Source organism: Vicia villosa, unplaced genomic scaffold (assembly GCF_029867415.1).
Source record: "Vicia villosa cultivar HV-30 ecotype Madison, WI unplaced genomic scaffold, Vvil1.0 ctg.001377F_1_1, whole genome shotgun sequence".
NCBI lineage: Eukaryota > Viridiplantae > Streptophyta > Magnoliopsida > Fabales > Fabaceae > Vicia > Vicia villosa.
The window spans coordinates 482725-554813 of record NW_026705600.1 but is presented as its reverse complement, the minus strand read 5'-3'; the positions used below and the strand labels follow the sequence as shown (position 1 = coordinate 554813).

Here is a 72089-nt window from a genome sequence, read left to right as displayed (position 1 = left end):
GAGATGAACCTTGTTATAAAAATGGTTGCAGAAGCTGTAACAAATTTAACTGTGACAGGGTGATGTTGGAAAGAGGTGAAGTTGCGGTTACTTTTATTCTTAGAACTAGACTTGTTTGTTGGTACTGCACGGAGTGTTAGTGTTGAGTTGAACGGATTAAAGGAATAATTAGAAGGTTTGTTGAGAAGTAATTTTAAGAATTGAATGTACCAATTGAGGAGTTTTGGATATATCGTATAGAGTGTCACTGCATGATGTCGGTGTTGCATTTTCGGACAACGATTGGAAAATTCATATCTTGAGTTCCGAGTGTCGGATTAACGTGCCGTTTGAAGTTACGAAGAGGAGAGATTATATGATACCTTATAAGAGAGTTATAAATACAGTGGGGTGATCCTATAAAGATATATTTCAAAGTTGGTTAAGAAAGCGTGAAACTTGTTTAATAGGAATGGTTACTACCGTGATTGTTTGGAACGAAGTTGAGTAGAACATGTTGTTGATGAATAAGTTGATGAGATGTTTAGTAATAAAGATGATTTGAGTGCCGATGGATTTTAGTGAGAATTGAATTGGTAGTAAAGGTGAGATAAACTTTAGAACAGTTGAAGTCGTATTTGTGAGGCATCACTCATAGGTTTGGGTGGTGTATTGATGCAAGATCAGCAAGTAGTAGCTTATGCGTCGAGACAACTCAAAGTACATGAAAGGAATTATCCGACTCATGATTTAGAGTTGGCAGTTGTGGCTTTGTTTTGAAGTATGGCGACATTGTTTGTATGGTTCGAAATTCGAAGTGTTTAGTGATCATAAGAGTTTGAAGTACATCTTTGATCAGGAAGGGCTTAATATGAGGCAACAGAGATGGTTAGAGTATTTTTTTTTTAGGATTATGATTTTGGTTTAAATTACCATCCTGGTAAGGAAAATGTTGTGCTAATGCGTTGCGTAGGAAGTCTTTAAATATGTCGGTGCCAATGGCGGAAGAGTTGGATTTAATGGAACAATTTAGAGATTTGAGTTTGGTATGTGAAGGTACTCCTAATAGTGTTAGATAGGGTATGCTAAAGCTGACTAGTGGTATTCTTGACGAGATTAGAGGAGGTCAGAAAGCTGATGTTGAATTGATTGATAAGTTGACTTTGATTAATCAAGGCAAAGGCGGTGAATTTAGAGTTGACGAGAATGGTATACTGAGGTTTGGTGACAGAATTTGTGTTCCTGACGTTGCTGAACTTCGAAGGAATATTCTAGAAGAAGGACACTGTAGTGAATTATTAGACTATGATGATGTTAATGAGTTTGAGTGCAAACTCAGAAAGGACACTATTATGTAGTAACAACATTTTATGCTTAAATATGGTTGTCGGGTATCTATTGACAAATTGAGGACTTGATCACCCTTAATCTCTTGTTGATAGTAGACGGAATCATATAGATGGCATGAGATTGTTTGTTACTTTAATGGTATAAGATGTGATGAATACTAAGCCGTGAGAATAATCACTCACCATGTTGTGTGAACTTATGAAAAAGTGAATATGAAAAAGTGCAACATATTGTACGGTGACTTAGGACGGGTAATCGGAGTCGCACAGCGAAAGTGTGATGTGGAGTGGTGTTATGAGTACTACTCACAGGCAGTGAGGAATTAATATGTCTGGAGCCTACGTGGAGAGTATGTATTGATCTGTATGTTGGATCTAGGATCTAGCGGAGCTAAGGTTGTTGTACCGGAGAATTAGAACCCTTTTGAATAATTGCCGAGATGATGAATATGTTATTATGGTTGTACGTAGTTAACGAGTATGTATTCGGCGAAGTTAAGACGATGAGTTGATAATATATGATGCTATAATAATTTTGTGCTGTTGTAAGGTGTTATTGTAGATTTCCAGATATAATGAGGAAATATACTCTATGAAGGACGAAGTTGATTTGATTCTTAATAGAGGGTGGAACTCATTTTGAGCTATTTTGTAAGCAATGGTATATTAAGGCGGATGAATGTGATTATAACTACTTGTGTGTACTCGTTCCGATGGTTGGAATGTTTTAATAGATGTGGTAACTCAGGAATTGTTTTTAGTAGGTGTAAGTATTGCTAGGGGGTAAACTAGTACCATGTGTGGTAGAGGAGGATTTTAAATAAATGAGTAAAGAGAGTCGGAATTGGGTAAAACTAAGAAATCTAATTGGTGATGATGATTGTAATGAGTAATCAGAGTAGTACAGCAAAAACGAAATGTAACGTGTTGGATAATTGCTAGTGTGACTTAAGAGGAGTCAAATAGTTGAAATCCAATGATATAGGAATATTATTATTGAGTTTCTTAAAGGAAGCAGTTGGTGAAAACTGTAAGTATTATTTTATCGCTCAGGTGGAAGAGTGTATCTAAGGTTGGTACGTTCGGAAGGTGGAATGCATTACTCCAGTGTTGATCAGGTGTGGTCATACCATGGTTGTGTAATTATAATATTCAATTATTGGGCGCATTGTATGTGTTGCATCTCGATGTTCTATTATTGTTAACCTTTTTGAAATATAAAGAGTGGTATACTTTTGGGGTGGTCGAATGCGACTTAAGAGCTGAGATTGGATGCATGAGACACGCTTTCTGTTGGATATGTTAGATGAATTTTGAGGATCGACTAGGGAAATGTTACCTGGGAACTGGAGAGCCAGATGAAAAACTCCTATCCGGAACTTTTCACTTGAGGTATGTTTTCGAGGACGAAAACTCTTTTAGTGGGGGAGAGTTGTAACATCCCAAAATTTCTTATTTAATTAATTTAATTAAGTTTTAAATTAATTAATTTGAATTAGCATTTTATTGGAATTATGTTGGGAGAAATAATAAAATGTAGTGTTGGGCCATTGGTAGAGTTAGTAATGTGGAGGTGTTAGTGTGAAGGAGCCCATTACTAAATTATGTTATGTTTTCATAAAACAAGAAAACAAGAGGAAATTGAGAAATAGAGGAGGTAAACCTAAGAGGGAAAAAAGAAGAACTCATGGGCAAAAGCTATTTTCGCAACCCTTTGGCAGCCTTCACAAAATGAGTCATAACTTCCTACTCGTAACTCCAAATCAGGTAGTTCTCGAAGATTCAGATTCTACACGAAATTTCCTTCGATTTGATATATTAATTCGTGTCAGGGAGGTTCTCGATGAGGGAGATAAGCGAGTTTGAAGATTGGAGATTCTTGCTGAATTTGAAGAAAAAGGGCTTACGGGTTTGATGGAGAAGAAGGGGAAAAGTCCAGATTCTTGGCTAAGGTAAGGGGGGACTCTTCCGATTAACCTCTATTATCGGGTTGTAGATGATAGAATTAAGATTTGTATGGTATTGACTCAATAGAGAGGTATGTTCTAGTTTGGGGTTTTGACATTCGGGTTCAAATTGATAAATTATGTATAAATGCTTGTTGTGATGTTTGATTATGTTTGGATGTGTTGTTGAGGCATGAAATAACATGGAATGATTGTGAATTGATTCTGTTTTTCGTGTATGGTCGAAATGATTCGATTTGGGTTGTGTTGGATGGAAATAAGTTGTTGTCAAAAGTGCTTTTTTTGCTGTTACAGGTGATGTAACCGGTTACGGTTGGGCTTGTAACCGGTTACAGCTGTGAAAAATGGGGTTTTTGGGCTGGTTACGAGTTCGTAACCGGTTACGGTGTTGTTCGTAACCGGTTACGGCTGAAACTGTTTTAGAAAATTATTTTCGTAACCCGTTACGGCTGAAGCTTTTTTTGAAAAATTGTTGTTCGTAACCCGTTACGCCTTTTCGTAACCCGTTACGCTGCAGCCTTTACGAAAAATATTTATTTTCAAAAATTCGTATCTTTTGAACCGTAAATCCGTTTTAGACGCCGTTTTAGACGTTGTTTCTTAAATTAAATGCTCTACCCTATGAAATAAATAAAACAACAATAACTTGATTTTATTTTGAAAAGTATCATTTTCTCCAAATGTGGTTTATTCTTGTTTTGCATAATTGATGAGGTGCAATGAATTGTTGGTGGCATAATTGAGTATGTTCAATGATATGTGTTGTTATAATGTGATTGCTCCTGCTTGTTATGTAAATGGATGTTGTTCATGGTAAATATGGTTATCATGTGTTTTGATGAATGATGACGTAAATGCTCTGTTGTTGTTGGGTTGATTTGTTGTACTTGATACACGATTGTGAGAGGTGCTATTGTTGTTGCAGTGTGTGGTGGATGTTATATCTGTTATGATGCTGTGGCTGTAATTGGTGTTGTTATACATATATTGTTGATGTAAAATATGTATTCTATTTGGTTGGGAATAGCATAATTGTGTGTGTGGCTATTGATTACTATATTGGTTGATGATTATGACATTGGTTGGTCTATGTGGATGATGAGCATGTTATGGTTGATACATGCATTTCATAATCATTATGTGGCTGATCCTTGACGATGGTGGATCAGTGGTAGCTAATTCCCATTGTGTGGAATTAGTGAGTGGGTGTCGCCGTATCCTTGACGATGGTGGATCGGTGAGATGGGTTCGTCCCATGATTGGTACCACATGCATGTAGTTGCATTGCATTAGGTGTTTGATTCATTATAACATGAATGGAAGTTGTCCAATGTTATAATGTTGTGTGTTTGATGTATGTGTGTATAGCCTGAATATATGTCGATGTTGGGTGGATATTATACTGTTGATGTTTTATCGTTTATGAACTGATAACATTGTTTAATTGCGAATGAGACTCACCCTTACTGTTGACTATTTTTCAGATTAAGGATTAGCGGCTTGTGCTGGGTGAGGATAACTCGTAGAGTTACTTCGTTTAGTTCGGTTGTGTCGGTGTCATGCTCTGGTCTTGTAACACTGGGGGACGGTTGTGTCTAGAGTTGGATGATAACTCTAGTTTTGGTTTTGTTGTTGAATAATGTTGGCTATGCCTTGAACGTGGTAGATGATGGTTTTGATTATTCAACTAATAAAGTATTCCGCTGTGTTTTAAACATGTTTGCAATTGTTTATGTTTCTCAGAACAGCATGACAGATGTTTAATTTTATATGAGATAATTGTAACGCTCTTAATTACATGTTTACTCTGAAAATATTATATAATTTATCGGGGGTTTAGAAGGGTGTTACAATAGTGGTATCAGAGCAGGTCGGTCCGTCCGACCAATTGTCGAGTCAGTTGAGTTGCACGATAGTTGAATACTGTCGGCGTTTTATCCCTTGGTACGCGACATGTGAGTGAATCACTATCGGTACTTATTTGTTTTGTTGCAGGGTTAGATTGAAACAAGTGGGGGAGAAGCTTCGTTTCTCGGTTATGTTTCAGTTGTAAGATGATTGGTTCAGTAGGCTGTTGTTGGGAACAGTGCAAGCGTTGTTGGAGTTGTTGTTTCCCGAATCAAAGGTGACTTGGAATTGAGACTTGACTGGTAATTTTGTTGGAACATCTTGAAGGAAGATGATTAGAGGTAATTGACGGTTATTTGTAGGAGGGAAAATTAGGAAGTTGCAATGAATCAGCTCTACTGAGGGGCTGCAAAGTTGTCAGTTGAGTGGCCTTGCGTCTCGGAAGAGGTTCAGCTGCAAGTTGCAAAGAGGATTGTGGTCGTAATGTTTCAGAAATCGCACTTCAACGATGGGATGTGTTGCTCAACTTATAAGAATGTTTGGAAGCGAAGAGATATGATAAGGATCTGTATAGAATGTGATTGATTTGAAGAGGATGAGTTTCAGAGTGGAATTTCCGCAAGCAAAACGCAAGAAAGTTGTTGAATCGTTATGAAACTTCGAAAATTCATAACTGGAGTTCTAGACATCCGATTTGAGTTCCGTTTGAAGCGTCGGAAAGCTAACGAGATGAACCTTGTTATAAAAATGGTTGCAGAAGCTGTAACAAATTTAACTGTGACAGGGTGATGTTGGAAAGAGGTGAAGTTGCGGTTACTTTTATTCTTAGAACTAGACTTGTTTGTTGGTACTGCATGGAGTGTTAGTGTTGAGTTGAACGGATTAAAGGAATAATTAGAAGGTTTGTTGAGAAGTAATTTTAAGAATTGAATGTACCAATTGAGGAGTTTTGGATATATCGTATAGAGTGTCACTGCATGATGTCGGTGTTGCATTTTCGGACAACGATTGGAAAATTCATATCTTGAGTTCCGAGTGTCGGATTAACGTGCCGTTTGAAGTTACGAAGAGGAGAGATTATATGATACCTTATAAGAGAGTTATAAATACAGTGGGGTGATCCTATAAAGATATATTTCAAAGTTGGTTAAGAAAGCGTGAAACTTGTTTAATAGGAATGGTTACTACCGTGATTGTTTGGAACGAAGTTGAGTAGAACATGTTGTTGATGAATAAGTTGATGAGATGTTTAGTAATAAAGATGATTTGAGTGCCGATGGATTTTAGTGAGAATTGAATTGGTAGTAAAGGTGAGATAAACTTTAGAACAGTTGAAGTCGTATTTGTGAGGCATCACTTATAGGTTTGGGTGGTGTATTGATGCAAGATCAGCAAGTAGTAGCTTATGCGTCGAGACAACTCAAAGTACATGAAAGGAATTATCCGACTCATGATTTAGAGTTGGCAGTTGTGGCTTTGTTTTGAAGTATGGCGACATTGTTTGTATGGTTCGAAATTCGAAGTGTTTAGTGATCATAAGAGTTTGAAGTACATCTTTGATCAGGAAGGGCTTAATATGAGGCAACAGAGATGGTTAGAGTATTTTTTTTTAGGATTATGATTTTGGTTTAAATTACCATCCTGGTAAGGAAAATGTTGTGCTAATGCGTTGCGTAGGAAGTCTTTAAATATGTCGGTGCCAATGGCGGAAGAGTTGGATTTAATGGAACAATTTAGAGATTTGAGTTTGGTATGTGAAGGTACTCCTAATAGTGTTAGATAGGGTATGCTAAAGCTGACTAGTGGTATTCTTGACGAGATTAGAGGAGGTCAGAAAGCTGATGTTGAATTGATTAATAAGTTGACTTTGATTAATCAAGGCAAAGGCGGTGAATTTAGAGTTGACGAGAATGGTATACTGAGGTTTGGTGACAGAATTTGTGTTCCTGACGTTGCTGAACTTCGAAGGAATATTCTAGAAGAAGGACACTGTAGTGAATTATTGGACTATGATGATCTTAATTACATGTTTACTCTGAAAATATTATATAATTTATCGGGGGTTTAGAAGGGTGTTACAGTTACATGCATGTTGGTGGTAGTGCTTGAGTTCAACTTCTTTCTCTTCTCTTCCATTTACATTACCCTTCCTCTTCTCCTTCTTTCCAATTTTGTTTTTAGAACAAACAATTATATCTCTACCAAACAAGCCCTTATGCTTTCATTTAATATTGGTAATAACCATAATGCCCTTCAACTATGCGATATTCACCAAATTGCCATTTGGTTCAATTCTAACAAATCTTATTATTTCTACTATTTTCTCATAGATACCATTTGTCTCATGTTTAGGAAACATGGAGTGTTACATATAATTTCTGAAACCATTTGCTACATTTTTTATCCCGCTTATGACATTTTGTTTTCGCGCTTTAAACTTTGATTTCTTAAAAGTAAATGTTTTTGAAATTGGTTTAAATGGGAAAATTCTATTCAACCTCCCCCTCTCTAAGTTGTCTCGTCTCCATATTCTCGTCCAACAAGGGTAATTATTCACAAGCAAACAATGAATTTTTAGACGACTTAAAGCTATCAAAACAAAATAAATTAACTAAAAGAATCAACAACTTTATTCAAAGAATGTTGTTGCCTCCACACACACGCGGTCGCACATACACAAAGATATATGTACACACACTAAATAATATCTAAATAATATATGAATTTAAACGATATGCATAAATTAACCTTGACACAATTATTCATTATTATAGTGCATATTCAAAAATATTTAACGTCTTTTAAAGGTTAAATGCATAAAAAAATCACGAAATTGAGTAAATAAGTCTCTAACATACATATTAAATGAATGTAAAAGATTTCGTTGAAACATAATAAACTAAAGAAATAAATTTTTAGATTAATTGTGAAATGCAAAATAAAATACTAGAATAATAACAATAAAAAAGAAGAACAAAAATAAAAAAATTCACTATCAAAGAAAAGAAGGAGAATGAAAATTGTGGAACAATTTGAGCCCATGATGAACAAGAATGACATGAGACTCCCTCCTTCCTATAAAGTATAATAAGAGCAATCTAGTCACATAAATAAGAGGGAGAATCATGAAATTAATTTTTTGCGAAGTTATTTCCAATAATCTGCAAATAACCAAACAAAAGATAAATTGAAAATAGTTGATAAATAAAATATAAATTTTCTATTGAGTTTATCATACACATTAGAGCTACATAACATGTGGCTCTTACTAACATGTATAGATGCCACTAACAAGAAAGATAAAACTTGATTTGATATGATCCAATTACTTTTGGAAGGAATGTAATACAACACGGTACATTGAACCTTGCTAATATATAACAATAGAAAAAAAGAAAGACAAAGAAACTCGAAGCTTGTATTGACAATTGCAATGACCTTATATATAATGATTGACTCAAAGCTTTAGAATGAAGTATAATGTAGTAGTGCCTAGTTCAAGAAAATTAGGCAAATGAATTATACAAATAATCAGTTCATAAATAGAATTAATTCACTGTCATGTTTTAGATTCTGTTGCAATATTGACTTCTGACAAATGCATATTGTAGGAAAAAACAAGACTTATTCAAAAGCAAGTAACACCATTTGAATTTGAATCTTCGATAATATTTATTTTAACATTGCCATTGTTATGTTTTATGCCATAGGTATGCCCCATTTTCACACGTTTTATTTTTAAATATTTCTTGCTCTTTGAAGTGATAAGAGTTAATAATGAGATCCTAGTAAAAACAATTGAACCATAACATTTGAACTACAAAACATGCGACTCTTGCTTAGATAATAATAAAATGATAATAATATTATATTAAGAAATATATTGGGTGTCTACTTATTAAGCAACTAGTAACAAACCCGTGCGTTCGCACGGGTTCAGGTACGGGATGCGCATTTGTTTTAGATATATATTTTTAATAGAAAAAATGTATATTAAAAGTGTTTAACATTTTGTGAAAAAAAAAAGAAGATAATTAACATTAAATTGTCGTTAATATTCAATATTTTGATCACTAATTTCAAGTTCTCGTTAATATTCAATATTTTAATCAGTAACTTCAGGTTCCCATTAATATTCAATATTGTGATCAGTAACTTTATATTCCTGTTAATATTCACTATTTTGTTCAGTAACTTCATGTTCACATTAATATTCAACATTTTAACTAATCAGTAACTTCACTTCACGTTAATATTCAATACTGTGACCAGTAACTTCATGTTCCTGTTAATATTTACTATTTTAATAAGTAACTTCAGGTTCTCGTTAATTTTCAATATTGTGATCAGTAACTCCATGTTCATAATATTCAATATTGTGATCACTAACTTCATTTTTCCGTTAATATTCACTATTTTAAATAGTAATTTCAAGTTCCCGTTAATATTCAATATTGTGATTTGTAACTTCATGTTCCCGTTAATATTCAATATTTTGATCAGTAATTTCATGTTCCCGTTAATATTCAATATTTTAATAGTTGATTAATTTTCATATTTAAATATTTGAATTAATAGTTTCAATGCTCTATTTTATATAATTTTTATATTAGAAGAAAATAAATTTATTAAAATTTTATTGCATTTATTTTTCTTTTGTCAAATAATAATTATCATCCATAAAATTATTAACAAAATAATTGCATTCAATAGAATTTGACTATAAATAATAGCAGTATGTTACAATTGAATAAGTAATATATATATATATATATATATATATATATATATATATATATATATATATATATATATATATATATATATATATATATATATATATATATATGTATATATATATATATATATATATGTATATATATATATATATATATGTATATATATATATATATGTATATATATATATATATGTATATATATATATATATGTATATATATATATATATGTATATATATATATATATGTATATGTATATATATATATATATATATGTACGTATATGTATATATATGTACATATATATATATATATATATATATATATATATATATATATATATATATATGTACATATATATACATATATACATACATATATATATATATATATATATATATATATATATATATATATATATATATACATATATATATATATACATATATATATATATATATATATATATATATATATATATATATATATATATATATATATACATATATATATATATATCTCCTATTTACATTGATAACATATATTTGTGAAATGACATCAATAACTAATAATTTTTCTAATATTTATTTATACAAACATTATTTTAATTGTATAAACTTCATTAATGACATATATTAATATAATAATATTTTGAATCATATAAATTAAAGTTAATGACAAGTGACACACATTTTTGTATTTTATCCAATAACATTTTCAAGTATATTTTTTAATTCATTTTAATTGAAATATTTTTTTAACTAAAAATATTATTATTTTCTTAAAAAATATTGTATCTTAAAATAAAAATTATTTCAAATTATATTTCTTCGTTATTAATATTCAATTACTAAAGTTAATTTTTAAAAATTAAATAATATTTTAAATGTAAATTAACAATAATTTAAAATGATCATTATAATATTTTTATCAAAAAATAATTTATTGGAATATTTTGATTAATAATTTATTAGAAATAATAATAATGTAATAAACAAGTGAAAGGTGAAAATTGAAAAGTGAGATGGAAAAGTGAAAAGTGAAAAGTGAAAAAGTAAAAAGTAAAAAGTGAGTTGGAAAAAACCAACAAAAGACATTTTTTGCCCTCAAATTTATAATTTAGACTAAAATAACAAAAGGGTATTTTTGTGATTTACAGAACAACAAATTTTCTTATATTATAGATAAATAATTATCATCCATAAAATTTTAACAAAATAATTGCATTCAATAGAATTTGACTATAAATAATAGCAGTATGTTACAATTGAATAGGTATTACACTTTATCCGTATATATATATATATATATATATATATATATATATATATATATATATATATATGTATTTCTCCTATTTAGATTGATAACATATATTTGTGAAATGACATCAATAACTAATAATTTTTCTAATATTTATTTATGCAAACATTAATTTAATTGTATAAACTTCATTAATGACATATATTAATATAATGATATTTTGAATCATATAAATTAAAGTTAATGATAAAGTAAAAAGTAAAAAGTGATTTGGAGAGTGAAAAGTGAGTTGAAAAAAACAAACAAATGACATTTTTTGCCCTCAAATTTATAATTTAGACTAAGATAACAAAAATGTATTTTTGTGATTTCCAGAACAACAAATTTTCTTATATTATAGATAAATAGATAAATATAAAAAAAAAACATTTATAGGATAAAGCAATAAAATCTCATCATATTGGGATAATTATTATAATATAATAATATATCTTATTAGAGGACAAAATAGATCTAATTAATTCAAATAAAATTAATAATATTTTTATGATCATGTCTATTAGGCAATATAAGATTGTACAAATTAAAGAGAAAATATAAATTATTAAATTGGCGAGTGTAAACCAGAAAAGAAAATGACAAGATTACACTGTCTTTAACAACAAGGGACTGAAAGAAAAAGTTCCTTATTGTTACACCACAAAAGTAAGTTTTTTCTTCCAATTTCAAAGAAAGAAAAATAAAGCCTTTCTCTCCATTTGTATATGTTATATACTCTTATAATTATCTTTGCCAAAATTTATATATTTTTCAATTCACTTTTATATACTATTATCCAATTATACGGGAATAATTTTGTTAAATGATAACACCAACAACACACAAGAATTATGTTAACATTAACAACACACATCAAGAACTAGAAGCATACATCAAGAATCATGTTAACATTAACAAGACACACCTTATTCCTTAACTTCATAAAACTTACAATTCATTTAGTTTCTTTAGAGGAAGAAAACTTAAATTTGACAAGAATCGCAACGATATGAAGAAATGTATATAACTTTCAAATAAGTTTAATCACATAGCTATTCAAATTACTTAATCGCTCTCGATTATTAAAATAAAGTAAATCCATAAAATAAATTTCAATGAAATTGAAAAAGAAGAACTTCCTAATTTATGAAGAGAGAAAATGTAGAGAACGAAACCATGAGCGATTGAGTGAGATAAACTTCTGCGAGCAATCAATTGAGAGCGAGAAAAACTTTAAAGAATAATCAAAAGAGAGCGAAGCAAAATAGATCATGTGAGAGAACAAAATCTTGTGCCTTTTAGGGAGATCATGAGAGAGCATGGTGTTTCAGGATGAAGAGGTTAGTCTTCTTAATCAAGCAAGAGATATGGAGAGTTGAATTTAAGTCTTGTTGTGAGAGTTAAATTCATGTCGTGAGCTGAATTTGTTTTACGTTTTTGTCTCCAGTATTTCTTCTTTTTTATTTTAAGTCTTTTTTGTTAGAACATAGTTTGGTTCTAATCATATTTCAGTGTTTTGATGATAACAAGCAAATAAATTTTGTATAAAGCAAATATGGTACTCTGATTATATATTTCTAATTTCAAAAGATGTACCAGTACTAGCACAATCAGAACTTGACAAATATGCAAAGCTGGAGAAACGCAAGAGATACTCAAGTCTTAAGGCAACTTCTGATACTACACCAAACCGCTGTGAACACATCTATAACAAAAGCTGAAATGCAAGGCTGAACATAAGATCAAGAAGACTGATTCAAAATAATGTCGTTAAAGACATAATCATTAGTAAAACGACTGCAACACTCCAAAGCGCAATTCCTAAGGTTGATTGAAGAAGCTATCCACATGCAAATCCTTGGAGAAAACAAAAGCTAAGATAACACGCAAACCATTTAATGCTGCGTACAAGAGTTGAAGTTAACGGGAAAAAATCTTGAAGTTATATATATTCATGATCTTTTGAATCAAACAACAACTATCACACACGAGAACATCATTACTCTGAAAAAAATCATCAAGTGTGAAGAAAACTCTCTGAAGCAAAAACTCTCATATTCATATTCTTAGTTCATAACTTTGTACTTAATCTTAGTGAAATATCACAGTGGTGATTACAACTTTTTATAAGCAACCCTATACACTGTCATCAGAAGTTACGTAGTAACTGAGTTCTTGAGAGACCGGTTGGGTTAGAAGTCTCAAGAAGTCTATAACTAGTTGAGTCTTAGAAGTCAGTTAGTCACAAACGGTTGGTTTATGCATGATTGTTAGTCACCAGCAGTTTGGCTCGTGCACTATATTGTGAGTCACGACGGTTGGTCGTGCAAGTGTAATCAGGTTTTGATTACAGTGAATTAAGGTCTCGTTGAGAGAGGCAAATCACCTTGTTGAGGGTGGAATGGAGGTAGCCTTATTGAGAAGGTGAACCAAGATAAAAATAACTGTGTTCTGTCTATCTTTCCTTCAAACGAAAAAGAATCACTTATTCAACCCCTTCTAAGTGTTTTCTCAACCTTCATTTTCATTCTTTTTTAAATTATCTCTACTTTTTATTTTATTTTAGTCTTTCACATTTTTTAATTTTTAATTTTAATAATATTTGTCAATTATGAATATAATTTTTATCCGAAACATTTAATAGTTTTTTGTTTGTAATGTGTGGAGGTAAAGTGAAGTAGAAAAAACGTATATATAAATTGTACCAAAGGTCTAAGCCGTATTTTAAGAAGATTTATTTAAATTTGTCACATTTACCTGCAATTTAACAACGATTAAACCATCTATATTTAAAATATTACTGACACACCAAAACCGTGGGTAAAACTTGTGGATAATTTTTTTAACCAAAACCGTGTGTAAAACTTGTGGATAATTTTTTTTTGTAGTGTAACACACTTAAATGAAATTTGAGAACACAAAAAGAAGTAATGAAATGTACACAAATTTCATAATTATAAGTTTTTTTTTGACAAAAGCAAGCTCAACGCATTTCATTCAAGATAATAGATTGAATACAAGGAGGATTCACGTTTGTAACACTGCGTCTAGACCAAGAATTGACCACCTTCGCAAGGGAGTGGGCAACCGAATTCGCTTAACGCTTAACGAACTTCACCTATACGTTTGAAGAAATATGTAACAAGTTTCTAATGGACATAATAATTAAACTAAACTCAGAATCACCCTTATGATTAGAGTGGATGGCTTGAACCACATGTTGAGCGTCGCTTTCAAAGATGACATTTTCCAAATGCAAAGCTATAGCACTTTCAATAGCTTCTTTAATGGCCGAAGCTTCCGCTTCAAGAATGGAGAGAATACCAATATCCCAAGCAACTCCTGCAACAACGAAATTTCCACTTTTATCCTGCACACACCAACCTCTGTTAGTTGTCCCCCACTGTTTATTAAACCTCGCATCCACATTGCACTTTAACCATCCTTCCGGTGGCGGGTTCCAACTAGTGACATTCTGAAGATTTTCATTTCTCTCCTGATTTCTTTGAGCCATAAACCAATCCTGCCAATTATGAAACGCAATCAAGCCCAACTTGGATGCTTCCTCCTTCTCATTATGCCAAATAAGATCATTTCTATTCTTCCAAATTACATCCATCACAACTGCAAATCTCCCTGCAACCTTCCTATCCTCCAAGCTACAAAAATCAAGAATAAGGGATTTTGCATCGTTAAAATATCGAAGTCTAGGGTTGAGGAGATTGGACAAGCCTGCTGCCCTCCAACACCGGATAGAAGTATCACACTCAAAGAAAATATGCCAATCATCTTCATCGTGATTCTCACAAAACTGACACACTGACGGGCAAGGGATGAAATGTTGACGAAGTTTGATACGCGTTGGTAAGCAACCCCAACACATTCTCCACAACAAATGTTTTGCTCTAGAGGGAGATTTTATGTTCCAAAGACTACTCCAATCCTCCTTTATACTGTCATTATTATGTCTCACAAAAGACCTCCTCCATAATCTGTATCCCGAACGAACACTATACACACCATTTTGTTCTTCTTTCCAAATCAACCTATCCTTCACTACCTCCTTCAACAAAGGGACCTGTAAGATGTCTTCACAAGCTACATGATCAAATAAATCTCTTATGAGTCGTATATCCCATTGTTTCTCATTTGACAACATCAACTTTTTAACGGTAATATCATACGTACCTTGCTTTTGGGGTCCAATAAGACAACCTTCTCTTCTTCCCCTAAGCCAAGGTTCATTCATTGCCATAATTTGACTACCATCTCCTATACTCCACCTACAACTCAGCGTTAAGACTTCTCTAGCCTTCCACAAACTTCTCCAAACAAAACTAGGATTAAACCCGATATTTGCATCGAAAAAAGAAGTATTAGGGTAATACCTTGCTTTGAAATTTTTTGAGACAAGCGTGTGTGGTTTGCTTATCAAGTTCCATCCTTGTTTTGCTACCATAGCCATATTGAAAGCTTTTAGATCTCTAAAACCCAATCCAACTTCCTTCTTTGTACTCGTTAATTTATCCCACGACATCCATCTTATACCCCTAGTATTATTATTTCCTCCTCCCCACCAGAAAGAATTCAACATCTTCTCAATATCATTGATGGTTGCATCTGGTAAAATGAAAATGCTCATAACATATGCTAGAATAGATTGAAGCACAAATTTTATCATGATTTCCTTTCCTGATTTTGATAAAGATCTTCCTCTCCACGAGTTAATCCTCTTCCAAATCCGGTCCTTGATAAAAGAAAATGTTGCCTTCTTGCTTCTACCAATCATCGATGGTAATCCTAAGTAATTCCCGGTCCCCATGACATGGTGGACTCCCATAATTTTTGCAATGTCTTCTTACGCCGGTTTGCTCATGTTACAACTAAAGAACACTTCAGACTTATTCATGTTAATCTCCTGTCCTGATGCATTAACGTATGTCTTAAGCAAACCCATGAGGTGAGTCACCTCCGATAAGTTAGCCCTGTAAAATAAAAAACAGTCGTCAGCAAAAAACAGATGGGACACACTTAGTGCCCCTCTGCAAACCTGGATCCCATGGATATCGCCCCGTGCCACCGCTCCCTTCATTAGGGCTGAAAGACCCTCTGATATAAGAATAAAAAGGTAAGGGGATAGAGGATTCCCTTGCCTGAGTCCTTTTCTTGGTTCGATTGGTCCAACACGATCTGAGTTAACAAGAACAGAATAGTGTACTGAAGTAATGCACATCATAACCCAATGGATCCATTTCTCCGCAAAACCCATTCTAGTGAGCACACCCCTCAAGAATCCCCAATCATCTCTATCATATGCCTTGCTAATATCAATTTTGAGAGCCATATGAGCCTTGCTACCTTTGGTTTTCCTTTTCAGGGTATGAATAACTTCCATGGCTATCATCGCATTATCAAGGATTGACCTTCCCTCTACAAAAGCCGACTGTTCCTCAGATACACACTTCTCCAACAAAATTTTTAATCTATTCGCAAGAGCTTTTGACACAATTTTGTAGGCCACATTACACAAGGAGATGGGACGGTAATCCTTAATATGGTGCGGTTGATTACCTTTGGGAATCAAACAAATGTTGGTATCATTTATAGAAGGAGGGAAAAATCCTCGTTCTAACCAGTTCGAGGCTGCATTCCATATATCATTCCCACATAACTTCCAGAACCTGTGAAAAAAAGCTGGGTTGAAACCGTCGGGTCCCGACGATTTGTCAGGATGCATTTCAAAGGCCGCTGCTTGAAGCTCAACTTTCGAAATAGGCAAAAATGGTCTAATATTTTATTTAGCAGTAATCTAAGGTTTAATAATATTAATCACTGGATCATACACTTCGTTTTTGCTAGCGTAAATATTCTCAGAGTAATTTCTAGCTATATCACACATCCCTTCCTGATCTCTAGTTTCATCTCCCTGAGCATTAACCAACATATCAATCTTCTGCTTGTTTTTCTGAACCCTAGCGGATAAATGGAAGAATTTTGTATTACGGTCACCCTCTCGCAGCCAGTGCATTTTAGCTCTTTGTTTCCAGTAAGTGTCTTCACGGATGAGAGCCTTGTTATACTGAGGTTGTGCTTCGAAAAAATGGGACGTCGATGCGGGGTCCTGCTCTCCTCTATACTGTTCCATAATGCGTTTATAATTCTGAATCTCATCCTTATTCTTTCTGTTATAGTTCCTGTTCCATTCACCCAGGTCCTCAGCACAATAAGATAAACGTTGCTGCACATCATGGGTTTTTCCTCTCTGCCATCCATGAACAACAACATCATTAATACCTTCTTCATTCAGCCAGAAATTTTCGAAAACCCACAAACAACAACACATGGCAAAAGACAACACAAGAACAATCATTAAGACATGCATATAATATAGTACAAGAAAGTTGTCCAAGCGATACTTAAATTATCAAATTTGACATAATTATACTTTTTAAATAACTATCGATACAATGACATTGTAGAATAAACAACCAACTGATATTTTGTAATCAAGTATGTTTAGAGTAATTTTAAGTTCAAAATCCCTATTTGAATGTATTTGGATTAGATTTTTTAAATATAAAAAATACTTCACAAAATTAATCAAACAAAACAAAAATAAAACCTAAAAGCAAGCAATAGAACAAAGGGTAAACATTGTAAAAAAAAAACAAACAAAGGGTAAGCAACATAAATGGCCAAGGAGAGCACATCTCATCAAAAATTTACCATAAAAAATTAAAACCCAATTTTTAGAATTATAGGTTAAAGAAAATATCACAAACCTTAATGTGTGTAATGTTTGTAATTTCAGAAGAATTTCACATTTCACATGACGAATTTGATAAATTTTCAACCTTACACACACATCACTTTTCTTGCTCAGCACGAACCATGTGTCACTCAAAATTTTGGGAGCTTGCCATGCAATCATAAATGACACATGTTGTTTGGATTTCGAGAGAAATAACATTTAGTTAGCAAGTGACTTTTTAAAAACTATAAATGTGAATATTTCCTATCACATTTTCTAATTTTAACCAAAATTCTTTCTTTATCTCTAAAACTACAATCTTAAGACTATATCTCTCAGGAAATTTAAGTTTTCTTACAAAAATATCTCTATCGAAACACGTTTAATTATAATTGAGGTGTTATCAATAATTCACTATAAGTTAGAGCTTTGATCCAATAAGCAAGTAATGATTTTTTCCTCTTAAAAAGATATTGTCACCATAACTTCATTCTATCTATTTATTGTTTCCAAATTATTTTAAATCATCTACTAAGTCACCAACGCTCGCTTTACATTCTAATATTCAATAATAGTTTCTAACATGCATGAGCTACACGAGGGTTCAATAGCTAAAATATATTATGGTTCTCGGTAAGTCTCACACTCTCTCACTTACCATACATATGTGTAGTAAAACTTATGATTTTTTATTTAAATAAAAATTAATCGCCAATGTTTTATCATGTCATATTTTCTATACTTCTTGATTTTTAATCTCAAGATAAATTTATATTATTTTTACTTTAAGTTACATTTTTCCACACTTTGAAAACAAAAGTGTAACAAGGAGTCAATAATACATATAATCGTTTACATTATTTTTTGAATGGTTGAAGTCCACAAATGTATATTAAAAAATGGAGAAAGAATTATCTACCTTTACTATTCTACACCTTTGATGCCTTTAGTGCATTTTGAAACATTATTAAGAGAGAGATAGAGATTTAGAAACACGGTTAAGAGATAGATAGAGAAAAAGTATATAAAATATGAAAAACTAAAGCTAGTTAATCTTGATCCTAAAAAATGTCATTTCCAAACTTCTTTCCTTCTTATCAAGAGATAACTTCTTTTTTTTTAATAAAAAGGGGCAAAAACCCATGAAATATAAGAAGAAGGAAGGTACAAAAATGAGAGGGACAAAAACCAGACCTCAGATCTATCTAATTTTATAATTTGGTAAACCTATCAAATTTTTGTTTAAATCCAACATAACATCTGGGTGAACCTCGTTCCACCAAGTAAAGCTAGAAATTCTAAGACCGATATTTGCTAATTTATCAGCACAATGATTACCCTCCCTAAATATGCGAGAAGCGAAAAATTGAAATTATGCAACTTAACCAAACAATTATCTCAAGCAGAGACAACTAAAGAGGAGTGAGATTCCAACCACAAATTAGACCAATTCTTACCGATAGTTATCTCCATGGCCAGAATGATCCCACAAGTCCAGCAAAAAGAGATTTCCATATCCCAAACAACAATCAAAACTTCCAAGATGCTCCCCTAGATTGTTCCAGTATATGCCACCGCATGCAGCCAACAAAGGCATGCCGCCAAAAGCCACATCAATGTTGACCTTAATCCAACCAAGCCGGGGAGGCGACCACAAAACTTCCTGGACCGAAAGAGGGCGAGGGGATGAAGATTAACCTCGAACTTTTCAACAAGACAAAATCAGAGAACTTGAAATATGTCGGGTCCACACAATTTTATTCTATATACAACAGTTTTATATTATTCTAAAATTCAAATTGAAGAAGTTCTCCTCTCTCGCGTAAAAATAAATTCTCTCATGTTTTTTTTTATCATGATGTTCGCAATTGACCATCTAATCTTTGAAGATAATCTTGATATGTTTTTTTTTATATATATAATTTAAAGAAACTAAATTAAAACAATTCTTAATTTATTTTACTTTCATTTTTGTCAAACAACTAAACTCACACAATTAGTTATTATTTAAAAAAAAATAACACATAGTTTGAATATAAATAAGTCACGCACAATTAGTTTATCCTGTACCATTTACTTATTTACAAAAGACACAAAAAGTTCATATTTTTTTTGTGGTGTAAAAAAAAAGGTCACACTTACTTTGCAGTGTATATATTTAGTTTTCTACATATACATGCATTCATCACTAGGGATGGAAATAGGTCAGGCAAGCCTACTGGGGCTTATGACCTAACCTATATAAGGTCAGACCAGACTTATTTAACAAAAAAAATCAGACGTAGGCTTTTTTAAAAGCCTATTTAATAAAACAGGTCAGACTTAGGCTATTAAAAAAGCGTATGAAGCCTTATAGGCCGATCTATATTTTCATGTATATTAAAAATAGGCTAAATATATCGGCCTATATTTGCATATATATTAGAAAAAAGACTTAATAGGCAAGCCTATATATGCATATATATTAGAACAAAGGCGAAATAGGGCGGCCTATATATGCATATATAGAACGACTTATAAGGTTTCTTAAATAATATGGATTAATTGAAAACCATAATGAAAAATAGGCTTTTAAATAGACTTTTAGACCATACCAGAATTTTAAAAAGGTCAGGCCAGACCAAAAAAGACAACCTATTATAAGCCACAGACATTTCAAATTTATCTTAAGCCATACCCAAGCCTTATAAAGCTTAACCTAGTCTATTTTCACTCATATTCATACATCCAAATATTGGTCTTTTTTCTATAAGCCTCTTTCCGTCTTTTTTCTATACCCCTATTAAGGAAACACGTACCAGAAAAAAAATCCAAAGAGTAATGTAAAACAATATTTTCAAGATATTGCAGTAAAACTCATAATACAAAAGTAATCATTGAGAATATATTCATCAAGAAATACAAATAATATTTACTATACATATTAATTTCATAAAAACCTGTTTTCCGGAAATAAAATAGTTACTTAAAATAAAATTTAAATTAATTGAACGATTCTTTAAAAATGATATTTTTTTACTCATATTTATAAATATAATATATGTAATTATCATTTACTTTTTATAAACCAGTATTTTTAATATTTAATATTAAGGATTGAATAGAATAACTTTTCATAAGGAAGGAGATTTAAAATTCAAATTCCATATTAAAAATTGAATATAAAAAGAATAAAATTCGATTAAATTAATCATATTTATAATTGGTTCATATTAATATGAATTTAATTGAAATAGTGTAAAAAATATTATATTTCAATTAATCACATCTGTTAGTTAATTTGAAATATTTGATTTTTATTCTATTTTTTTTTAAAATAATACATTTAAATAATTATAATGTATGGATGAAGTAATTTTTTTTACATGTATATTAATTAAATTTTATTAATAATTTCAATAAAAAAAAGTTGACACATCAACTCATTTTATATTGAACTCGGTCATTATCCAATCAAATAATTTTATTTAATTTCATATTATTTTATTTTAAATTTACAAACTATTTCAGTTGAAGATTCATAATCTTATTAAAAAATAGTATTAACAAATAAAATATAAAATAGAAAAATTTCTTTTAGTCAAATAGTCTAGAAATTAAAATTCATCTCTTAAATATAAATAAATAAAATATTGCAAAATCAAATTTTTACTTTTCGATTTGATTGTTTTGCATAGCTATCACTAAAAATTGACCCAATGACACATATATTGAAAATCTTTAAAGATAATAAATTATAATTTTGGTAATCCAAATATTGAAATTGTTGAATAGGATAGACTCACCACATGAATAAGTGTAGAAGTCTTTAGTAGACTTTTGAGGTATGAGTCTGACCTTTTCGAAAGCTTAGTTAGCCTGTTAGCCTACCTAAAAGCCTATTTGGTTTATATATGTAAATAAACAATTAAAATAATGTTTCAATAGACTAACTAAGTAAAAGACTAAGAGACTAAAAATTTATTTGCATTGACTTATTTTAATTTATCTATTAACGTAAATTTTGTGAGACTATTTATTTAAAAAACTTATAAAAACAATGTCTATTAGGTATTTTCATATTATTTTCACAAATTCTTCAAGATAACCAAGTTTTATTTATGTATTTTAATTAAGTATACAAAACATAACTTAATGATAATACAAAATTATTATTATTTATTTAAATAGGTCTGTCTGATAAATTTGAAAAGTTTTTTTTGAGGCGTGAGGAGTGAGACATAGCCTTTTTAACTGAACATGCTTATAAAAAAGTCTACGCTTTTTCTATTTAAAAAAAAAATATAACCTGACTTAAACCTATATAAGCTAACCTATAGGTCTATGTTATCAACATTATCTATTTTCACCCACACATGAATGCCTTAATTAACCTGATTGCCAAATTAATAATTAATAATAAAAAAAATGAGGAAATCTATTAAATACTAGCTGAACGCCCTAAAGTAAAAAAAAAGAAAAGAAAGAAACTGATGCTAAATGTAATGAATAAAAAACACAAAAGGTTTCGTTCTGTTAAAGCCCACAAGCGAACTTGCAAAGCGGGAGAGGAAAACACGAAGATATATCATATCATATATATTCAGAGAGAGAAGAAGAAGCTTCACATACAAACGATTTTTCTCCTTCTATTGATTCGTCAAAAAAGAGTCTCTTAAACACACAATTTTCTTCTTCACCCATACTTTTCTCGATCTGTCTCCGCTCCGATTACCACCACCGTCTTCGATTTTTCTCCGATCCGTACTTTTCCTTTTCTCATTTATTTCTCGGTAATTTTCTTCTCTTTCTTCTTCTTCCGCGTCGCTCTTTTTTACTCTTCCGTTAATTTTCTTATCGGGAGCGAGAAACTTCTGTTTTTGACGTTTGCGAATGTGTTGGAGGTTACTCGTGTTTCGATAAAACCCTACATTCGGTTTAATTGACTAGTTTTTTCTTGTTGTTGTGAATTTATGGAATTTAGGGTTTTGAGTTGGAGCTGCGGGATTGAGGAAGGAGAATGAGCATTAATAGTCCTGGCGAACGTATTGATTAGGGTTTTCTAGGTTGATATTCTGGAGTCGAAGATTGCAATGGGTGATGGAGGCGTGGCGTGTATGCCTCTACAGCAGCAGCAGCAACAGCGTGTTATTGAGAAGTTGCCGAGTGCGGCGGAGGAGACGGTTTGTGGAGGGAAGAGTGAGAATGGTGTCAGTTCTGAGTTGGTTAAGGTTCCTGAGAAGAAGAAGGTGATAAAAGTGAAGAAGGTGAAGAAGATTGTGAAAAAAGTTAAGAAGAAAATAGTGCCTGTGAAGAAGAAGGAGAATGTGAACGTGAAAAAAGAATTGGCGTTGGATATAGTGAGCAGCAATGGTGTTGAGAGTGGTGAAATATGTGGGCAGAAGGAAGAAGTTGAAGAGGGTGAATTGGGGACTTTGAAGTGGCCGAGGAATGAATTGGAGAATGGAGAGTTTGTGCCTGAGAAGCTGCTGCCGTTGTCATCCTCACCACCACCACCACCACCACCACGGAGTAATGAAATTGAGAATGGGGATATTGCCACTGAGAGGTGGAAAAAAATGCAGGTGGAGAAGGGCGAAGTTGACATATGGAGAAAAAAGGAGATAATTTCTGAGAAGGGCTGGAAAGGTGAAAATGAGAAAGGGGCATATGGGTCATGGAGAGGTGGTATAAGCAGTGATGTTGAGAAGGGAGAATTTATTCCGGATAGGTGGCATAAAGGAGACACAGGTCAGGATGACTATGGGTACAGTAGAATCAACAGGTACGAGTCATGTCGGGACAAAGGGTGGAAAACTGAACGTGACTGGGAGTGTACACCATCTTCTGGGAGGTATGCAGGTAATGATTTTTATAGGAAGAAGGAATTTAATAGAAGTGGGAGTCAGCATGTTAAAAGTGCACCTAGGTGGGAAGGTGGACAAGAGAGAAATATAAGGATCAGTTCAAAGATTGCGGATGAGGAGAAAAATGAATACAATGGTAGGATACATGCACGGGAATATTCTTCTGGAAGTCGTTTGAAGAGGCATGGCAATGATTCAGACGGCTGGGAGCGGAAGCAGTATGGAGATTATGCTGGTTTCAAAAGTCGAAGACTATGTGACGATGGCTCACACCATGTCTATTCTGATCACCATGTTTATTCAGAGAATCATTCTCGCCATTCTGTGGAGAGATCCTACAGAAACAGTTCTTCGAAGTTGTCTGCCGATAAGTATTCTTCTAGGCATCATGAATCTTCTTTGCCTACCAGATTAGCTTATGATAAACATGGATGCAGTCCCCGTCATTCTGAACGATCTCCACACGATCGAGCTAGATATTATGATAATAAAGATCACACTTCTGCCCGTCGGTCACCCTATGGCCGTGATAGATCACCCTATGACCGTGATAGATCACCCTATGGCCGTGATAGATCTCCGTATAGCCGTGAAAGATCTCCATATAGCCGTGACAGATCTCCATATAGCCGTGAGAGATCTCCATATAACCGTGAGAAATCTCTGCATGGTCGTGAAAGATCTCCATATAGCCGTGAGAGATCTCCATATAACCGTGAAAAATCTCTACATGGTCGTGAAAGATCCCCATGTGATAGGAATTGGGATAGAAGTCGTAACCGTGATCTCAAATTAAGAAGTCCCATTCACGCTGAGCGGTCCCCACAAAATCGTGGTCGGCATCATGGCTACAGGGACCGAACTCCAAACTTGATAGAGCAATTCCCATTTGATCGAACTAGACAAAATAATGATCGAGAAACAAGTAATAAAACCTTATCAACTGAAAAACATAATTCACAACATAGCTGTAAGAATCCTGAAAACAAAAATATTCAAAAGGAGCCAACTCTTTCAGGTAAAGAATTGATAGGGGAAAGAAGTGTTCACGATGCCAATGGGCCTGTTGTGAAAGGTGTCTGCAATGAACCTGAAAAGGAACAAGAGTCCTGCAGGCCAGCTATAAACTGCCAAGATTCTCCTTGCTTGCTCCTACCTACTGAGGAGCAGCCTTCTATGGAAGAAGATATGGACATATGTGATACTCCCCCACATGTTCCTGTGTTTGCTGATTCATCATCAGGAAAATGGTTTTACCTTGATTATTGTGGTTTGGAACATGGTCCTTCTAAATTATCTGACATCAAGGTTCTTGTTGACGAGGGTGTATTAATGTCGGATCATTTTATTAAGCACATTGACAGTGACAGATGGTTAACTGTTGAGAATGCAGCATCACCACTGGTAGCTCAGAGTTTTCCATTGATTGTGTCAGACTCCATAACCCAGCTTGTAAATCCTCCAGAAGCTTCCGGTAATCTTTTGTCAGATACTGGAGATATTCTTCAATCTGGACCCAAGAATGATCAGGAAAGGCAAGCCCCTTTCCTGAAGTCAATGTTATACCCTGATGACAATATGCTTGCACCTGAGCCGTTGGATGACCTCCATTTTGATGAAAGGGTCGGTGTTCTGTTAGAGGGTTATGATGTCATTCCTGGAAGGGAGCTTGAGGCAATAACAGGTCTCTGCTTCTGTTAATGATATTTTTATGGATTTCTTTTACAAAATAAAAATATTTTTTTTTAAATCAAGCTGTTCATTTTTCCTTATTTACTGCTATATCTTATCTTTCCAATCTTGTTTTCTTATTGTCTTGTAGAAGCCCTGCAAATGAATTTTGAATATGCAGAGTGGGACGATTTGGGAGCCTACAAAGGTATGTAGTTGCTGGACCGCCTAATGGTTCACTTAGGAGTTATGATTGGTATTTTTTTTATCTAATGCTGTTATGTGGCAATTAACAAGTTTTACTTTTAGCTTTGATTGGACGCGTTAAATGGTATGATATTTAAAAGAATGGTTTTTATTTTAATATTATTTTTTAATTGTTTTGGCCCACCTAGTGAGGAAAGGCTTTCATTTTTGTTTTTTTAATTAATTTGGCATTTTTGGTATTGTTAGTTGATACTTGCCAAATATTGACGTTTGTTGAGCGTTATTCTTTACTGATGTCTTGGCTTGATTATCAGAAGGTGTCTTCTTGTAGTTTCTTAGCTGGTTTCACACTGAGTTGACTCAGCCCCCTCCTCTGACATTGAGAAAAAAAGTAGAACTTTTCTAGATGCATCAATTAGATGCACACTATAATTTTGAGGTAGTATATTTTCAAATAAATAATGCATGTGGAGTATATGGAGTTGATATCTGTTGTGGAAACTGATTTAAATGGTCTCTATAACACTCTACTGGTCAATTATATGGTAGTGTACAAATAATTTGTTTTAACTCCACTATCCTCTTGTATGCTTGCATGAGTTAAACTATTTCTTTCAGTTGAACTAACAATTTGAATTGTGCTCAATCTGTCATCTTATGTGATTTAGTGTTCTGCTTCAGCTTTACAAGTAATATGGTGGTTGCATAAACTTCTGTACATTTTTATACTGTATGTGGATCATGTGCATAATAAGATAACATGTTTTGACTTATTTTTAAAATAATGCATTTTGATGTAAACTGATGATAGCTTAAAATGGTGATTTCATTCATCTTGTTATGTTTCCAAAACTAGTTCCTCCATTGATGTTTATTACTTTGAGGTGTACGTTTCATGACAAGTATTCTCCTCTTGTTTTCTTTAGGTTTTCCTGAGCCCGATACTTGCCTGAGCATGGACCATGATTCAAAAGTTGATTTTGCATCAAATGAGCAAGACTTCGACAAGGATAACGGCTTTACCCTTGGCGTTCCTGATGACTGGTTTTCTGCTCAATGGTCATGCAAAGGCGGTGACTGGAAGAGGAATGAGGAATCCCAAGATAGATATTCTAAAAAGAAACTGGTCCTAAATGATGGGTTTCCTCTATGTCAAATGCCTAACTATGGATGTGAAGATCCTCGGTGGGCTAGGAAAGAAGACTTGTATTATCCATCTCACAATAGAAAGCTTGACATTCCTCTTTGGGCTTTTTGTACTGATGAGTTGGTTGATTGCAGTGGTACTGTGAGCAGACCAGTTCAAAGCAAGTTTATTTCTGTTAGAGGAGTAAAAGGAAATGTTCACTCAGTGGTCAGGATAAATTCATGCGTGGTCAAGGACCAGGGATCATTGGTCTCTGAGTCACACCACAAGACCCAAGGCAAGGATAGATATCATTCAAGGTCAGCCCGACCTTTATCATCAACCAGGGATAGCAAGAGATCATCATCTGAAGAAGATTCACAGTTTAAAACTGTTATTGATCAAGGTTCTCAAGGCTATTGCAAGAGTGTAGAATCCATTAATATTTCTCAAGATCATCTCTGTGCCGTCCATGACTTGCAGTTGCATTTGGGCGACTGGTATTATCTTGATGGTTCGGGGCGAGAAAGAGGACCTTCGTCGTTTTCAGATCTACAGTCTTTAGTAGACCAAGGAATTATAAAGAAGTATAGCAGTGTGTTCAGGAAATGTGATAAACTCTGGGTTCCTGTTACATCTTCAACAGAAACTTTGGATGTCCATCACAAGAGCCACCAAGAAAGCAGTTCAGCGTCTAGTGAATTTTCAGAACATCAAGGTGTTTCATTTGGTGAACCCCATTCTAAGTCAAATATGTTTAACAGCATATACCCCCAGTTTGTTGGTTATACTCGCGGGAAACTACATGAATTAGTAATTAAATCATATAAGAGCCGGGAATTTGCTGCAGTAATAAATGAGGTTTTAGATCCTTGGATCAATGCAAGACAACCAAAGAAGGAAGTTGAGAAACAAATATATTGGAAATCAGGTAACAATTTATTTTTTAAAATTTACAGCTATCCCTGTTTTTGTTTCAACCAGCTATGATATGATATGTGCATTGTCTTCTCTTACCTTTGAATAATTTAAAGGTGCACTGTTTAGATGTGTTCTCACCCCCTTTTTTCTCTCTGTATATTTTTATCATGTTTCTTCATTTCATTTCGTTCAAACTTCAAAGAAATCTCTTATCATGTAAACCACTTGATTTAACATTTTCCTCACCAGCTATGGATCCACTGGTACCTTTAAATCATTGTTGTAACCTTAGAACTGGGTAATCTCGTACAGGTACTTCTTGGGATGGGTTCATCCAAATATTTGTGTTTTTCCCTATGTTGTCAATAGCAGCCAGTAGCACATCGATAGTGGCAGAGCTGAGTGGAATGGAGGCTGTCCACTCCCATAAGCGATGCTATGTCGCAGAAGGGAGTAGCAACAATCACAGAAGGATTTTCTGTCTCGGTTTATGGTGCTCCTAGAGTGCCATGCAATTTTTCTGACGAATCTGCATTTTTCGGATTCAACGTTGTGTTTTCTGGCCAGATCTGAAATTTTCGGCAACAGAGATCTAAGTTTTCTGGCCACTGCTACGTTTTCCAGCATGAAGCTTTTATCTCGAGCTTAGAACACATAAATCAGTGTTTTCCATGTGCCCGTTACAATGTTGGTTGTGGGTGGCTGTTACAGTGCTACTATACTTCTCTTGTTTAGATGCTGTCTCAGTTTATGTGTTTAGCGGTGCTCCTAGAGTGCCATGCAATTTTGCTAACAAATCTGCATTTTTCGGATACAACGTTGTGTGTTTTCTGGCCAGATCTGAAATTTTCGGCAACAGAGATCTAAGTTTTCTGGCCAGATCTGAAATTTTTCGGCAACAGATATCTATGTTTTCTGGCCAAAGCTGTGTTTTCCAGCATTTATCTCGAGCTTAGAACACACATAAATCTGTGTTTTCCATGTGTCCGTTACAATGTTGGTTGTTACAGTGCTGCTATGCTTCTGTTGTTTAGATGCTAGGTTTAGGGAGAAGAATATTTGGGCCGTTAAGGGCTACGGCAGACAAAATGTAACTAAAACAGGCTGTATCACAAAATTTGGGCCTTTGACCTCTTGAGTCTTTTAAAATAAAGTAACACAGTAGTAGTAATAAACCAATAATAAAATAATAAGATAATAAAATATTAAAATATAATTCTCATAAATATAATATTTAATAATAATAATATATTATTTTATGAATAATAGTAGTAAAAATAGATCAGTAATCAAATAAAAAAGTAACGTAATAGATATCTCATAAAAATATACTTTTTGATAAAAAAAAACTAATAGTAAAAATAAATCATTAATCAAATTATAGTTTCATGTAGTAAAGTCTCATAAAATGAACATTTAGTAGTTAGATATATTTATAAACAAACTACTTATCGATATTTAAAAAAATTCAAGTAGCAGTCACCCTGCTATCCTAGTTTTGGGGTTAGCTGCCCTTGGCAACTATGGTTTTTCCTTCCAAATTTTAACATAAAATTTATTTTCAGTACAAAGTGATGCAGCATTGCAATGAACAAATATATCTGAACACTAGAGTACACAGGTCAAATCATGCTAAATTGTGAAAGTAGATACTAAGCTGTTTGATTAGCTACTAAATGAAATAAACCGCTGCCTCACACCTTTAAATCTTGTGTGCAATTTTGGTATTTTTGGTTATTATTTTGTATACTTCATATAGTTAAGTTGGAAACTCATTTATTGGAAAATATATGTAATATAGTTTTAGTTGGTCCTACTTTATACAATTGTATATCATTAGGCCTCATGTGCATTACCATACTCTTAAAATTTCTGTTCTTTGGAATTGTATTCATACTACTCAGAAATAAAGCATTTCTTGAAGGATCTTCCCTTCAGTGATTCACCTCTTTCACTCTATCTGGTTCCAGATCTGTCTATCACTAGTTCTATTTTGATTAACGACATCTAGTTGGTGGTATGTGTTAATTTTCTTAATATGATTGATAAAATGATATGGAGAATTGATTGCTGCACTATGCATCATTATTCATGTCAATATGCTTTATTGAGAATCTTTCGGTGCTATCATTTTATCATGTCTTCTAAACCAGTCTAGTCAAAATCACAAGTTTCGTTGTTTTCAAGCCCTTGAGTAATTCAGATTGAGAATCACAAACTTTCAGATCTTGTAGAATCAGTAATCTTACGCGTATAATTTGAAGGGACTGTTGAGCTACAACAATTCTAGGTCCTATTGGGCCTTTCTTTCGCTTGGCAACCTGGTTCAAAATAATCAGTTTACTGGGAAAAAAACTCAACCAGCCAAGCAATTTCTGATGCATGTCTCTCCCATGAGATTCTCTTTTCTGTTCCTCAATGATCTCTACTTGCTTAAAGAATCTGACAACCTCTTCGATTCAGTATTCTCAACTTCTCGTATGCCTCTTTTTAACATCTTGCCCGCAACTTTGTTCTGATTCTGGTTTTTGCAGCTTGTACACTTCTTTTCAGTGCTTCTCTCTACCCCTCCTCTATCCAATTTTGGATTTGTTCGAAACATTGTTGTGCACACTGATTCATTCTGCTTGTCGGTAGTCTTCCCCCCTCCCCAAACTCTTCACCCATTCGAGACTTGCTTAGTCTATGTTCAGTTGGGTGCTTTTTCTTGTTTCTGAAGCTTACTTGGTGGGCTCTGTCTTGGGCTTCCTCATGAAATACATTATCCATCTAAATCTAATCCTATGCTTCTCATTATGAACCAACCTATTTCATTAGGATAATTGTTTCTTTTCATGATCACTTTTAAACATGAGGTAGAGCCTTGGCACCATAGTAAGGTTGCTTCCTTGTGACATGGAATTCAGTCATGCACTAAAATCCTGGAAACAGCCTCTCCGCGCAGAATTAGGTTTCATACATCTACCCTCTTTAGACCATAGACCCTGCCTTGTGTAAGCCTTATGCACCACCTGTTTATAATCACTGTTAAATAAAATTTTAATATTAAAATATTGGTAGTAAATAGTATTAGAAGAATATCTATATTCTTGAAACTTATTTGTATTATCATACTATTAATTACTTGAAATATTGACATGTGTTGGGTCATATTTATTTCAGAAGGTGATGCGCATGCTTCCAAAAGAATCCGGGTGCTGGTTGAAGATAGTGAAGAAGAGAGTGATTTTGAAGATGACAGCTTTATTATTGAGAATGATAAATCCACTCTTGAGGCCCTGTCTGGTGATGTTACTTTCTCTGCTGAAGAGAACGGCGTTACTGTTTCCAAGGAGGAAAGGTGGGGCTTATTGGACGGTCGAATGTTGGCACGAGTCTTCCACTTCTTGAGGTCTGATTTGAAGTCTCTCGTCTTTGCGTCCATGACATGCAAGCATTGGAAAGCGTCTGTAAAGTTTTACAAAGAAGTTTCGAAAAATGTCAACTTGTCATCCCTTGGCCATTTTTGCACCGATTCCATACTTTGGAATATTGTGGTAGGTTTATTATATTTTTCATTTAACATTGTCAGAAATATTTCATTGTTTTCCCATCTAACCTGATTGTTTGCTTGCAGAATGCCTATGAAAAAGACAAAATCAAATCTATGATTCTAATGGGTTGCACCAATATTACTGCTGACATGCTAGAGAAAGTGTTTCTCTTATTTCCTGGTTTATCTACTGTAGATATCAGAGGGTGCAATCAGTTTGAGGAGCTCACTCCTAAATTTTCCAATGTGAAATGGATCAAGAGCCGAAATTCACGCATAACTAAAATTGCAGATGAGCCACATAAAATCAGAAGCCTCAAACAGATTACTGATCAATCTTTGTCCGTTTCTAAAGCCAGTAGTTTTGGTATTAGGGATAATTTTGGTGAGCTGAAGGTTTATTTTGATAGTGTGGACAAGAGAGACACGGTGAAGCAATTATTCCGTCAAAATTTATACAAGCGTTCAAAATTATATGATGCAAGAAAGTCCTCTTCTATCCTCTCTAGAGATGCTCGAACAAGACGATGGTCAATTAAGAAGTCGGAAAGTGGTTACAAAAAGATGGAGGAATTTCTTGCTTCAAGACTCAGGGAAATTATGAAGGCAAATGCTTGTGACTTTTTTGTACCCAAGGTACATGAATAATTTCTGCAATAAATTCTTTTCAAGTAATTATGAAATTTTTGTTATTTAGAATTTCTAATGTATTATTATTATTTGCTTATAGGTTGCAGAAATTGAGGCTAAAATAAAAAGAGGTTATTACAGTGGGCATGGGCTGAGCTCTGTGAAGGAGGACATAAGCAGAATGTGCCGAGATGCAATGAAGTAGGTTTAAGTTTTCTTTTTTCATCTTTTTCCTTGATATGAATGCTTTTTTTGTCATATACTCCCTCGTTCCTCTGCCCCTTTGCCACTTTTCAGTTTTCACATATATTAAGCTTAGAATTGGACAATGATTTTCTGAATACTATATCAAAAGTAATTAGAGTACAACCACTAAACTGTTTAAATAGACTATGCTATACCTAATGGCCTAATTAGCCCAGCGAGTACAATCTATACAAATAATAACACAATACGTATAGAATTATATTTAAAACATTTAGAAAAGTTGATATGTAATTAATGTGTATATTTTGTGTTTTACTATTACTAAACTGTCCTTTGGGTATAAACACTTTTAATATATAGAATTTTTATCTTCCAAGATAAATTAGTAGTTTAATTAGGGGTATATTTGGAAAAAAAATTATTAAATGCATCTAGCAGTTTGGAAGAGTTTAGGGATAATTTTTTCCCCAAAGGTGCTCATAAATTGGGACGGAGAGAGTTTCTTTTTCTTTTTCTTTTTTTGATTCTATGGTTATCATATGTGGGGTATATGTGGGCACATGTGCGTGTATCTGTATGTTCTAAGAAGAATGCAAAAGATCAGAGATGGATGCACTTACGGTTTTGTGGGGGCACTCGCCTGCAATAATATTCTTTGATACAATGCTATATGTATAAAATGTATACTTAATAACTTTGGGGTATTTTGGCTTAGTTGCTTATTTAATTGGTTTGGTTACTAGTAGATTTGGCATAAAGGCCGCTAGTTGGCTATGTTTCTGGCACTACCGACACGTTGATGGAATTGTGGTGGTTCTTTTGTATGATTGCACATAGGCTCTTGTTCAAAAAATCTCAAATAACTTTGGTAATTGTAAATTTTCTCAATTTATGTCTTATGCTAGTGGTGAAGTCTATTTATAATATTTCATGTTTTTATCTTTTGAAAAAATATCTATACACAATTACATACACAAAAGTTTCAACCCCATTGTAATGTAGTGCGGCCTATAAATTACCTAAAAACTCTCGCCTCTTAAATATTTATAATATTTCTTATTTTCATCTTTGGAAAAAATATCTATACACAGTTACATACACAAAAGTTTAAACTCCATTATAATGCAGTGCGGCCCATAATTTACGTAAAAACTCTCACCTCTTTAATATTTGTCCCTCATAGCCAATTTATGAAAAATATAATTAAATTTATATTGCATCTTTTAGATCATAATAATTTTAGAATTGCAATTTTCTTGTCTTTATTATAATAAAATTTTGATTTTTTTTATTCCTTTTATAAGAAAAAGTCACAACTTCTAAGATGCATTTATTGTTTAAAAGACTTTTTTGCCCTTCTTTAAAATGTTTGTCTTTTAATATTAGTGGGTGCATTTAATATCTCACAATTCTCGATATTTGACAAAACCTTCAAAAAGTAACAACAAATATGAGGTTCATTGGTTTTGATAGTTTTTTGTTTTTCCTTCTTGACTAGGAGTATTATGTATATTTTTTGCAAAGTTAGTATATATTTTTTATAATCGTTCATATGTTTTCAAAATTTGAAAAGTCGTCGAGAATATTATGATGTATACTTGCACTCTTAAAAACAATATATATGCATATAATATTGCCCCCACAATTTAAAATTATGGATTATTGAAAAAGAGTATGGAAAGTAATAGAACTGTGCTAAGGAGAGAATCAATTCCATTATGATATTCACAGAAATGGATTCTCTCTTCCAAGAGAAAAGTTCCTCCTTACATCCTATAGTGGCTCTGCTACAATTCTTCAGTTGGGCTGCTTTTTATTTTCTCTGTTTATTTATACTCTCCTGATTATCCACCTTGTGTAACTAGTTCCTCACTCTTGTACAGATTCTCCCTTTCCTCTACCGCCCATATTTATTTAATTAATAATTTACTTATATGCGTATTTATTACAGGGCAAAGAATCGTGGTGATGCTAATGATATGAATCATGTTATCTCATTATTTATTCAGCTTGCAACACGGTTGGAGGAAAGTTCTAAATATGTGAATGATAGAGATGCGCAATTGAAGTTATCGGGAAATGACTTACCGTTGGCATTCTGTTCTACTTCCTCTAAGTACAAGAAGAATAGATTAGTGACTGAGAGAAAGTATAGGAGTGATGGAATACATGGTGGTTTGGATAATGGAGAGTATGCTTCTGATAGAGAAATCAGAAGGCGTTTATCAAAATTGAATAAGAAATCTATGGACTCAGAGAGTGAGACATCTGATGACCTTGATAGGTCTTCTGAAGATGGCAATAGTGACGGTGATACTTCAACCTCCAATACTGATAGTGACCAAGAAGCTCATCTAGAGAGACGAACCAGAGAATCAAAGGGAAATGGATACTTCACACCTAGTGATGGGTTGGATTTCATTACAGATGAACGTGAATGGGGAGCTCGTATGACGAAAGCAAGTTTGGTTCCTCCTGTTACTCGGAAATATGATGTCATTGATCAATATGTCATTGTAGCTGATGAGGATGATGTGCAAAGGAAGATGCGGGTTTCACTACCAGATGACTATGCAGAGAAGTTGGCTGCACAAAAGAATGGCACTGAGGAGTCTGATATGGAACTTCCTGAAGTCAAGGATTACAAACCTAGAAAAAGGCTTGAAAATGAGGTTATTGAGCAAGAGGTTTATGGAATCGATCCCTATACACACAATCTTTTACTTGATTCTATGCCTGAGGGGTTAGATTGGTCTCTTCAAGAGAAGCATGTGTTTATAGAAGAGACACTCCTTCGGACATTGAATATGCAAGTTAGGCATTTTACCGGAACTGGAAGCACTCCAATGAGCTACCCTTTGCAGCCTGTTATCCAAGAGATTGAAAGGTGTGCAGAGGAGCACCGTGACGCAAGAATGATTGGTATGTGCCAAGGTATCCTAAAAGCCATAGGCAGACGTCCTGATGATAAATATGTAGCTTATAGAAAGGTATACACTTTATGAATTTGTTCATGCATACATACATACACGCATGCTTGTATTTATGAAACACTAAAATTCAATGGTTAGCTTCCATTGGTTCTCTCTGTCCTAGGTGATTCAATTCAGTACTAAATTCAGTTTGTTTCCTTCTTTGAGCTGCCTATAACTGTCAATTGATCTGGATCATGCAGGGGCTTGGTGTTGTTTGCAATAAGGAAGAGGGCTTTGGCGAAGATGATTTTGTCGTGGAGTTTCTTGGAGAGGTATGGCTACCTATTTATATTGATATTTTATTTATACTTCTTTATTCACGTTTCTTTTCAGGTATAAATATGCAAGTTATATAATCTCAATATCTATCTATCCTATAATGTATATACTGATGAGAGTAGACAATATAGTAGTTTCATATTTTCCATCATCAAACTATTTATGATTGATTGCTGCAAATTTTGACACGTTTTAAATTTGAAATACACATGAATTATTAAATTATTAGTTTTGTGACGTTCGCCTATAAAATTGTGATCTTGATCTTTATTCCTATTTGCTTTATGACATTTTTTAACATTCTGTTTTCTAGTTTGCCTCATTGAATATTTACCATTTCTGGCTGTGCCATCTTGTAGTTTTGCACAGAATGTCACATGGACAGTATATGCTTATACATGATGTTTGTTATCCTCTTCAATTGGTGTGCTGTGTTATTTAGAAACTTAGTCTTAATATGATGGCTGCAAATTTTTATTTCACATATTTACATAGTTTTTATTTTTATCAGGTGTATCCTGTATGGAAGTGGTTTGAGAAACAAGATGGGATACGATCTCTGCAAAAAAATAGCAAAGATCCAGCACCAGAATTTTATAACATATACCTCGAGAGGCCAAAGGTGCCTGATGCTTCAGAAAAGAAATTTGTTGTTTTAACTTGATTTTGTTTGTCAATCTATCAACTTTGTGGACTAGCCTAATCTTCATTTACATGACAGGGTGATGCTGATGGTTATGACTTGGTTGTTGTTGATGCCATGCATAAGGCTAACTATGCCAGTCGAATATGTCATTCATGCCGACCTAATTGTGAAGCAAAGTAAGTACATTTGTCTTCTATTGTTGTTTCCAATATGTTTTTGACTTGTTAACAACTTGATGTTGGTCCTGTTTATTTTAAAACAGTTAACTTTTTCAGTGCATAGCTTGTATATTTTGGGAAATTCATATGCTTAAAAGATTCTGTGCACCCATTACCTAGTTCAATCGTGATAGTTTTTGCATACACAACATAATATCTGTGGTTGGGAAGCACAGGTTCTTGCAAACTGTGGGTCCACCCCTGGCTTCCTTTAAATATTGTCAGCCTGTTTGAGTAAGCTTTATATGCTTGGTGAAGATTCGATTTTAACCGAAGTTGCTCCTTACAAGCTTTGGTCAAACATTCATTGAAACTGTAAACTTTTGCCATTTCCATTGGAAAAGCCGAAAAGCTTAACCATACATGCTGTATTGCACCTTTTAATACCCTTCTCTCGCCTCTCATTTTTATTCTTTAAAGTTCCACCTCCCCTCCAAATCCCTCTTTTGGAAATCTCTTTTTCTTCATGTCTATCCATCCAGTCAAAATTCTCATTTCGATGTCCTTAACTTAATGATCTTCCTGTAGCTCAAGAAGGCTGTAAAGTTTAACCCCCTAATTATTTATTCCTCAACATTCCTCCTCCCTTCCAAATCCCTATTTCCTGTTCCTGAAATTACTCTCTGCATTGATTCCAGTCAAAATTCTCCTGCCCCATCCTTCTTGGTTCTTTTATGCTGTATTGTAATATGTCTTCCTTTTGGTTGACGAATTAAGCATTGAGTCTGGGATCAACTCAAAAACTCCCATATTTAATCTTTAATTATATCATTGAAAGTGCCTTTTTGGAGTATTATTTAAAAGCAGATGATTATAATAAATGGGTGTAATTAACTAATTCTTTTGAACTTACTTGAATGGGATATGATTTTTGTATTTAACCATTATCTTATTCTCTTATATTTTCAGAGTTACTGCTGTTGGCGGTCATTATCAAATTGGTATATATAGTGTTCGTAAAATTCAACATGGCGAGGAGATCACTTTTGATTACAACTCTGTTACAGAGGTTTGTCCAGTTGCTTGTCAAGCTTTTGCATTCTTAAAGTAAAATGTATCCCCTTTATATTTTTTTTTCTAATGAATACCTGTTTCATCTCACTGCAGAGCAAGGAGGAATATGAAGCATCAGTCTGTTTATGTGGAAGCCAAGTTTGCCGAGGAAGCTATCTAAATTTGACTGGTGAAGGGGCTTTCCAAAAGGTTTAACAAAATCTTTGACTTTAAAGTGCTGATAAAATATAAAAGTAGAAAATTAAAAAAGCACGTGTCAAATAGACTCTCTATCGACGTGGGCACTCATTCGACACAATTGGATACTTTTAGCTGCATTTTGCTGTCCTCTTATTTGTTTTCATACCATTATGATTACAAACGATTAATAAATTATACGACTAGGAAATGTAGATACCATACCAGACAGTCTGACCTAAGGATAAATTAAAAGAAATAATTTTTTGCATTACAATCAACCAAATGAATGCCTTGTATATCCTGAAATATGGACTTGCAGATCATTGGCATAAATTTCTCTTGACATTATAGGCCCGGGCCCGTTTGTTTTATTTGTATTTTCAAAAATGATTTTTATAAAAACATTTTAAAAAAATTTGAAGTTTTTTTAAATTAATTTTTTATAAATTAAAAGACTAATTTTGACATCTTATAGCATAAATATACATTATTGACGATTAAAACGTGATCAAAATCATAATTTTTTCATAAAGATGTATCTCAAATAATTTTTATGAAAAGCTATTTGAAATAGCTTCAAATTTAAATGATTTTTTTTTAAATTTTGATCATTTTAGCTGCTGACTGGAGTACTTTTGGTCCTTTCAGGTACTGAAAGAGTGGCATGGAATTCTTGACTGTCATTATTTGATGCTAGAAGCCTGTGAATTAAACTCCGTTTCTGAAGAGGACTACAATGACTTGGGAAGAGCTGGTTTAGGCAATTGTTTGCTTGGAGGCTTGCCAGATTGGCTAGTTGCTTATGCGGCTCGCCTTGTATGTGCCTTGCTTCCTCTGTGTTGTGTTGATGTTTTTTACTTTCTATATTCTTTTATTTTTTATTTTTTTGTGACACATTGTGCTGGTGTAGGTGAGATTTATTAATTTTGAAAGAACTAAACTTCCTGAGGCAATTCTAAAGCATAATTTGGAAGAAAAAAGAAAATATTTTTCAGATATATGTCTTGAAGTTGAGAGGAGTGACGCAGAGGTTCAGGTGTGCTCTTGTTTCTCTACCTGTAACTTATTATCAACCTAAGACTAGTTTAAAGAATATTTATTTCCTTTCCTATGTCTCTTTATGAGTCAGGCTGAGGGTGTATACAACCAGAGGCTTCAGAATCTTGCTGTCACGCTTGATAAGGTGATTGTACTTCCATTTTGCTATGTATTTTCCAGCTTTATTATTCTAGTTTTTAATGAAGGTAAGGGCTTCACATTTAAAATATTATCCTAAAAGAATGATGGTAATTGGCAAATAGTGTTTTTAGGGTCAGGATCACTGCTAACAAATACCACTGGGCCAATATTTTTTTAAAGATAAGTTGCATGACACTGCATTCTATAGATGGTCAACAATTTTAGATCTTTTATTCTAGGTAGCATTTTATGCTACCTAACTACACTCTTTGCTGTAATGTGAAGTGGATGGTGTAATTTTTGCTCTGTACTTTCAGATCTCAGTGTGTAGCTGTATTTTTTAAGTAAACTTTGTTTCCTGTTTGAATATTATTTTAATCTTTGAGTTACATTACAGGTAAGGTATGTTATGAGATGTGTTTTTGGTGATCCAATGAAAGCTCCACCTCCTCTTGAGAAGCTCAGTCCTGAAGCAGTTGTTTCGCTCCTCTGGAAAGGAGAGGATTCGTTTGTTGAGGAGCTTCTTCAATGCCTGACTCCTCACGTGGAAGAGTCTACCTTGAATGATCTCAAGTCCAAAACTCGTGCTCGCGATCCTCTGAATTCTAAAGATATTCAGAAAGCTATTCAGAAATCTCTGTTGTGGTAAGTGCTTGCACTCCTAATTTGTGTGTATTTTGTCCTGGTTGAACTTGCCATCTTTACCTTATGTTACTTTTCCTCTTTTTGAAGGTTGAGAGACGAGGTTCGAAATCTTCCTTGTACATACAAATGTCGGCATGATGCTGCTGCTGACTTAATCCATATTTATGCTTATACCAAGTACTTCTTTAGAGTACTGGTATGTTCTTGTATTGTTAATGTCAGTTTTTCAAAATGGTGCTTTTGCACTTCCAGTTTTTGTTTAAAAAAGTTTTAGTTTGAATTGTAGTTATTTGTGTGTGCAGGATTATAAAACTACTACTTCACCACCTGTCTATATTAGTCCACTTGACTTAGGTCCTAAGTATGCTGACAAGTTGGGAGCAGGATTTCAGGAGTATCGGAAGATATATGGTCAAAATTATTGTTTAGGGCAACTGATATTTTGGCATAATCAGAGTGATGGGGAGCCTGATTGTACCCTGGCTAGAGCTAGCAAGGGAAGCTTGTCATTGCCAGACATCAGTTCCTTCTATGCTAAGGCTCATAAGCCTTCACGGCAACGTGTTTATGGTCCAAAGACTGTCAGATCCATGTTGGCAAGAATGGTTAGTTTTCTTCATGCACATTTATGTACTTATATTGTATATTTTGCTTGTCAGTATAAATTTGTTTTCTGTTTGGTAATTACATATTTTTGAACCATAGTTGGAGTTAGTCGAAAAGGAAAATTGATATTACATAGCTGTCACCATACGAGATTCAAATCTGATTTTATAGGCAGTTTTACTGTCATTTCACGACTAAAAACTGTAATCTTTTATTCACACAACAGCAATGCCAACTGGTGTGTCAAGACATCCCCATCTAGGTGGAATTAATTGAGCTCTGAAACATGGTAATTACTGGGTGTTTGCAGATTAAATTTTAGCCGTTGGTTGTGGCCAAATTTGGTAATCTAGAAGAAATTCTGGACTATATCTTATTCGAGCATTTCAGATTTATTTTTCCTTTATGCTGCCATTACAGCTGTAAATATAATGTAGGAAAGTACTACCTATCTGATCATGGTATTTAATTTGTGATGATCATGCGTGATATAAATAGTTTATGCTGCCATTACAGCTGTAACTAAGTTTCTGGGATTTAGTTAGTAATACTAACTGTTACATGCCAGGCCATTGTATGCTTCTGGGTTCTTTGTAGCTGATGAGTGATGATTGAGCATACTTTTTCTTTTCTTTTTTTATCCAGGAGAAGCATCCGCAGAGACCTTGGCCCAAAGACCAGATCTGGTCATTCAAAAATAGTCCTAAATTTTTTGGTAGCCCAATGCTAGACGCTGTAATTAACAATACTCCACTGGATAGGGAGATGGTTCACTGGTTGAAGCACAGACCTGCAATATTCCAGGCCATGTGGGACCAGTAAAATTTTGCTTGCTTTTGCTGAAGAAGACTTCCATACTGGTCAAACCTTTGTGGTTCATCATTCAGAACTGCCTGCCTCTTTTAGCGTGGGGAGTCTGTAAATTATTAGTCTAAAGCATAATTCTCTGGTCTGCTTTTTCTGTCATTGTTGTGTACAGTTAGTTTTTTTTAACCATTGATTTGTAATTCATTTAGTTGTAGGACATTTAGTCTTCATAGAAAATGAAATGAAATGAAGGAAAAAAAAGTTTAATTCAAGGAATTTGCTGTCTTCTCATCTTGTCCGTTAAAACTGAACTGAGTAAATCTTTCCATTACAGGTTGGTGCACTTGCATCTCAGTGATGACTACAAAATTTCAGATTTGTAATTTTAGATTATCTGAAACTGCCTTTGAACATTTAGGATGCATCGGTCTTATAGTTAAATGAGCATGAAGAGGATTAATAACTTCCAAAGTGTTTTAGAGGCTTGCTTTTAAGTAGTCGGTGAATGATAATGAAGTTTCTATCTTGATTCACTTTGCTCAAGAAAAGTAAAGGAAAAGGGTTTCTAGGAAACCTGAGCCGATGTACAGGTTGGTGCACTACAAGTGATACAATATTCAACTACGAGTGGGTGATCCTACTATAGTTGATCATGCGTGATATAAATACACTATGTTGTAAAAACATAGTACCTGTTGTACTAATAGATGGTGCTTGGTTACTTCCCAATTTCAACTTTCCAGTCATAAAAACATTCACGAGATTTTTGTATCTCATCTTAATATGGTACCTATTGTACTATCACTGTCGTGGAAACCGGCTGGACATTCCATTATTGTTACCATTCCTCTTCTAAGATTATAAGGCCTTCATGAAGGAGTTTAGAACCACTCTTCATGAAGCTAGTAAAATCTAATAATTTTGGTTTTGTTTTAAAGCTTTATTTCCCTTGATTCCGTATCAAGATGTTGTAGAGGACCCCTGGAACGGTAGTAAAAGAAATCTAGCCAAAGCTTTGCCAACCGTCTAAGAAAAGCAAGAAAAATAACTGTCTAAATATTGTTTGAAGGCATTTAGAGAGCTATACAAACTTCTGATTCTTAGTACCTTCTTTATCTTGAGCCAAATTGAGGTATTCATACAACTTGATTTTCTTTCAAGAGGAGTTTCATTGGTACAAATAATCCAATGAGGAATGGGTGAAGTTTGCTCAATCTATAATTAGAAGAAAAAGTACAATGTTCATGGCCTAAATTTGCCGGAAGAACTATAGTGTAGATTATAATTGGACGTTGATCATTACACCCTATTTCATGTAATGATTACACATCCTATAAAAATTCTAAAATATTCTTTGTATTATTTGGATTTTAAAATCTGAATATGTTTATTATACACCAAATCACTTTATTAGATTGACATTTCATTTTTGCCAAAAAAAATCTCTATTTTAATCTCCGAATTAATCTTGTATGTGTATTTTTCGTGTTTCCTTACAATTGAGAAAATAGAAGAACTAGTGCGTATATTTGAATGTCAAAATGGCAACATCAATCCCATAACGAACCATAAAACAAAATGACAAAATATAAAAATACAAAGTAAAAGACAACTACTGCATATATTTGATGCCCATGTTCCTCACCTGCCTTCTATACTACAACGCATTTCAAGCATATGGTGAGATGAGTTGTAGGGTGGTCATCTAAGGAGTGTCTTCCTCAAACTCACCACTAGCTAGGACCTCACTCTAAATAGTCACAATAGTGACATATCAACAACACATCAGCGACATGGTCCATCCTTGTCTGTTCGTCTTCTAAGATCTCATAATGATTCAGTCTCAAGGGATCTCCTTATGTATCTGGTGTCATTTAAGGATGTGGCACTCTATAAAAATATTAGATGTAGCCGTATATCGTACTCCATGGACGAGGAGTTAACACACGGCGTGCATCCTTCAAGAGCATATGTCATAATACTCCACATATATCTCATCAACATTCCCGCACAAGACAATGGCAGGAATAATAATTATGGGGTCTCTAGGTTTATCCTACATATACTCGAACTACAACAATACTCACTTAGGTAGATGAGGCTACATAATTCGAGACCCACACACCATTTAGAGTACAAGGCTATCACTTTCAAAGATTGTGAATCATTGTGATCGACATACAACATAAAACAAATATCACCCGACCCAATGCAGTCTAGAGCAACTCATAACGACTTGGTCGCCTGATTTTCTCTATCAAAGTAGTCAAGAGCAACTCAGAACGTCTCGGTCGCCCGATTTTCTCCGAGTAGGATGATTGAGCACACATGTGAAAATGCTAGTGGATCCATGCTTGAAAATGGTTTAGATGAAATATTATTAACAATGTAGCACAAGTATTATAAAATTAATATCAATAAGGTGGCAAAAAATTACTGTAAATAGACAATTGTTTCTTGTCAACTATTTCGTCTTCCATATGTGAGGGCAAAGCTCTACAATAAAGTGTTTCAATGATGTCAAAACATGTCTCCTTAGTTTGGATATGTTACTATTCGATAGGATGAACAAGGAAGCATGAAGGATCATAAAAATTGGCGTTTTTGGTTTTTTTGGGGCTCAGGTCGACTCACAAAGAGGCTCAGGTCGACTCATGCTGAAAGCAAGATTTTGGACTAGCCTCGGGAATGCTCAGGCCGACCTATAGGTCGACGTAACCTGGGAACCAATTTTGCAAACAATGCATCGACGCATGGCCCTGTATATGTCAACGCATGGATGTTTAGACCACCCTCGGGAATGCTCAGGTCGACCCATAGGTCGACGCATGGCTTAATAATTTTGCCTCATGTCACCTTCGAGAATGCTCAGGTCGTTTGCCTCAGATGCTCAGGTTGACCGCTCGCGCAGAAAATCAGTTTTTCAGCTTATTAGTTGGTGCTTTGTCTTAGATAACATATAAAGTTATGTTTGGTTCTACCATTTTGGTTTTCAACAAGAAAAGTGAAATAGAAACAAAAGTCTCTCATCATCTTCAACCTCTCACTCATCCATTGACAACTACACATAATCATTTTTGTCGATCAAGGTGCGGGGCACGTGTTGATAACATCCGATAGTAGAAGATTGTGATCTTGTTCGGGTTGAGAGATCATGGGTTTTTCTTGAATAAAATCTTAGGGTTTTGTCCTCCAAGATCATTGTAATTTTGGGGTTTTTGACAAGTATTTGCTTCATCCATATTCAGCCGTGCTCAAGGGATTTAGGAATCATGGGTTCGTTCAACAAGGTAGCAACAATCGGAGGATAGGGAAGGAAGAATTGGGGTCACGATCTTGGGATATAATCAACCGAGCAAAAGGTTTGAGAAATGAATTGGGTTCTCAACAAGGTAGATACAACCGGAGGTTTATCAAAGATCAGTGACACACTTGGTTCAACTCGAATCAAGGGAAGAGAGGAGCTTAGTTTTCAATTCAACTATTTGGGTGTGAATTATGGTGACTAATTTCTATCTCTAGTAAACTTTTGCAATCATAATAGCAAACTATCCTGATTTTAATTTTGGAATTAGGGGCAGACGTAACCTGCGCGAGGACGACAAGGGGAACTGCCTAAACAAATCATGTGTTGTTTCTCTTTCTCGCATTTTACTTTCATTCAACATAATCTGTGTGATTGTGAGCTGTTAGAATTTGGTTTATTTTGCACACCAAATGTTGGACAAATTAACAAACACACAAATTATTGTCATTACTTTGAAACAGATCGTTAGTAGTAATAAACACTAAGTGACAAAGTTAAGCTAAGTGATAAACTAAAGTATTGAATCACTTTTCATCAACCATTCGGTTTCACATATCCGCTCTGAAGGATAGAAAAACACTTAGAAAGGGGGGGGGGGGGGTTTGAATAAGTGTAGCTTTAAAACTTGTAAGATAAAAACAATTTGCACAATGATTTTTATCCTGGTTCGTTGTTAACTAAACTACTCCAGTCCACCCCCTTGGTGTGATTTACCTCACCTGAGAATTTAATCCACTAATCACACAAGATTACAATGGTTTTCCACTTAGGTAACTTCTAAGTCTTCTAGAGTATTCTGATCACAACCTGATCACTCTAGGAACAAACTGCTTAGATACCCTCTAAGACTTTCTAGAGTATACTGATCACAACCTGATCACTCTAGTTCTTACAAATTAATGTAAACAAATTCTTATAAGAGTTGCAATGCTTCTTAATAAGCTGTTATCACAACTGTGATTTTCTCTTAAGTTTAAGCTTAATCTCACTAATATATTACAACAGCAATGTAGTGAGGTTGAAGATGAAGTTTGAGAGCTTTTTGAATTTGACAGCGTTTCTGTATATTACTCAGAGTTGGTTCCAAAGTTCGTAACATAGCTTCTCATCAGAACTTCATATTTATAGGCGTTTGAGAAGATGACCGTTGGGAGCATTTAATTCTTTGCGTGATCCGTATAGCATTGCATTTAATGTTTCACTCTTTTGTCAACTACCTCGAGCCTTGCTTTCGCTGTGTCTACTGACGTTGCCTTTAATAGATTTCAACGTTCCTTTTGTCAGTCAGCGTAGCCTGGCAGCTAGTACTTGCTTCTGATCTGATGTTTGTGTAAACAACGTTTGAATATCATCAGAGTCAAACAGCTTGGTGCAGAGCATCTTCTTGTCTTCTGACCTTGAAGTGCTTCTTAGCGCGATACCATGAGAACTTCAGTGCTTTTGCTTCTGATTTCAAGTTCTTCTGATGCTTCCATAGACCATGTTCTGATTCTGCTTGACCATCTTCTGATGTCTTGCCAGACCATGTTCTGATGTTGCATGCTGAACCTTCTGAGTCAGTGCTTCTTGCGCTGATTTTGTGCATACTCTTTATATAATTCCTGAAATGGAAATTGCATAGTATTAGAGTACCACATTATCTCATACAAAATTCATATACATTGTTATCATCAAAACTAAGAATATTGATCAGAACAAATCTTGTTCTAACACGGTCATTTCAATAACGGATCGATTGTAGACGATTTTTGAATCCAGGGTGCTTTTGTTTGAAATTTAAGAAGCGCAAAAAATAAACAAGGGATCTATTCAACCCCCCTTCCAGATCCGTCACATCGTCTAACAAGTGGTATCACGAGCGCCAGTTTATCTAGTGCTTCTCATATAACTTCTTAGAAAACGAAGATCGATCCAAAAGGGGCGTACAATAGAGCGCCTGTTTTCACCGGTGAAAACTATAGTTATTGGAAAGACTGTATGCGGGTGCATATCAACTCCGTTGATAGAAAAATATGGAAAGTCATCCTTGAAGGTCCTATGGAAATAACCATGACCAATGAGGCAGGTGTTACCAGACCTAAACCAGAAGCACAATGGGATGAAAAAGATGAAAAGAATTATGCCTATGACTAGAAAGCTAGAAACATGATTATAGCTTCCCTAGGGGTTGATGAGTACTTTCATGTCTCACATTGCGAAACTGCTAAGGCAATGTGGGACGCATTGCAAATCGCCCATGAGGGAATAAATGATGTAAAACTATCTATAATCAATACCTTAACGCAAGAGTTTGATCTCTTTCACATGAAGCATGGTGAAACCATTGTGGAGATGCAGAAGAGATTTTCTCATATTATCAATCACTTACACACTCTAGGACATATTACTCCTAATGTTGTTGCTACTAATAAAGTTTTGAGATGTCTTAGTAGGGAATGGCAACCGAAGGTCACGACAATCAAGGAAGCCAACAATCTCACTAGTTTGGATCTTACGTCACTATTTCGCAAGCTTGAGAACATGAGAAAGATCTCATGAATCTAAATAAGCATGAATAGAAAGAAAATAAAGAAAAGTCAAAGGACACCGAAAAGAAGTCAACCGCGTTAAAGGCTTCAAGTTCAAAGTCAACCACCAAGGATTCGTGTGGAAGTGACTCTAGTGATGAAGGTGAAAGTCCGGATGAAGATATGGGCTTATTCGTAAGAAAGTATAATAGATATCTACGTAAAAATGAAATCAAACATTCGGACAACAACCTCGTCTACTATAGACGTCAAGCCAAACCTAACAAGCAAGATGAAAGTAAGAAATCTAAGTCAAAAGGATCATGCTATAATTGTGGTAAACCCGGTCACTACAAGCCTGAATGTCCATCGCACAAGAAAGACAAGACATAGAATAAGTTTCAAAAGAAATCAACTAAAGCTAGGAGAGCATACATCGCTTGGGAAAGCGATAGTGATTCTTCCAGCAAAGAAGATTCTAGTGATGAAGAGAAGACAGTCAATCTATGCCTTATGGCACACCAAAGGAAGAAAAAGAATGTAAGTCACCTTAAATATAACAGTGTTGATAAAATGTCTTATTCTAAGTTACAAAAAGCCTTTTATACTCTACATCAAGAAGCCAAGGAAACCTTCAAACACTTGGCTTCTAATAATAAAATCTTTTCATACCTTGAGAAAAAGGTTTCCGAATCCAAAAAAGAATTGGAAACTCTCGAGGACTCTATGATAAAGACTATCAAAGGTAAATGCAAAAATGACAAAGATTTTTGGTTTAAATGGATTGGTTGTGAAACATGTCACATTTGGCAAAGAGAGGCTAGAGATCTCAAAGCTAAATTGGATAAAACCATAAAACCTAAAGTTACCTTTGCTATTGATCAATCTCACTTTAGAAAAAGTATGAATAATCCTTATCAAAAATACACTTATGTGATAAAGGATCAATTTAGCAAAAGTAACTCTCATACAAACTTGTTATGTCTATATTGTTGCAAGACGGTCAACACCATTAGGAAATGCCGATTTCGAAGATTCTTAGTTCCTAAAGGCATTTTCAAATGATTCCCTAAAAGCAACCTTTGTTTCACTCACATACAAGGACCCAATTAAAATTGGGTACCTACTTCCCTTGTTTAAAAATTGTAGGCGGAATGTCTTGAGTCCTCTGAAAGAAGATGGTTTCTCGATAGCGGGTGCTCAAGACATATGACGGGTGGCTTATCCCTATTCTATGACTTCGTGGATAAGAAGAAAGGATTTGTAACCTATGGTGATAACAACAAGGGAGCTATACTTGGCAAAGGTAGTGTAGGTAATCCCTCTTCTACTACTATCTCAGACGTCCTTCTAGTTGAGGGTCTTAAACACAATCTTATTAGCATTAGTCAATTGTGCGACAAAGGATACCCAATCTCTTTTTCAAAAGAAAGTTGCACAATTAAAAATAATGATAAGAAGGATGATGTGTTTAACGGCCTGAGGGTTAACAATGTATACATGCTTGACCTCAATGAGGTATCAATGACCGATGCTAAATGTCTTGCCACTATGAGTGGATATTCATGGCTTTGGCATTGACGTTTAACGCACGCCAATTTTGACTTGCTAAATAAAATCGTTTCAAAAGACCTAGTTGTTGGACTATCCAAAATTAAGTTTTCCAAAGATCACTTATGTGACGCTTGTCAAATGGGGAAGCAAACAAGGATCTCTTTTAAATCAAAAAATATAGTTTCTACATCGAGACCCCTTGAACTTCTTCATATGGACCTCTTTGGACCATCTAGAATAAAAAGTCTAGGTGGAAACTTTTATGGGTTCGTCATAGTGGATGATTTTTCTAGGTTCTGTTGGACTATTTTCTTAGCTAGCTAAAGTGTCACCTTCTCCGCATTTGAAAAATTCGCCAAAATGTCTCAAAATAAGTTGAATACTAGCATTTTTACCATCCAAAGCGACCACGGAGGTGAATTCGAAAATCAACTTTTTGAAGTGTTTTGTGAAAAAATGGGATTAATCATAATTTTTCCGCACCTCACACTCCACAACAAAATAGAGTGGTGGAATGTAAAAACCGTGTTTTAGAAGAACTAGGAAGAACTATGATTAATGAACATGGCCTTCCTAAATACTTTTGGGCTGACGCCATAAATACGGCTTGTTATGTTTTGAATAGGATTCTAATACGTCCTATTCTAAACAAAACCCCATATGAACTTTTAAAGGGTAGGAAGCCTAATATTTCACACCTCCACGTTTTCGGATGTAAATGCTTTGTCCTGAATAACGGAAATGAAAACCTTGGAAAATTTGATTGAAAAGAGGATGAGGGTATCTTCCTAGGATACACTCAGTCTAGTAAAGCTTATAGGGTATACACTAAGAGGTTACATATCGTTGAAGAGTCCGTACATGTCTCCTTTGATGAGTCTTATATGAAATTGGTCGGAAAAGGTATTATGTTTGATGGTGCAGGTATCTTGTCTGAGAGTATACTAAAAGATACGAATGCAAAAATTGATAAAAGAAATGACTGTAACACCCTTCTAAACCCCCTCGGAATTATAATATAATCAGAGTAATTAAACAGCAAGGATGCTACAATTATTAAATTAATAAAACATCAAAGTCGATTGTCATGCTTTTATTAAAAATTAACCAATAACAAACAGGTGTTTAGCACAGCGGAACTTAAAACCAACAGTATTAGGGACATCTCCACATAAATACTCCATACATAAATCCATAGCCTAAAGGCAACAAAGTTTAACAAGTAACGCTAAGACTAGTCGATCCCAGTGTTACAATCAGAGCATGACTCGACACGAACTACGGGCTAGCCTATAAGCTATCTTCACCCAATCAAAACGCTGCTACATCCTTAATCTGAAATCATCAAAGTAAGGGTGAGTTTCATTCGAATTAACAACCATTATACAATCATAAGCAATAAAATCTCATAGCAACTATCATCCATTCAACATACATATAATCGGAATCATTATAACAAACAAGCATCAGTGTATAAACATCATCTATCACACCACACAATCAACCAATTATATCATGTTATAATGCAATGAATGGACTGACACTCATGCATGTGGTACCAAAATTCGTGAATCATATCACAGGACTTCTCTCTTTGATACTGCCCTCTAGTCGCTCACACCCCACATGGGCACACAACTACTGCCTCATCGCTCACACCCCACATGGGCACACGATGACTTCCCGCTAATCTCCGCACAATGGGAATTAGCCTTCCAATGCAAATGATTTATGAATAATGCACACATGACACATACTTACATCATCATACATCGTCATCATTCCGATGCTTAACATCGCTTATCACCTCTTACCAATAACATCATAACAAGTATGTACATGTATAAGCATCATTCAATCATTCACACCATACAACACATCATCACAATAACATACACATCACAATTATGTTAATTGCCACCTTAATCCAATTCAACAATAATTTAATCGAATAAATAAATAAGTCGGCCACTGCCCATATTATTACTTCATCAGATAAAGCATCTCATTAGCTTCGCAACGCCCAAAACGGCACATAAATCGGATACTCGGATCAAAAGTTATGGGTTTTTGAAGATAAAACATTTTTAGAAAAATGCTGCAGAACCCGGGTTGTCCCTACGTGGGAACCGGTTCCTGGCAGCTTCAAAAGTCTCGTCTCTGATTTTTACTATGGGGAACCGGGTTGTCCCTACATGGGAACCGGTTCCCAGCTGCCCAGAATCCATAATTCTCTGTTTTTACAAGGGGGAACCGGTTCGTCCCACATGGGAACCGGTTCCTACGTACCTGCACAGCAAAAATCACCATTTTGACAGCTTTTACCCTATCCCATAACCCCAATTCCAGGTACATACGAACATAGCACACAATTATCATTGTTTTTCACACAATTACACATTCCAAACAAGTTATTGACATGTATTAACATCATATATCACAAGTATCAACAGAATCATGTCAATTCACACAAGATTATCAAAACCTAACAAAATTCCCAACCCGACACGTACGATTGAACTAAACGATAATCCTAATCAATCCTACTACCTACAATCGCATAAGGATCACTAACCCGAAGAATCCCCCCTTACCTCAGAGTCGAATCTTCGAAGATCTTCTTCCCCTTTGGCTCTTCTCACTTCACGTGTTCTCCCTTTCTCAGAGTCTGTCTCCTTTTCTCTCCTCTTTTCCCAATTCCTTTATTTTATGAAAAATAAAATAAAATATTATAATGGGCTTGCTTAGTCAACACCCCCTCTTCTGCTAATCACCACTCTAGGCCCAATGCCAATAACTCATCATTTTCCAAATAATTCCAAATAAAAATACTAAAATTCCAATTATTTAATTTAAATCCAAATTAAATTAATAAACTGAAATTATGGGGTGTTACAATGACTGCCTCATACCGGAGAAAATTGAGGAGGAAACGGATCAAGCACCCGAAGAAAAAGTGGAAGATCACCCAAGTGATAAAAGTGATCTCTCTCTTGAATGGAAATCCTCAAAGGATCATCCTATGGAAAATATCCTAGGAGACATCTCAAAAGGAGTTACAACTCGGTCAAAGATAAGCAATTTCTTCTATTATTATGCTTTCTTCTCTCAAATTGAGCCTAAAAACTCCAAAGATGCTTTAGTCGATGAACATTGGTTCTTAGCTATGCAAGAGGAATTAAACCAATTTAAGAGAAATGAGGTTTGGGACCTTGTCCATCCTCCGCAAGACCATCGAGTAATTGGCACTAAATGGGTGTTTAGGAACAAACTAGACGAAAATGGAATTATAACTCGCAACAAGGCTCGTCTTGTTGCTCAAGGGTATAATCAAGAGGAAGAGATCGACTATGAGGAGACTTACGCTTCGGTCACCCAACTCGAAGCTATACGCTTATTGATTGCTTATGCATGCTCACAAAATTTCAAACTATATCAAATGGATGTTAAAAGTACCTTTTTGAATGGCTACATAAATGAAGAAGTGTATGTTTCTCAACCTCCCGGCTTTGAAAACTTTGATTATCCTAACCATGTGTATAAGCTTAAGCGTGCTTTGTATGGTCTTAAACAAGCCCATAGGGCTTGGTATGAACGTCTTAGCAATTTTTTGATAGATCACGGTTTTTCAAGAGGAAAGGTAGACACAACCCTCTTCATTAAGCGGCATGAAAAACACTCTATATTAGTTCAAGTATATGTAGATGATATTATTTTTGGGTCTACTAACATGTCTTTAGTCAAGGAATTTTCTAAACTTATGCAGGGAGAATTTGAAATGAGTATGATGGGTGAATTGAACTACTTCCTTGGACTTCAAATCAAGAAACTAAAGGAAGGAACCTTTGTGAGTCAAAACAAGTATTGTTAAGAGCTACTAAAGCGCTTTGACATGGCAAAATCAAAAGTCATTGACACTCCAATGCCTACCGCGATTAATCTTGATTGGGATGAACATGGTAAGCCGGTTGATGTAAAAAGGTATAGAGGTATGATCGGTTCCCTTCTTTACCTTACCGCTTCTCGTCTCGATATTATGTTTAGTGTGTACCTTTGTGCTAGGTATCAATCATACCCCAAAGAGTCACATTTAAAATCCGTTAAGAGCATACTTAAGTATCTTTATGGTACGACTAAGTATGGGTTATGGTTCTCTAAGGGTAGCGATTGTTCTTTGGTTAGTTACTCCGACTCCGACTTCACCGGTTGCAAGTTGGATAGGAAAAGCACAAGTGGCACGTGTCACTTCTTTTCAAATTCCTTAGTAAGTTGGAATAGTAAGAAACAAATTTCCGTTGCTTTGTTAACTGCCAAGACGGAATATGTTGCAGCCGGTAATTGTTGTGCCCAGATCTTGTGGCTTAAACAACAACTACTTGATTTCAATGTTAAACTCGACCATATTCCAATCTTTTGTGACAACACGAGTGCAATTAACCTAAACAAAAACCCAGTTTTACATTCATGCACAAAACATATTGAGATTAGGCATCACTTCCTTAGGGATCATGTAGAGAAAGGTGACGTTGTATTCGAGCATGTTGACAGTAAAAATAAACTTGCCGACATATTTACAAAACCATTAGCAACCGAGCCTTTCTTCCATATTCGTCAGGAACTTGGTGTTCTTGATATTTCAGATAGGTTGCAACTACATTAGTTGCGTTGCTCTTATTTATATCTATGTTCTCATAAAATTGTTATAATTGTGTATCGAAGTGATTGTGAGGGAAAAGTGTCATCTCTCATCATAGAGGTAATATCATTCCAATTCTAATTCTCTCTCTTGATCCTTCTAAATGGTAAACTTGTGATATGTCTGCTTATCTCCTTGTAATATATGCTATCTCTATCCTTTGTTATGTGTGATACATGCTTAAGCTTTAATCTATGTTGCATCATGTCTTAAAATTCATGAATATTGGCAAAATTGGAAAATGGGCATGCTTAGGTCGACCTACACATGTTACCGGTCGACCCATACTTGCACTTAGTTGTTTTTAAAAATCCTGACTTTCTGCGTCGATGCAAGACCTGCATAGGTCGACGCATCGCGCGATATTTTTGCCAATATCTTTAAAAATCTGATTGAAATTGTGTGGCTAGGGTATCTTATCTCATTCTCTTCTCCTCACTTGCTCCAAAAACTATCTCTAAACCTAAAAACCCCACTCACCCACAAAGAAAACTTCATCCAACCTCCTTTCATGGCTTACTTAAGACCCACAAAGAGAAGGTTAGTGAAAGGGAATTCTTCTTCTCAATGCAACCCCGAACCGGTAAATGTTCTATCTATTCTTTCTGATGATTTGGTTGAATCTTACTCAAGGTATTTTAGTAAGAGAAAGCTAGTTAAGAAATTTATGTTGTATAGCCAAACCCTAGGTCGATTGAATCTACCAGATGTTGTTGAACTGTTGAATTTTCATAAATTAGGGGTATTTTTGGAGATTGATACTGATTATAATGAAGAATTGATAAAATTGTTTTACAATAGTCTTCAAGGTCAATTTGATGATAGTTCTTTCATTTACAAGATGGATAACAAGGTTTATGCTGTCAACGCTGATATTTGGAGGGATGCAGGCTTGCTTCCTCCAAGTCCAGTTGCTGTTAAAATTACTGATTCTAAGTATGTTCCTGAGTATGACTATAAGGTCGCCTTAAATTCTATGCTGAAACGTCCATATCCTGATAATATTGCCAATAGTAATCTGTTTCCAAAATCAGTCACCACAGGGGTTTTAAAACCACTTGACCGTATTCTACAGTGGATTGTCTCTCGCATCATTCGTCCTAAGAGAGGTGGTTATTCAAGAGTTGATCAGTCATAGGTGCACTTGGTCTATGCCATCAACAACAGAATAAGGATTAATTGGTCTTATTGCATTGTGAGCCGTATGTTTAACCCGAAAGAGTCGGGTAAAGGGACTGTTAGAACAAGATTGAGAAAGAATCTTATATGAAAGCATTAGAAAGAAAAGCAGCGCATCAGAAAGAATCTTAGACAAGCTTCAATGAATTAAATAGAATATCAAAATACATGAAGTCTCGTTACAACAAGAAAACCATGTGGATAAATGATCTGAAGTTCTATACAAAGAGCAAAGTTCAACAATCAGTAACAGAATATCATAAATAAGTGTAGAAACAAAGGCTTGAAAATACAAAGAATATTAAGCTTCCTCAGAAGTATAAGCTACATCAGCATTCACACCAACAGAAGTTTTTAAATCTGCGTTTAGAAGAATCTAAGAACAGGATATGCTGCTTCAATTAAAACACATGCAAGAAAGCATATTACTCAATGTAAAGACAAAATTATGACATCTATTTTGGTAAAAGAAGATACTCCTCCAATAAGCAACCATCTTAGAAGCAAGTTGAAGAGGACACGCTGCCAACGCCAAAGATAAGATTCGCCTCGGTAATTGTTATTTTCCTGATCTAGTTTACACCAAGCATTAACTGCATGTCCAAACATGATTCAAACGGCTAGGTTTCCAACGGTAATATACCAGAACTCTATATAAAGAATAAATCCGTTGAAAGAAAATATGACATGGTGCAAGAGTGTATAAGAGCAGGTGTGCAAGCACAAACAACATAAGAAAAATTTGCTGCACCAAGAAGAGGCAACATACACGAAATGTATGATGAGAAAACAAGAATGTTGAAATATACAAAATTAGCCTTTGAGAAGAAAATCTTAAGAGAGAAAATCCGTAGAAGAGCAGCTGAGCATGAAAGCATAAAAGAAAAACGTGAAACCATGCTTCAGAAGTTACACTAGAGGCAACACATACTCAGTATGTGATGAAATAAGCAATAGTGTTGTTATACACGAATCATAAGCCTATGTGAAGAAACTACAAAAGAGTGAAAAAGAGAAAATCCCGTTGTTAAGCAATATGCTCCAATGAAGTCTTAACGAAATTCACTAAGATTTGATCAGTCCTTATATTATTCATATTGGATGACAAAAGAAAATGAATACACTGAGTTGTTGCTCGAAAAGTGTTTCATGTTTAATGATGTTAATCAATGGGTTATCAGTTGTAACAACCTTCATGATCAGTATGGAAGCAGCAGAAGAAGAAGATCAAATCAGAAGCACTTCACAAATAGAGCCATTGCTCTAAATATGCTTAAGAAGAAGAAGATGAAGATCAACGAACATGAAGCAATTAATACAAGAGCTGCTGCTTTTAATCTGCTTTTAGAAGAAGAAGATCTCATCCAGAAGTTGAAGAAAAGAATACTGCAATAATACGTTTCAATTCTTGTAATTACATGTAAAACACAAGAGTTATTGCTCGAATTGTGTTATATCTTAGGAAACTTCTGATAGATTATTTAGGCACCAGAAGTGACTTCTAGTCAGTGTGTCGTAAACATATGTACTTAGAATAGGAGAAAATCTACTTGACTAAGAAGCACACTTAAAATCTCCAGAAGATTGATGAACGTTATATCCTGATGGGATCACTGAACGGTTCATCATCTATGGTTAGTCATGAGCAGTTGTCTTGTGCAGGGTTAGTCATAACAGTTGGCTTGTGCAAGGTTAGTCACAACAGTTTGGTTGTGCAGGGTTAGTCACAGCAGCAGGCTGTGCAGGAGTCAATGGATGTTATATCTGTGGATCAAATCACTGAACAGTCCATTGCAGTTAGTCGCGAGCAGTTGGCTTATGCAGGGTTACTAGATTGATGAACGTTATATCTCGCTGAGATCACTGAACAGTTCAGTCATCTAGGGGTTAGTCACTCGCGGGTAGCTTGTGCAGGGTTAGTCACAGCAGTTGGCTGTGTGGGTTGTTAGTCGCGGCAGTTGATCGTGCAGTTGTAATCAAGTTTGGTTATAGTGGATTAAGTCCTCTGGAGAGAGGAAAATTCACCTGAGGAGGGTGGACTGGAGGTAGCCATATTCAGAAGATGAACCAGGATAAAAATAAATGTGTCTTTTACTTTCTGTATATTTCATTTTTAACTCAGAACATCCACGCAGAAATCTTCAGAACTGTACTGAACCAAGTCAGAAGTTCTGATAATATACAGAAGTTAAAATGAATGTCTCATTGGTTATGCAACTCTACTTCAAATATGCTTCCGCAACATAAATCATAGCATATCTAAATAATGAGACACTAGAAGAAAGAAAAGATTTTAAAGAAAGGGAAATATGTTTTTGGAAGAACACAATTCTATCCCCCCTATCTTGTGTTTTTTCTCCACCTTCAATTGGTATCAGAGCATGGCTCTGTTATTGATCTCAAGATCAAACACTTAATTGTGTAGAGAGATCCAGAAGGATAAAAACCACACTGAGTAAAAAAAAAGTCATATTCTAACACTAAGTATAATCAGAAGATGTCAAGGCAAAGATCTCAATTCTCAGAGAATATTATCTACATATCTAAAGGAGTTTTATGGATCAACATCAAAATTTCATAAGAAGCTCAAGACATCAGAAAGAAGAATATGCGCTTAATGGAAATATCCAAAGACAAACAAGTGTAGCAGACTCAAGTCAGTTGGTCTAAACCAAAGCCAACTTATCAGGACCAAATCAAAGAGTGAAGACACGACAAAACAAGACCTGAAGCAGAAACATACTGAACTTCTTCTCAAGAAGACGCTCTCTCACAGAAAAGGCAGGAAGAAAGGTTTTTCTTCAAAATGGTCAGATGTTTCTAAACTCTTCTCTTATAATTCTGCTTATTAAAATATGTGAAGTACTTTTGCATGTCTTGTATTCTTCACCACCTACTCTAATATTTGTACTATTTCTTTATGCATGTACTATAACTCTAATGAAGCCTTAACTTCATATTTATTAACTAAACAACCTCTTCATGAATAAATCTAGGTCAAAATTGAAAACTTACACCTCATTATCTTCTACATATACTAACACTAGATCTAATACAAACCTCATCATCTTCACTCAACTCCTGATATCATTCCCATCTCTCTTCAAGACCCTCTTCATCCTTCATACATAACCCGTCCTTTCTCTCTCTCTCACACTAAATTTACCTTAATAAAAATCTATGTAAAAATAGTCATAAAAAATTATTTCAGATAGATATATTTTCTTTAGAAAATTATGGCCATACGAACAAGATTGAGCAATTTAAAGATTAACTTATTTCATGAAAAGAAATTCCTCAGAAGTTCTGATAAATACACATAGGAAGACGTGACATAAAAAGGTTGCTTGAATGTTAAAGATTAATGTTTAGAGTTTATGCATTTGTAAACCTTCTGGTGTTCAAATTTCAAAAAGTGAATCCCTAAATTAATCTCATAATTAAATGATTCACGCTCTCAAAACTCTTGATTCTCGAACATGTGTCAAAAGTCTCTAAAATATCACTGACAGTTAAGCTATTAAGTCAAAATGCCTAGGTATCTGTTTCGAATCTCTTCGTATCACGTTATCTCCTACTAACCGTCATGATCAATTAATGCTAAGGAGTAATTAGGTTTAACTCAGTTTCTTTTTCAAAGCATTCTCTGCAATTATTTATACCTCCAAAACCGCTCCTTAGTTTTTCATCACTTCCATATTTGAAACCTCATCTCTTTCTAAACTCCTTTCCTGTACCACTACAACCGGTTCTTTTCTTCCTATGGATGTCCAACCAAGTCTTATTGTTCTCAAATAAAGGTTTATAGGACTTGCTGAAATAAATCAACATCTTGTAGAACTACTGGTAGCTCAAGGATGTTACAGATATGTCATCCTTCTCCGCAGATCAATCTTCACAAATCTAGTAAAAACCTTCTGGGTAAATGCATCCATCAGTGGTGATAACCTCAGCATCACAACCAATATTCATGGCATTCCCTTCCTCATCACAGAAGAATCCATCGTTGAAACGATTGGATTTTCCCCAAACCCCTCGACCATCAGTTTATAAGTGCTTGATCGTTGGAATACTGCCAACTATTTGAGTAGAGATGTGACACACATTTTTAATAATGCAGAATTTCTAACTCCTTTCAGACATGCTCTATTTAGGTTCGTTATATCCAACCTAACACCTAGAGGAAACTTTCTACAACTCGTGTCGTGCAGGGATCATTTTTTGATTCACCGGCTTGAAAGTAGTCGTCCTCTCAAACTTCTTGCAATAATTTTCTACCATCTGAAGGAATCTCTCATAGCCTTTGGGTGTGGTCAGAGTTCCCACATTCCATATGGGAGAATTCTATCTTCCTTGTTTGAATCAGCTGAAATTACTCAGATAATTCGCAATGCATAATCTCCAAACAATGATGACCTACTAACTGAAGAAAACTGCGAGGCATTTTATGTTTAATTTTTTCTTCGATGTAATCATTATCTACTGATGTTTCTTTTGTATGAATGAAATTTGGTTATGCTTTATTCCGTTTCGGAATATATTATCTCACTTAAAGTCTTTCTATTATTATGACAAAAAGGAAGATTAAAAACCATTTTATGATTCTTAGAACTTAAAAGCATTCAAAATTATAAGTCATATATACTGATGAAGAAAGTTCTAAGAAAAGTTAGAAAGGGTTCCCATAATTTATTCATCTAAGGGGGAGCTATGATAAGTTCATTTGGTTATTTAACTCAGGGGGAGAATTAACAGGAGAATTAATTAGGTTGAGGAAGTGTTAGAAACTTTTGAAATACTCATTAAAAGATATATATATTCTTAGAAGAAATAAAATTGATATTCCACATGAACAAATCATTAAACACGTAAAGGAAATATTACTCAAAATGATTGAATAGTTCTAACAAGTACAAAAGTTTCTTTTTGAATTCTACAGATAAATGCTAAAAGAAAGAACCTATCAAGAAGTACATGAACCCATCATGAAAGATCTTCTGAAACAAAGTGTTCTATGTGATATCTAAAAGAAAGATACTTAAGAACTTCTGGAAAATGCAGAAATTACTCAAGGAAATTATCATTTACAATTCTCATCAAGTATTTATTTCAGGGGGAGACTACACATCTCAGAGGGAAAAAATAATTCTCAAACCTGCATCATTTCACCTTACATTCTTTATAGCTTTTTGATTATGACAAAAAGGGGGAGAAAGTATAATAGATTTTGATGAATAAGTTGTTGAAAAATAAGTTGCTTGATTGAACATATAAAAGGGGATGAAATATACTTGCTTAATTATTATCACCTCATAAAATTGTTCCATCAAAAGACATGTTTTTTGTCATCATCAAAAAGGGGGAGATTGTTAGAAAAAGATCGAGAATATGTGTTCAAAATCTGGTTTTGATGATAACAAGCATATATTTTGTTAGTAACAATTTTACTACTAATAATTTCATTAAGTGTGCAAATATTATGCTATAAGTCTTAAACGACAACATTAGAAAGAAAAGCAGAGCATCAGAAATAATCTTAGACAAGCTTCAAGGAATTAAATAGAATATCAAAATACATGAAGTGTCGTTACAACAAGAAAACCATGTGGATAAATGGTCAAAAGTTCTGTACAAAGAGAAAGAATTCAACAATCACTAACAGAAGATCATAATTCAGTGTAGAAACAAAGGCTTGAAAATACAAAGAATATTAAGCTTCCTCAGAAGTATAAGCTACATCACCATTCACACCAACAAAAGTTTTTAAATCTGTGTTAAGAAGATTCGAAGAACAGGATATGCTGCTTCAATTAAAACACATGCAGGATAGCATGTTACTTAATGTAAAGACAAAATTATGACATCTATTTTGGTCTACATTTTTGTAAAAGAAGATACTTCACCAATAAGCAACCACCTTGGAAGAAGCAAGTTGAAGAGGACACACTACCAACGCCAAAGATAAGATTTGCCTCGGTAATTGTTATTTTCCTGATCCAGTCTACACCAAGCATTAACTTCATGTCTAAACATGATTCAAACGGCTAGGTTTTCAACGGTAATATACCAGAACTCTATATAAAGAACAAAACCATTGAAATAAAATATGTCATGGTGCAAGAGTGTATGAGAGCAGGTGTGCAAGCACAAACAACATAAGAAAAGTCTGCTGCACCAAGAAGAGGCAACATACACAAAGTGTATGATTAGAAAACAAGAATGTTGAAATATACAAAATTAGCCTTTGAGAAGAAAATCTTAAGAGAGAATATCTGTAGAAGAGCGGTTGAGCATGAAAGCATTAAAGAAAAATGTGAAACCAGTCTTCAGAAGTTACATTAGAGGCAACACATACTCAGTATGTGATGAAATAAGCAGTAGTGTTGTTATACCCAAATCATAAGCCTATGTGAAGAAACTACAAAAGAGTGAAAAAGAGAAAATCCTGCTGTTAAGCAATATGCTCCAATGGAGTCTTAACGAAATTCACTAATATTTGATCAGTCCTTATGTTGTTCATATTGGATGACAAAAGAAACTGAATATACTGAGTTGTTGCTCGAAAAGTGTTTCATGTTTACTAATGTTAATCAATGGGTTATCTGCTGTAACAAGCTTCATGATCATTATGGAAGCAGCAGAAGAAGAATATCAAATTAGAAGCACTTCACAAATAGAGTTGTTGTTCTAAATCTGCTTAAGAAGAAGATGATGAAGATCAAAAAACAAGAAGCAATTAATACAAGAGCTGCTGCTTTTAATCTACTTTCAGAAGAAGAAGATCTCATCCTGAAGTTGAAGAAAAGAAGATTGCAAGAATACATTTCAATTCTTGTAATTACATGTAAAACACAAGAGTTGTTTCTCGGATTGTGTTATATGTTAGGAAACTTCTGATAGATTATTTAGGCACCAGAAGTGATTTCTAGTCAGTGTGTCGTAAAGATATGTACTTAGAATAGGAGAAAATCTGCTTGACTAAGAAGCACACTTAAAATCTCCAGAAGATTGATGAACGTTATATCCTGATGGGATCACTGAACGGTTCATCATCTATGGTTATTCACGAGCAGTTGGCTTGTGCAGGGTTAGTCACAATAGTTGGCTTGAGTAGGATTAGTCACAACAGTTTGGTTGTGCAGGGTTAGTCACAGCAGCGGGCTGTGCAGGAGTCAATGGATGTTATATCTGTAGATCAGATCACTGAACAGTACGTTGCAGTTAGTCACAAGCAGTTGGCTTGTGCAGGGTTACTAGATTGATGAACGTTATATCTTGCTGAGATCACTGAACGGTTCAGTCATCTTGGGGTTAGTCACTCGCGGGTAGCTTGTGCAGGGTTAGTCACAGCAGTGGGTTGTGCAGGTTGCTAGTCACGACAGTTGATCGTGAAGTTGTAATCAAGTTTTGTTATAGTGGATTAAGTCCTCTGGAGAGAGGCAAAATCACCTGAGGAGGGTGGACTGGAGGTAGCCTTATTCAGAAGGTGAACCAGGATAAAAATGAATGTGTCTTTTACTTTCTGTACATTTCATTTTTAACTCAGAACATCCACGCAGAAATCTTCAGAACTGTACTGAGCCAAGTCAGAAGTTCTGATAATATACAAAAGTTAAAATGATTGTCTCATTGGTTATGCAACTATACATCAAATATGCTTCCACAACATGAATCATAACATATCCAAATAATGAGACACTAGAAGAAAGAAGAGATTTTAAAGAAAGGGAGATATGTTTTTGGAAGAACACAATTCAATCCCCCCTTTCTTGTGTTTTTTCTCCACCTTTAGGGACTACATTTGGCTTTGCATCCTTTATTCAACTTGTGCTTATTAAGGAAAACATTGGTGTTACTGATCTCCCTTTAATGAAGATACCAATTGATCAAGAGTTCACTCAGAAAACATTGACTATGATGGGTCACCATTGGGATACGACTCTAAAAAGGTATAGATATATAGCGAGAAGTAACAATGTGGGTTTGCAAAGAGGTGATAGTGATGAGGAAAATGATGTCGAAGATGTGGAAGGTGATAATGACATTTCAATGGATGAAGATGAAGATGAAGCCCAGGTGGAGACAATTCTAATATTGTGAGCTTGCTTGAGTCTATGCGTGTATTAAGTTGAACAACATTTGTAATCAAACTATGTGTGATTTCTATTTATGATTATTTCCCTTTTGATATGCTTTTCTCTAACATCTCTTTATGTGATTGTTTGTTAGAGTTATTGATTGCAAAGTAGAAAATGGTCTAACCGTACGTGAATTTGATTGATATTCTCCATGACATATTGCTTTATCTCTTTTTGATGTTGTCAAAGGGGAAGAATCAAGTGGAAGCCAAGGAAAGATATGAAAGCTGAAACAAAACGCAACACAAGAGGGTGCACAAAGATAGGGGAGATTTCTCCATGAGCTTTGTTGCGATTATTGACATGAAAGTCATGTTTTGAGTTAAGTCTTGCCATCATCAAAAAGGGGGAGTATGTGAGGGGAAATCTCTACAATAAAGTGTTTCAATGATGTCAAAACATGTCTCCTTAGTTTGGATATGTTACTAGTCGATAGGATGAACAAGGAAGCATGAAGGATCATAAAAATTGGCGTTTTTGGTTTTTGTTGGGCTCTGGTCGACTCATAAAGAGGCCTAGGTCGACTCATGCTGAAAGCAAGATTTTGGACCAGCCTCGGGAATGCTCAGGCCGACTTATAGGTCGACGCATCCTGGGAACCAATTTTGCAAACTATGCCTCGACGCATGACCCTGTTGTAGCGGGGAAAATCTGAGATCGAAGCCATAGGATTGACTCGACTCAATATTTCAGTGAAATTCGCCACCGCGCTTTATTGTTTCCAAAGGAAAAGGGAAAAGAACGAAGAAAACCCAAAGTTTGTTTTTTTAAAACAAAAAGAAAAGAGATCTTAGGTACGGGTGTTGATTATATAAGGGGAAGGTTTTAAGCACCCCTCATATCTGTGGTACTCCACAGGAACCTTTTTGAAAATCTGTGTCGTGTGTGCTAAAAAAGGGGTTTTATTTTATTTTTAAAATAAGCTCGGCAAGGCATTAAGCCTTGTGCCTACATACCTCCTCGGTGCAATGGAGAAGTCAGAGCTAATGTAGTTCCGCTTAAAGGAAAAATGTTTTAAAACGAATAGACACTTTATCGTCGTTGGAGAGAAATACTCAGCCATTGATCTTGAGCATGAGAACAAATGAGTTCTTTGCTTCACAAATGAAAGAAGGGCTCCAACTCGGATAGAAATCGACGAGTATGCCACTAGCTCTCTCACACGAAAAAGATCTCATTATATCAATCAATTTCAAAATCGTGGGGTATCGCCACTCGTTTCAACAATTAGTCGTGTCTAAACTTTTTGAAGAAAAAGGCCACTAAGGGCAAAAGATATTTTTAGAGAAAGGTTTTGAAAAGGTTGCAAACATAAGAAGGTTTTGTAAAAAAGGGAGAAGATTTTGAAAATTAAAGAAGGGGAGGAGATGAAGAGGCTATCCTAATGCGTAAAATAAAAGCTAAGGAAAAGAACGGTCTAACCTAAGAAGAAGCCAACACTTGACATTATGAGTCAAGGTAGATTTCCCATCCTTTGGAATATCGAACACTAGACCAACACATTACTTGGGGATCCAGATGAACTTATTATCTTAGCAACACTTTGCATTAAGCACATTAAAATTCTGACGAAAATCAGGCAGAGTAACGGCTGTTTTCGGGTAAAATCCTTATATCAATGCCTTGGAATTAACCATCAAGGACTTTCAAGAAAATACCTGCATACACAAACAGACAACAATCCAATGCCAGACAAACAGAATAACCACAGAGTAATAACAGAATATGAGTCCAGAGGTACTAAGTCCATAAGTCCGAATCTCCAAAATGCTCGGGATAGTAACCAATAGTCCGAAAGAGAGCCTTAAATGTTTTTTAGATTTTCGTTATTTATTAGTGTTTTAGCATAAAAATAAAGTATGGTCCAAGTGGACAAAAAGAAAATAGCGGAAACATAAACATACGTCCAAATGGACAAAGAGAAAATAGCGGAAACATAAACATACGTCCAAATGGACAAAGAGAAAATAGCGGAAACATAAACATGATGAAATGATAAAATAAAGCGATAAAGCGAAAAATAAAGAGCGATATAATAAATTGCGGAAATTAAAGTTAATTGTTAGATGTTAAAGATAACCATCTTGAAACTTGTCAAGTATGTTATCAAAGTTAGTAAGGAAGATCGATGGTGAGTGAAGGATGTTCTCGGATTTAAATTCAATGGAAATTTATCAGAAGCTTGATAAAATCATAGCGACTACACGATAAACCTCCATAATTCTTAAATCAACCGCATACAATTATCTTCCATATTTGATCTTTTTTGATTCGGGACACGAAATATTGCGCTATGTTAAGCAGATCGCCAAGTGATTTATGTAGAAATCACCCTACAACGAGGCCGGTCAAAACTTTGTGTGCTAATGCATGCGAGAGAAGCGATATGTAGATCACTCTCCGAAAGCAATACCGCACGAAAAGAAAATAGGTAACGATCTAGTCTTTACCAAGAATCCATAAGAATTCTCAAGGTATTAAGACTTTCATCGATCAAAAGAAAAAGAAGGAGAAGAAGAAGATTAAAATGCATAAAGATAATGAACTCACACTATCATTAATATCATTCATCTAATATTATAGATTTGGTCATTTCAAACCTATCAACATCCTAGATCCAATGATATTAATAAAATGGAGGAAGAAGGAAGCCAAGACAAGCATAAAAAGGCAAAAAACACATTCTGCCTCACTGGAAATCGATTTACCTCTGTAGGAAATTGATTTCCTGAGTGCAGAGTTCAAAATTGGCATAAAAACAAGGTGGAAATCAATTTCCTACAGAGGGAAATTGATTTCCTGCACGCAGCTTTCAAAAAATCAGCATTAGGAAGCATAAAACTTGATTTAAGCAAACATACAAACACCTTATGATCACATATCCATTGGAGCACGAATTTTCCACCAATTCACCATCAAATAGGACCAATATAGCATCAAAGATGCATTGAACACAAGCAACAAAGATCTACATCTTAGAGTTTAGGAATTTACCAATTCTTGAATCAAATGTTGAAGTAGCTTCAAGAACAAGCACAATGTGTGTAGATCCTTCAAAATTGGAGATGAACAAACAAAGAAAAGAGTGAAATGTAGGAGGTTTAGTTCAAAACTAGCAAGATTCAATGTAAATCTCACTATTTCTATGAAAATGAACTTTGGGTGGGGTTTTTGGAAAGGGTGAGAAATGAATTTGCAAGCACTTTTTTGGCTCTCCAAGCTTGAGAAATGAGGGAGTAGAGACCTATATTTATAGGATGGGAGCGAGAGTAGTGGCAATTTGGTCTTTTTGCTTTTGGTTAGTTAGCTTGTGTTTAATTGGTGTTTAAATGGTATTTAAATGGTAAAATGGGGTTTAAGTGGGTTTAATGAAGGGAATTAATTTTGATGAGGTGGAAAATTGGTGAAATGACAAAAATGATCAAAGAAAATGTGATTGGTGCCAAAATGGTGTCATGCTTCCCTGTTTTTTTCAAATTTCGTCCAGGGAAATCAATTTCCTATATGGGTAAATCGATTTCCATAGTGAAATTTTCAAAAATTCCTTTTCTTGCACTGTTTTGATTTTTGCTAGATCTTTTTCCTGCAAAACACAAACAAAGGAAACAAAAATGCATATTTTTGGATTTTGGTTAGTATAAAACAAATTAAAAGCTAAAAGTGCTTGATGACTCCCCTCAGAGATAGAGTGAGCATTAGGAAAAAGATACCTCAAGATTGTGATCTTGATTGATGATTGAAATGCAAATGATGTATGATCTTAGGGTCAAAAATTGGGTTATGACAGATGCCCCTATTTAAGTTTCTTCTATCCGGAGATGTGAGGGTTAAAATCCTCAGCTCGACGTAATTGAAGAGACTTAAATATAAAACACACAATTTTTGAACTTAAGGTATGATGCGATGTTAATGGATGCACCAAGTATGATTATGGAATAGAGGAAAGTATAACATCACTGGGGAGATAAGAAAGGATTCCACTGGGGAAAAGGTATGTGTCATCCAGGAATAAAACTTGGACTTCACGGGAGAAAGAGAACGTAAACAGAAGCTCCCAAGAGTAAAACATGAAAGGAATTCTGGACAGAAAAATCAACAGAGAAATTCAGAGAGAAAAATCTCTATAACCCACATCAAAAGTCATTCAAGAGTAAAACATGACTGAATTTGGAAAGGACATCCAGGAATGGCACTGGATAGAAAGGATCACTATATTCAAGAATAGTAGTGAATAAAGTGAAGATCACAACATCCGAGAATAGCATTGAATGAAGTGAGAAAATGATATCCAGGAATGGCACCAGATAAAGGATCACGATATTCAAGAATAACAGTGAATTAAGCGAAGATCACAACATCTGAGAACAACATTGAATGAAGTGAGAAAATAATATCCAAGAATGGCATTGGATAAAGTGATTCAAATGGTCCTTCAGGAATGGCACTGAAAGAAGTAAAAGAGAGTCAACAACATTTAGGAACGACACTGAATGAGGTGAGAAAATCACGATATCCAGGAATGGCACTGAATAAGGTGAGAAACATCTTTCAGGAATGGCACTGAAAGAAAGAAGAATCACAACACTCAAGAATGGCACTGAATGAGGTAAGAAATCACAATATCCAGGAATGGCAGTGAATAAGGTGAGAAACATCTTTCAGGAATGGCACTGAAAGAAAGAAGAATCACAACACTCAGGAATGACACTGAATGAGGTAAGAAATCACAATATCCAGGAATGGCAGTGAATAAGGTGAGAAACATCTTTCAGAAATGGCACTGAAAGAAAGAAGAATCACAACACTCGGGAATGGCACTGAATGAGGTAAGAAATCACAATATCCAGGAATGGCAGTGAATAAGGTGAGAAACATCTTTCAAGAATGGCACTGAAAGTAGAAAGGGACATCTAGGAATAGAACTAGATGGAGGAGACCAACAAGTATCTGTTTTTGGTAGGTGCCAAGTGAGTTGGACTTTGATCTCAAGGTAAGATGTTGATAACAACAAGACCTCAGAAGAATGTAAATGAGTATGAATTTGTTTCTATGCATGATGTTAAATTTTTTATGCATGATGAATGCTTAATGCAATGCGATAATTTACGACGATTGAGGTATACTCTTTTGTGAGGCACGATAGGAAATCTGATTCCTCAACGCGTGAGCTCTGCCAACTCTGCTTATGAAGAAGATGCTTGGACACACTTCTTGTCACATTGGTAACTGTATCAGACTGGTGATCCTCTGAGAAGGACCGATAAAACTTCTTGGGGTTTACTGAAGAAGATTGCCCCTGATTGACCAATTGTTGCAAGTTAACTGATCATGGCTTCAGTTGAACTGTACTAGGGGATGAACTGATCATGGCCTTAGTTCTCAAATGAATGTTGGGAAATCTTGCCCCAATATAAGTCTTGAAAGGATATTCTGATCAACAAATCTTGACTGAACATCTGAATAATAGGATCTTGAAATAACCTGCCCCTGATTGGATCACTGGTCAAGTTTCTCGACTGTTTGAACTTCCTGAAAAATGAGTGCTTACTTGCAAATAAAATGTTCATTCAAGAATGGTAATTTTAATGCAATGCTCAAAACATATTTTTGCAATCAAAATCATTATTGGAATGATGTTATTGATGTAAAGCAAATGGAATCACTGGTAAAAACACAAAGGGTTAAGACATTCAAAGTGAAAGATAAAGCAAAGGCATGATATGAAAACAAATGATTGGCAAATCTCATGGGAGTCAGCTTACGCAACCTTGTTGTAGTATGCTTTCAAACAAACCTTGCTTCAATTAGGTCTTTTGAAGGTTGTAACGTGGCTAGGTTCACGGTTTAAAAAACAAATGATATAAGGCTCAAAATTTGATTGTACCCACCCTTTCTTCGTGATGATCTCCAGTCCTAAAACTCAGTTAATTCAGCTTATGCCTTCAGGTTCCAAGAGGCTTCTGGAATTGCACCTTTGATAATGATGATAGTTCATAAGCAAAGAGAACTTTTGAGATGGCAGTTACTTCTTCCTCTTTGTTGTCACAACATTTTGTTGCTTGAGGAATTTATTGACTTCCTTTTTTGATTCTTTCTTTTGATATCCCTAACTTTTGCCTGAACTGTTTATTTTTGAACTTACAGTCAGCGGGATGCCTTGATTTTTGCCTAAGTCGTTTTTTGGTTTTTGACTTAGCAGGCTTTTCTTTGATTCTATATATTTTTTTTATACTTTTTTTTTGAAAGATAGTGACTGCCTTGCTTAATGATTAAGATGAACCATCATTTGCTTTTGATTGACATCTCCCACATTTATTTGATGTATGCGGAGGAAGGCTTGTGATTGAAACCCTTGTTGAAAGGTGTATTGAATGATTCTCTTAAAATAGAATGCACAGCCAAATTAATTGAGAACTACCCTGCCCCAGGTTAAATAATGCGGGTTTTTTCGTACAGAAAGAAACACCAACTTCGAAGGCTCAGAGGGGTTCACAAGGGATTAACTTCCTTATTTCTCTAGTGTTTGGGAATTGAAACAATGCCTGTATCTCATCAGCAGAGTTTTATTTGAAAGCATACAGTTCAACAACTTGGGTATTTCATCGTCATCCTCCTCCCTCCAATCTTTGTACAAAACACAAGTTTGATAGAGAAAGCATATGGAAGAAAAAGTTTTGTAAAAGAAAGCATAAGCATAAACATAGTAGATGTGAATGAATTCAAAATATGCAATGCTCATTTCATTAAAATCACCATTCAGAAACAAACAAAGTCTAAAAGTAAACAGCACAATAAAGGAAATACAAACAGTATAGAAATAAGGCCTAGTGACTAATCAGCAACAAAGATGAGCTATCTCGTCTGAAACACTTGGCTTTAGGAAAATCGGGCTTTGACTTATCTTCAGCCACTTTGATCTGGCAAAGGATTGGTGACAACATTGGGACCAACATCTCTGAAAGAGAGCATCTTTGATCTCACCAACTCTTGAACTCTAGTCTTCAAAGCATAACAACCTTCTAAATCATGGCCAGCACCACCCTGATGGAATTCACAATGAAGATCAGGTCAGAATCCTTTTGAGGGAGGATTTCGAGGAGGAGGCATAACTCTTGTTGTGATCAACCCTTTATGGACCAATGCGGGATATAATTCAGTGTAAGTCATAGGAAAAGGATCAAAGTGAGTCCTATCGTGGTTCTGATTCTGATTAGCAACCTGAGGTTGAGGAACTTGAACATACACAGGAGCGACAGCGGCTACATAAGGTTGATCACCATTTTGAGGTCTACGACGAGATCCCCTTCTGTCATCTGACACAGCATTAGTCTCATTCTCTTTCTTTTTGTGGAAGTTTCCATAAGGTTTCTTCGATCCACCAGAAGATTCAGCAACATGAGTAACTTTCCCATTCTTGATTCCCTCTTCAAGTCTCTGACCAATGGTTACCAAGTCTATGAAGTTCGAAGATACACTACCAATCATTTTCTCCCAAAAGAAGGGTGAGAGAGTGTACATAAACATGCCATTCAATTCCTTTTCAGCTAAAGGTGGCTCCACTTGAGAAGCTAGCTCTCTCCAGCGTTGAGCGTACTCCTTGAAAGATTCTTTCTCCTTTTGAGACATGCTTTGTAGTTGTCGGCGATCAGGTGCCATGTCCAAATTATACTTATATTGTTTCATGAAAGCATCAGTCAGATCTTGGAAGCAATGAATGTGACTCTTCTCAAGCCCCATATACCATTTCAGCGAAGCTCCACTCAAACTATCCTGAAAGCAATGGATAAGCAATTTATCATTATGTGTATAAGCAGCCATCTTGCGATAGTACTTGGTCAAATGGCTTCTTAGGCAAGTGTTCCCTTTATATTTCTCAAACTCAGGAGTCTTGAATTTTGCAGGCATGACAAAGTCGGAAATCAAACACATATTCTCAACAGCAACCCCAAAGTAATCATTTCCTTCCATACCTCTTAGACGCTTTTCTAAAGCATGATACTGCTCTTTGACATCTTCAATATCTCCAGCATCTCCTTGACTTCCATTCTGGGAACGAGCAACTTGATATTCAAACAGAGGATTCACATAAGTAGGTTGAGCAACAGTGTGCACGATAGGCTGAGATTCAGTATAGACAGGAGCATGAAAAACTTGATTTGAAGTCTGACGAATCAAAAGTTGTGAAGATTGACCAATACCAGTAGTCTTATCATAGGGAGGAGTGTAACCAGGTGGAAAACCAAACTCAGGCCATGTAGAAGGTGGTTGTTGAGTAGGTTGAGGGTCAACATCATCACTTGAGACTTCAACAATGACATTCTTTTGAGGCGGTTCTCCTCTAGCAATCAAAACTTGCAACATTTCAGTGAGCTTGGCCATGCCTGACTTCAACTCATCAATTTCCATTCTGACCTCTGTATTGTGTTGCTCTTTGTATTCCATTCTCAATCCGAAGTTGGCTCTAGTTCCGTACTTGTGTGGAGGAATCAGCTTGACGGTAGACAGACAAACTCTGAAGATGGAGACAGACAAGGATAAGTTTTCTGGACAATCTGGATGTATGTATGCAAATGATGCAATTGTTGTTGTCTCTTTTTATTTATTTGATTTTTAAGGAATTCAAGTTATTAATTTGTAAACATCAAAACATGAAGGAGGTAAATCCTATATTGGATCAAAGCTTTAATCAAGTTATCATCAAGATCAGTCATCCATTTTGGTGGATTAAGGTTTTCACCCCATCAACACCCAAGATCCATTGAGTTTGATGAAACTTATGATGTTTACAAAGAAAGACCTATGAGTTCCTTGGAAATCAAATGAATGCATGGATGCATGGTTTATGCATCAATCACAATCAAGATCACACACGGTCGCACGAACAAAGTTCAAAGGTTCGACGTCACGAGCATGGAGTCAAGGTTAAGAACCACCCACAAAGGCATGTACTAGGGAATTTTGTACCTACCGAACGGGTTCTACAAAGGTTCCCAGAGTTTTCAATCTTCTATCGGATATTACCGGCACACACAATTGCTCATGGGCGCCAATAATATGCCTAAAAAGACCTCGTCTGAGCGTAGCATTGCATGACAACAAGCTCAAATTGGTACTTGATCTTGTTTCTGCACTACATCCTAAAAATGCTTAGATGGGTTAAAAGGGTTCTAGGTCATTCATCTTCTACGGACATTCACTATTGAAAGTAATAGCGTTCTTACGATGATTCATAACAACAACTACTACCTTCCATGAGGCCTCCACTGATTGGGGTTCCACCATATGACGCTCATGGTAAGGATTGCTCCTGACATGCGACTATTGATCTTACCACCTCCTATCTCAAGTTACTCACCAAAATCCGGGTTAGGACTTTATCTCATCATAGAGGAACCATTGAGCACCAAAAAGAAAAAAGAAAATAAACAAACAAAGCACACAATGATATATACAGATAAAAACACATAGATAAACAAAAATAGGCTTAACACACTTAAAACTGGATCCCCAGTGAAGTCGCCATTTTTTCTGTAGCGGGGAAAATCTGAGATCGAAGCCATAGGATTGACTCGACTCAATATTTCAGTGAAAGTCGCCACCGTGCTTTATTGTTTCCAAAGGAAAAGGGAAAAGAATGAAGAAAACCCAAAGTTTGTTTTTTTAAAACAAAAAGAAAAGAGATCTTAGGTACGGGTGTTGATTATACAAGGGGAAGGTTTTAAGCACCCCTCATATCCGTGGTACTCCACAGGAACCTTTTTGAAAATCTGTGTCGTGTGTGCTAAAAAAGGGGTTTGTTTTATTTTTAAAATAAGCTCGGCAAGGCATTAAGCCTTGTGCCTACATACCTCCTCGGTGCAATGGAGAAGTCAGAGCTAATGTAGTTCCGCTTAAAGGGAAAAACGTTTTAAAACGAATAGGCACTTTATCGTCGTTGGAGAGAAATACTCAGCCATTGATCTTGAGCATGAGAACAAATGAGTTCTTTGCTTCGCAAATGAAAGAAGGGATCCAACTCGGATAGAAATCGACGAGTATGTCACTAGCTCTCTCACACGAAAAGATCTCATTATATCAATCAATTT

General features: G+C 34.9%; 1 protein-coding gene across 5 annotated transcripts; it reads left to right on the top strand.

The window, feature by feature from the left end:
* Positions 1–22427: 22427 nt before the first annotated feature.
* Positions 22428–41857, top strand: LOC131634916 (histone-lysine N-methyltransferase ATXR3-like). Of its 5 annotated transcripts, none has more exons than XM_058905544.1 (20): positions 22429–22706; positions 22898–25464; positions 25603–25659; positions 26585–27715; positions 30871–31241; positions 31322–31873; positions 31968–32068; positions 34026–35064; positions 35250–35321; positions 35840–35950; positions 36050–36150; positions 37102–37201; positions 37300–37395; positions 38035–38202; positions 38297–38422; positions 38516–38569; positions 38963–39210; positions 39298–39406; positions 39513–39815; positions 40462–41857. In XM_058905544.1, exons 2-20 carry the CDS (start codon positions 23007–23009, stop codon positions 40636–40638), a joined length of 7374 nt encoding a protein of 2457 aa, XP_058761527.1. In that variant the 5' UTR covers positions 22429–22706; positions 22898–23006; the 3' UTR covers positions 40639–41857. The 5 variants fall into 5 exon arrangements, with proteins under 5 accessions (XP_058761528.1, XP_058761529.1, XP_058761527.1 ...); XM_058905542.1 differs by having other exon boundaries at positions 22430–22706; positions 30868–31241; positions 40462–41847; XM_058905543.1 differs by having other exon boundaries at positions 22430–25464; positions 30868–31241; positions 40462–41848.
* The last annotated feature ends 30232 nt before the right edge of the window (positions 41858–72089 follow it).

What these genes read in the sequence shown, in the direction of transcription:
- LOC131634916 (XM_058905543.1), top strand. Translation starts at nt 23,007, where the DNA reads ATGGGTGATGGAGGCGTGGCGTGTATGCCTCTACAGCAGCAGCAGCAA. An exon ending in GTGACTTTTTTGTACCCAAG is followed by an intron (nt 31,874 to 31,967) that starts GTACATGAATAA and finishes ATTTGCTTATAG; the next exon opens with GTTGCAGAAATTGAGGCTAA. An exon ending in AGTACTTCTTTAGAGTACTG is followed by an intron (nt 39,407 to 39,512) that starts GTATGTTCTTGT and finishes TTGTGTGTGCAG; the next exon opens with GATTATAAAACTACTACTTC.